At 43.2% G+C, this 72089-nt stretch overlaps 1 protein-coding gene and 1 long non-coding RNA gene across 9 annotated transcripts; one reads left to right on the top strand and one right to left on the bottom strand.

The window, feature by feature from the left end:
- The first annotated feature begins 20513 nt into the window (after positions 1-20513).
- LOC137335828 (paired box protein Pax-8-like) lies at positions 20514-68272 on the top strand. 8 transcript variants are annotated; one of them, XM_068001282.1, is made up of 11 exons: positions 20518-21096; positions 21710-21925; positions 39637-39802; positions 41091-41288; positions 42479-42564; positions 46528-46656; positions 57018-57190; positions 58838-58961; positions 62197-62298; positions 65886-65972; positions 66803-68272. In XM_068001282.1, exons 2-11 carry the CDS (start codon positions 21901-21903, stop codon positions 66922-66924), a joined length of 1212 nt encoding a protein of 403 aa, XP_067857383.1. In that variant the 5' UTR covers positions 20518-21096; positions 21710-21900; the 3' UTR covers positions 66925-68272. The 8 variants fall into 8 exon arrangements, with proteins under 8 accessions (XP_067857385.1, XP_067857383.1, XP_067857382.1 ...); XM_068001281.1 differs by having other exon boundaries at positions 20518-21364; XM_068001285.1 differs by having other exon boundaries at positions 20520-21364; positions 66784-68272.
- On the bottom strand, positions 20709-25078 carry LOC137335829 (uncharacterized). Its single transcript, XR_010966503.1, has 2 exons — positions 24880-25078; positions 20709-22065 (listed from the first exon to the last, which is right to left on the bottom strand). It is a non-coding gene; the product is annotated as an uncharacterized lncRNA (long non-coding RNA).
- Positions 68273-72089: the final 3817 nt, after the last annotated feature.

The following is a 72089-nucleotide window of genomic DNA, read 5'->3' as shown; positions in this document are numbered from 1 at the left end:
AGAATTTTAATATCAACAGGATGGGGAATATCCCAGTAAAACAGGGAGTATTATAATATAGACAGGATGGTGAACATCCCAGTAAAACAGGGAGTATTTTAATTTGGACAGGATGGGCAATATCCCAGTCAAACAGAGAGTATTATAATAGACAGAGGATGGGGAATATCCCAGTAAAACAGGGAGTATTATAATATAGACAGGATGGGGAATATCCCAGTAAAACAGAGAGAATTATCATATGTAGAGGATGGGGAATATCCCAGTAAAACAGGGAGTATTTATATATAGAGGATGGGGAATATCCCAATAAAACAGTGAGTATTATAATATAGACAGGATGGTGAACATCCCAGTAAAACAGGGAGTATTTTAATTTGGACAGGATGGGCAATATCCCAGTCAAACAGAGAGTATTATAATAGACAGAGGATGGGGAATATCCCAGTAAAACAGGGAGTATTATAATATGGACAGAATGGGGAATATCCCACTAAAACAGGGAGTATTATAATATAGACAGGATGGTGAACATCCCAGTAAAACAGGGAGTATTTTAATTTGGACAGGATGGGCAATATCCCAGTCAAACAGAGAGTATTATAATAGACAGAGGATGGGGAATATCCCAGTAAAACAGGGAGTATTATAATATAGACAGGATGGGGAATATCCCAGTAAAACAGAGAGAATTATCATATGTAGAGGATGGGGAATATCCCAGTAAAACAGGGAGTATTTATATATAGAGGATGGGGAATATCCCAATAAAACAGTGAGTATTATAACATATGGAGGATGGGGAATATGCCAGAAAAACAGGGAGTATTTTAGTGTATGGAGGATGGGGAATATCCCAGTAAAACAGCGAGTATTATAATCTAGACATGATAGGGAACATCCCAGTGAAGTAGGGAGTATTTTAAAATGTAGAGGATGGGGAATAACCCAGAAAAAAAATGGAGTATTTCAATTTAGACAGGATGGGGAATATCCCAGTAAAACAGGGAGTATGATAATTTCAACAGAATGGGGAATATCCCAGTAAAACAGGGAGTATTATAATATATCGAGGATGGGGAATATCCCAGTAAAACAGGGAGTCTTATAACATGGACCGGATGGGGAATATCCCATTAAAACAGTGAGTATTATAATATATACTGGATTGGGAATAACGCAGTAAAACATGGAGTATTATAATAAATAGAGGATGGGGAATATCCCAGTAAAACAGGAAGTATTTTAATATAGACAGGATAGGGAACAGCCCAGTAAAATGGGGAGAATTTCAACATTTTGAGGATGGGGAATATCCCAGAAAAAAAGGGAATATTTTAATCTAGACAAGATGGGGAATATCGCAGTAAAACAGGGCGTATTATAATATATAGAGGATGGGGAATATCCCAGTAAAACAGCGAGTCCTTTAATCGAGACAGGATGGGGAATATCCCAATAAAAGAGGGAATATTATAATATATAAAGGATGGGGTATATCCCACTAAAGTAGGGAGTATTATAATATATAGAGGATGGGAAATATCCCAGTAAAACAGGGAGTATTATAATCTAGACAGGATGGGGAATATCCCAGAAAAACATGGAGTATTATAATATATAGAGGATGGGGAATATCCCAATAAAACAGGGAGCATTATAATTTGGACAGGATGGGGAATATTCCAGTAAAACAGGGAGTATTATAATTTGGAAAGGATGGGGAATATCCCAGTAAAACAGGGAGTATTATAATTTATACAGGATGGGAAATATCCCAGTAAAACAGGGAGTATTATAAACTAGACAGGATGGGGAATATCCCAGAAAAACATGGAGTATTATAATATATAGAGGATGGGGAATATCCCAATAAAACAGGGAGTATTGTAATAATGACAGGATGGGGAATATGCCAGTAAAACAGGGAGTATTTCAATATGAAGAGGATGGGGAATATCCCAGTAAAACAGGGAGTATTTCAATCTGGACAGGATGGAGAATATCCCAGTAAAATGGGGAGTATTATAATATGTCAAGGATGGGGAATATCCCAGTAAAACAGGGAGTATGATAATATAAACAGAATGGGGAATATCCCAGTAAAACAGGGAGTATTATAATATAGACAGGATGGGGAATATCCCAGTAAAACAGGGTGTATTTTAATTTGGACAGGATGGGGAATATCCCAGTAAAACAGGGAGTATTATAATTTATACAGGATGGGGAATATCCCAGTAAAACAGGGAGTATTATAATTTATACAGGATGGGGAATATGCCAGTAAAACAGGGAATATTATAATATGAAGAGGATGGGGAATATCCCAGTAAAACAGGGAGTATTATAATTTTTACTGGATTGGGAATAACGCAGCAAAACATGGAGTATTGTAATAAATAGAGGATGGGGAATATCCCAGTAAAACAGGAAGCATTTCAATATAGACAGGATAGGGAATAGCCCAGTAAAATGGGGAGTATTTAAATATTTTGAGGATGGGGAATATCCCAGAAAAAAGGGAGTATTTTAATCTAGACAAGATGGGGAATATCCCAGTAAAACAGGGAGCATTATAATATATAGAGGATGGGGAATATCTCAGTAAATCAGGGCGTATCATAATATATAGAGGATGGGGAATATCTCAGTAAAACAAGGAGAATTTTAATATCAACACAATGGGGAATATCCCAGTAAAACAGGGAGTATTATAAAATGGACAGAATGGGGAATATCCCACTAAAACAGGGAGTATTATAATATAGACATGATAGTGAACATCCCAGTAAAACAGGGAGTATTATAATATATAGAGGATGGGGAATATCCCAGAAAAAAATATGGAGTATTTCAATTTCGACAGGATGGGGAATATCGCAGTAAAACAGGGAGTATTATAATATATACAGGATGGGGATTATCCCAGTAAAACAGGGTGTATTATAATATATACAGGATGGGGACTATCCCATTAAAACATGGAGTATTTTAATATAAACAGGATGGGGAATATTCCAGGAACACAGGGAGTATTTTAAGATGAACAGGATAGGGAATATCCCAGCAAAACAGGGAGTATTATAATATATACAGGATGGGGAATATCCCATTAAAACAGGGACTATTTCAATATAGACAGGATAGGGAATATCCGAACAAAACAGGGATTATTACAATATATGGAGGATGGGGAATATCCCAATAAAACAGTGAGTATTATAACATATGGAGGATGGGGAATATGCCAGAAAAACAGGGAGTATTTTAGTGTATAGAGGATGGGGAATATCCCAGTAAAACAGCGAGTATTATAATCTAGACATGATAGGGAACATCCAAGTGAAGTAGGGAGTATTTTAAAATGTCGAGGATGGGGAATAAACCAGAAAAAAAATGGAGTATTTCAATTTAGACAGGATGGGGAATATCCCAGTAAAACAGGGAGTATGATAATTTCAACAGAATGGGGAATATCCCAGTAAAACAGGGAGTATTTTAATATGGACAGGATGGGGAATATCCCAGTAAAATGGGGAGTATTATAATATATCGAGGATGGGGAATATCCCAGTAAAACAGGGAGTATTATAATTTGGACAGAATGGGGAATATCCCAGTAAAACAGGGAGTATTTGAATACAGACAGGATGGGGAATCTCCCAGTAAAATGGTGAGTATTATAACATATAGAGGATTGGGAATATCCCAGTAAACCCGCGAGTATTTTAATCTAGACAGTATGGGGAATATCCCAATAAAAGAGGGAGTATTATAATATATAGAGGATGGGGAATATCCCAATAAAACAGGGAGTATTATAATATATACGGGATGGGGAATATCCCAGTAAAACAGGGAGTGTTATAATCTATAGAAGTGGGGAATATCCCAGTAAAACAGGGAGTATTTTAATCTGGGCAGGATGGGGAATATCCCAGTAAAACAGGGAGTATTATAATATATACGGGATGGGGAATATCCCAGTACGACAGGGAGTATTTTAATTTCGACAGGATGGGGAATATCCCAGTAAAACACGGAGTTTTATAATATAGACAGGATGGGGAATATCCCAGTAAAACAGGGAGTATTTGAATACAGACAGGATGGGGAATCTCCCAGTAAAATGGTGAGTATTATAACATATAGAGGATGGGGAATATCCCAGTAAAACAGGGAGTATTATAATAAATAGAGGATTGGGAATATCCCAGTAAACCCGCGAGTATTTTAATCTAGACAGTATGGGGAATATCCCAATAAAAGAGGGAGTATTATAATATATAGAGGATGGGGAATATCCCAGTAAAACAGGGAGTATTATAATATATACGGGATGGGGAATATCCCAGTAAAACAGGGAGTGTTATAATCTATAGAAGTGGGGAATATCCCAGTAAAACAGGGAGTATTTTAATCTGGGCAGGATGGGGAATATCCCAGTAAAACAGGGAATATTATAATATATACGGGATGGGGAATATCCCAGTACGACAGGGAGTATTCTAATTTCGACAGGATGGGGAATATCCCAGTAAAACACGGAGTTTTATAATATAGACAGGATGGGGAATATCCCAGTAAAACAGGGGGTATTTTAATATGTGGAGAATGGGGAATATCGCAGTAAAACAGGGAGTATTATAATATATAGAGAATGGGGAATATCTCAGTAGAACAGGGAGTATTATAATATATAGAGGATGGGGAATATCTCAGTAAAATAGGGAGTATTATAATATATACTGGATTGGGAAGATCCCACTCAAACAGGGAGTATTATAATATAGGCAGGATGGGGAATATCCCAGTAAAACAGGGATTATTATAATATATTGAGGATGGTGAATATCCCAGTAAACCATAAGTATTATAATATAGATCGGATGTGGAATATCCAAATAAAACAGGGAGTATTTTAATGTGTCGAGGATGGGGAATATCCCAGTAAAACAGGGAGTATTATAAAATAGACAGGATGGGGAATATCCCAGTAAAACAGGGAGTATTTTAATATTGACAGGATGGGGAATATCCCAGTAAAACAGGGAGTATTTTATTGTAGACAGGATGCGGAATACCCCGTGAGACAGGGAATATTATAATATATAGAGGTTGGGGAATATCCCAATAAAACAGGTAGTATTATAATAGATCGAGGATGGGGAATATCCCAGTAAAACAGGGAGTATTTCAATATGGACAGGATGGAGAATATCCCAGTTAAACAGGGAGTATAATAATATATAGGGGATGGGGAATATCCCAATTAAACAGGAAGTATTATAATATATACAGGATGGGGAATATCCCCATCATACGGGATGGGGAATATCCCAGTACGACAGGGAGTATTTTAATTTCGACAGGATGGAGAATATCCCAGTAAAACAGGGAGTTTTATAATATAGACAGGATGGGGAATATCCCAGTAAAACTGGGGGTATTTTAATTTGTGGAGAATGGGGAATATCCCAGTAAAATAGGGAGTATTATAATACATACAGGAAGGGGAATATCCCAGTAAAACAGGGAGTATTATAATATATAGAGGATGGGGAATATCGCAGTAAAACAGGGAGTATTATAATCTATACAGGATGGGGAATATCCCATTAAAACATGGAGTATTTTAATATAAACAGGATGGGGAATATTCCAGGAACACAGGGAGTATTTTAAGATGGACAGGATAGGGAATATCCCAGCAAAACAGGGAGTATTATAATATTTTGAGGATGGGGAATATCCCAGTAAAACAGGGAGTATTTTAATCTGGACAGGATGGGGAATATCCCAGTAAAACAGGGAATATTATAATAGATCGAGGATGGGGAATATCCCAGTAAAACAGGGAGTATTTCAATATGGACAGGATGGGGAATATCCCAGTAAAACAGGGAGTATTTTAATTTCGACAGGATGGGGAATATCCAAGTAAAACTGGGAGTTTTATAATATAGACAAGATGGGGAATATCCCAGTAAAACAGGGGGTATTTTAATATGTGGAGAATGGGGAATATCCCAGTAAAACAGGGAGTATTATAATATATAGAGGATGGGGAATATCCCAGTAAAATAGGGAGTATTATAATATATACGGGATTGGGAAGATCCCACTAAAACAGGGAGGATTATAATATATACAGGATGGGGAATATCGCAGTAAAACTGGGAGTTTTATAATATGGGCAAGATGGGGAATATCCCAGTAAAACAGGGAGTATTATAATATATTGAGGATGGTGAATATCCCAGTAAAAGAGTGGTATTTTATTATAGACAGGTTCGGGAATATCCCAGTAAACCATAAGTATTATAATATAGATCGGATGTGGAATATCCAAATAAAACAGGGAGTATTTTAATGTGTCGAGGATGGGGAATATCCCAGTAAAACAGGGAGTATTATAAAATAGACAGGATGGGGAATATCCCAGTAAAACAGGGAGTATTATAAAATAGACAGGATGGGGAATATCCCAGTAAAACAGGGAGTATTTTAATATTGACAGGATGGGGAATATCCCAGTAAAACAGGGAGTATTTTATTGTTGACAGGATGGGGAATATCCCAGTAATTCAGGGAGTATTATAGTATATGGAGGATGGGGAATATCCCAGTAAAACAGGGAGTATTATAATATATAGAGGATGGGGAATATCCCAGTAAAACGGAGTATTTTAATATTGACAGGATGGGGAATATCCCAGTAAAACAGGGAGTATTTTATTCCAGACTGGATGGGGAATATCCCAGTAAAAGAGGGAGTGTTATCATATGGACAGGATGGGGAATATCCCATTAAAATGGGGAGTATTATAATATATACAGGATGGGGAATATCCCAGTAAAACAGAGAATATTATGATATGTACGGGATGCAGAATATCGCAGTAAAAGATGGAGTATTGTATACACTGGTAAGTGAGCATCTCAGGGAACACATTCACAGAGGCAGCAGGTGACTGAAAAAGATAACAATGGATCTGCATAACCAAGTGAAAGAGGTTGTTTCTCAGCTCTGATGGTCCCTCGGGAGCAGTGGTGTTGCCCCATCTACGTGTCGCTGGTAGATAAACCCTGTTGTCACTCCTGTCTGAAGGAGTATGAAGTGAGAGTGAAGGGCTGCAACTAATGCCACTCTCCTCTGATCTGAGCAGTTGCCTTCCAGCCCCTCCTGCCTCCACTGACTCTATTAATTCAGCTCATTTGTCTTAAGCGCCTCTATAAATAATGGAGACCTTGCGAGGGGGGACCTTCTGTGGAGAACTCTACCTTCCCCGATTCCCGCAGGAGAAATCGCGAGCAAAAAAACTAATTTTGCTGTAAATAGTTTGTCACTGGGCCCAGAGAAAGCCATAAATTATCGGCGTAGAGTCAGGACGCAGCATGTCACCAGAGGGAGAAGGGAGAGCAGCACAGTTCAAGTGTGACTAACTTTTCCACACAGATTAATAACAGCTTCCAAAAGGGATTTGTTGTGAAGTGGTAACACTGCAAAGAGGGTCAGTCAGAAGCACATGGTGATGAATTGGACCACAATTTCACATTTCTTATTTTAAATCTGTGTACTCTTGTACCACAGGCCAGAATCAATAACCATCTCAGGAACATGTCGAGCAGGAGCGAGAAGCCCAGAGGAAGCTACAAAACAACCAGATTGTAGTGTCAATGTTTACTCGGTGCTTTTCATTATCCAATTGATTTATACAATTGTGCAGCTCAAGCGGATAAAGCTTTATTAGACTCTGGCATTTAAACCTTTAACCCCATGGGGTAAAAGGTCATGTAACAAGGTTCATCTCTATTTTCCCTCTCTGGTAAAACCTGTTTCTTTTCCTCCATTTCTCTTGCTGCATGTGCCAATCCTTGTAATGTAAACTCATCTTGTTCCCTTGATTCTGTTAAAGCTGCCTCACCATCTCCCCCCCACCCCCCCCGCCTCCCCCCGTGATTTACCATCAAAATGAACGTTTGATGGTTTCCCTCCCCTTCAAAACCAAAAAAGCTCCCCAGTTTGTACAGGTTCTTTTCAGAAGCATTTTCAAAGCATCCTTGGCTACTTAGCTGAAGGAAGATTTTTCTTTTAACTTTTTGCCTCCCCCAGGACACAGCATTACCAGAGGGTGGGAGGTTCCCCCCAGCACTGGATGGGTGAGCTGATGATCTTTTCTAACCCTTCTTTTCATACGTTTGTAAAGAAAACACTCCTCCTCCCTGTACTGAAATCAAAACTCATCGCTCCATCTCGTACTCTAACTCATCGTTTCCCAGGACCGTAAAACTGTGGAACTCCTCAACTCTCTCAATCTTCCCTTCCTCCTACATAGAAACATAGAAAATAGGAGCAAGAGTAGGCCATTTGGCCCTTCGGGCCTGCTCCGCCATTCAAAATGATCACGGCTGATCGTCTAACTCAGTACCCTGTTCCCGCTTTTTCCCCATATCCCTTGATCCCTTTAGCATTAAGAAATATATCTATCTCTTTCTTGAACATATTTAATGACTTGGCCTCCACTGCCTTCTGTGTTAGAGAATTCCACAGGTTCACCACCCTCTGAGTGAAAAATCTACAATCTGCAGGGCTGTGGGGAAGCAGGGCCGTTCTTCATGTCCATTGTCCAGTGCCCTGGGCAGACTGCACCTCAACTCCAGGTCACCATGATGCAAGGGATTCAAACACTGGAGAGAAGAGCCACAAGACTGATTCCAGATTTCACAGCATTGAGTGCTGAGGAAGGACTAGCTTAAAAGGAGGTGACTGAGAGGTGACTTTTCAGAGGTATATATAAGATCGTAAATGGGATAGAGTAGGTAAATCTGGAACAGTGCAAACTAAACCATGACAATACGGCAAGGTTCGAAGAAGTGAAAGGCACCTTTAGGTATGATATCAGGTAGTTCTTCACACAAAGAGTGATCAACACATGGAATGGTTGGGCAGTGGAAGCAAAAACCCTGGGATCATTTAAAAAACATTTGGATGCTGTGGACAGCTCTTTGGAGATCCGAGGGCACAATGGGCCGAATGGCCACCTTCTGTTCTGTAAAATTGCATGATTCTGCACTGGGAAATTGTTTTTCAGGATGGGCCAAATCTTTCCTGATCTTCGGATACATTTTCTTCATGGCCTGGTGGTCCAGAAAGTCAGACAGAGATTCATATTGCCAAACCCTTTTTTATTTGTGCAATATTCTGGTCACAGGAAATGTATGAGAGTTTAATTTCAATGTTTAAAAGAAGAAAGAAAGAGAGAGAGAAAGAAAGGACTTGCATTTATATAGCACCTTTCACATCCTCAGGATGTGTCAAAGCGCTTACTTTTGAAGTATAGTCACTGTTGTTATGTAGGCAAGCATGGCAACTAGATTGCACATATCATGATCTCACAAATAGCAATGAGATAAATTGCCAATTAATCTGTTTTGGTTGTGTTGGTTGAGGGATCAATATTGGCCAGGACATCGGGAAAACTCCCTGCTCTTCTTCAAATATTGGAATGGGATCTTTAACGTCCACCTGAATTGGTATACGAGGCCTCGGTTTCATGTTTCATGCAAAAGATGGAGCCTCTGACAATGCAGCACTCCCTCAGCCTGGACTATGTTGTCCTGGATGATAATGCCAGTGCAAAGAATCTAATTTTCTCATAGGGAATGCAGTGTACACCCAATTTCCCCTATGAGATGGCGGGGGGAAGGGGAAGCAGATAGCAAGTGATTGCTCAAAGAGAACCCAACTGGATTTTTCTCTTAATCGTTTCCAAAAGTGGACTTTAACAGTGGATTTTTGAGAGCTGCATTTTGTGTTTATTTTTTTTTAATTTGCATTTTTTGGCTACATATTTGGTACCAGTATTTTTGAATGCTCCAATTAAAATTAAGAATGTAGGAATTCATTTGGGTCTCCCTCTCTTTATGATCTTTGGGGGAGGAGGAAGAGGACAAAAGGAGGAATGTGAGGCAGGTTTAATTGCACGGAGGAATACCTGGGAATTTCTGAGGAAACGTTTGCCCTGGAAGTGGAGCCCCACCAGCCCTCCCCCCACTCCCTCCTCAATATGTCAGCTCACGCATAAAGAGGGGTGATTTGAGCAAGGATACAGAGTTGTTAAATGGTATCCCACTCTGTGTTAGCACCTTCAAGAGAGGAAGAAAATGGAGAAAATTGAAGAAAGAAATATTTCTCTGCCCTTGAAACGGATAAACAGAACCATCCGTGGAGCAGGGTGACTGTGAAGTATTTGACAGCATCCTGTGACAGCTCAGGTATCTTGGTGTCACCAGGCTGATTTCCATTGAGAAAATGATGACAAACACTGTTGCATGAGAGGTGTTGCCCACAGACCCTGACGTCCCCCTTCTGCCCTAACATTGCTGCGGACTCTCTTTTTCCCCTTTCCTGCACCGTTCAAAGACAGGCATTGCTCAGGCTCTCTCGCTGTTAAAGCTGTTCCCCTTTGTCAGGAAGACAAAGCACTTCCCACTTGCTTTGTGTCACACTGTCAGGCACAATTATCAGCTGACAGGGCAGGACAGCGGGGGGAGACGGGGGGGCTGAATAGCACAGGATGGAAATAGGCTTTTGAGGAACACGCCGGCACGGGGTTAAAGGGCGAGCAGGGCAGAAGGGAGAGTGGAAATGGGAGGCGGGGGAGACAAAAGAGGGGGATGAACCAGGAGCTGACAAGCAGAGAAGGAGAAATAAAAGACAGAGACAGAGCAAAAGATCGAGAAAAGCTTCTGTAGAGGAAGCAAGGAGCCCAAGAAGCAGATGGTTCGGAGCCAGAGTGAAGAGAAAAAAAAACCAAGAACACCAAGGCTGGACATGACAACACAAATAGATTTGTAGATTAAGAAATAGACCCACACGCTCTCCCAGTGGCTCAGTTGATACAGGCAATGGGTAGCTGATACATGGAGACCAGGAAGTCCAGGTTTGATCCCAGTCTGTGCTGACTTCGCTGATTTCAGCTGGTGCAGCAGTTTTGATGCTGCAATTGGCTTCAGCAGCCCTGGGAAGAGAGATGAAAATTGCAGTGACCCCTGCTGGAAAGTGTGCTTGTGTGGACACAGGGCGGGGGCAGGATCGGCCTGGACTGTGATGCCCCCCACAATTGAATAACATGCCAATATTCACTGTCTCGGCTCACACATATCGATTGGCCCTTTTGGATGAGATAGCAATGGGCCAGGTGTGCCTGTGGGTCTATCCTCCAGCAAGACTAGCTCCTTCAGAGAGGAGGGGAGCAAATCGGGAAAAAGTAATTCTAACAAAAATTACAAGAACATTGTGTAAATATATTGAAGTGAAATTCTCCTGAATTAAACTTGTCAAGCTATTGAGGAAGCTCTGAAAGCATTTTCCCCTCAAAACTGAAACTCTTCACCTCCTTCAGACTTCCCTCTTCCTTGTCGGGTTTAAAACCCCATCTTTGAACAGCTTACTTCTCTTTCCAGCCTGGTGATGTCCTGCATTGAGAACCTTTACCTGGGTTTCTCAGTTTGAAAAGCTCACTTTACAGTTCCCCGTGCGGGGGGGTCAGACGCTGACTTGGGAAACAGATGATCAGTTATACTCAGATTCACCAATCCCATTCACAGATCGCAAACCGTGCCACAACGGCGTAACCACAGATAGAGTGGGAGGGACAGTAGGGGCAATTGTGGGAAGTGTAGCAGGGAAGAGAGGGGGCCATAACCCATGACAAAAAAAAAAAATCCTCCTCCTCCATTGGTTTTACCTTTGCAATGCAAGAAGGGGAATTCTCAATTTGGGAATGAGGACAGTGTACGAAGATGTGAAGAAACTGCAGAAAGACAGATTAAAAAAAAAAGTCCGGGAAATATTATTCATTAAGGTAAATAACCTGCTTACAGTGTTAAAAAAAAAACTTGGAATGATGCCACCAAAAGACTTGGTGCTTTAAGTAAAGTACAAAGGGTCGCTCATCCCTGACTATCATCACTCGTCACCTTGACAAACAGGCTGCGCAGAGATCAAGCCTTGCATCCTCCCACTCCCTGAGGAGCCTGCAGTCCATTCCCAGCTGAAGGGAGGATGCATGACTGTGACCAGGATGGAATAACACAGACTGGGGTGGGGGGGGTGGGGAGGGCAGGGGGGTTGGTGGGTGGGTGGTGGGAACAGGTGAATCAAGACAATTCCAACAGGAAAGAAAGCAGCGAATCCCATGCATTTATCACAAAGCTGGGATAACTTGCGTTCAGTCCTCTGCTGAGACTCAGGAGCTGCTCACTGCTGTCATGCTGCACTGTTTGTGACAAAATGGACAGTTCCAGGTCCCCTGGTAGCTCAGTGAGTTTATCCAGTGAATCGTGAAGATCAGGAAGATCCCAGGCTCAACCTTCCATCTGTCTTGATCCAGGGGCCTCTACAATTGGACTCAGCGCCCCCGGGTGAGACTGAACAAAAACCAACCAGAGTTTCTACTTCTCCAAGAAAATAGCAATCCAAAAATTGTATGTCGGAACATTAATTTCAAAGACTGTTTACATAGCATGAACTACATGGTCGACTAACAAGGAAGCTGCTCCTTGCTGGAAAATGCAGGTGTGGATATCAGGGAAGTACAGGGTAAGGGTCATGTGTGCTGCCCACCAGAGGAGAATAGCCTGCTGACACTCATTGTCTCGCTCCAACATGAAGAATGGTGCTTGGCTAAGACACTGAGAGGTGCCTGGTGTTCATAGAACCAGCACACCAGCAGGAATCAGTGCCATCCGGAAAACAAAAGAGAGGAAATGAAATTGGTGTGATCCTCTGTTCAAAGCAGCTCACCAGTGTAGGAATTGAATGGCTCACTTTCCACCTCCAGTTGTGATGTGAAACTCCAGCCCTGGCTGTCACTAGTTTTTTCCCAGACTGCAGAGCTGGGGGCGGGGTGGGGGGGTGGGGGGGGCGGGAGAGGGGGAGTGGTGGGTGGTGTGGAGACCGTCCTCGTTTAACTCTGGTGTGGGGACCGTCCTCATTTAACTCTGGTGTGGGGACCGTCCTCGTTTAACTCTGGTGTGGGGACCGTCCTCATTTAACTCTGCTGTGGGGACCGTCCTCGTTTAACTCTGGTGTGGGGACCGTCCTCATTTAACTCTGCTGTGGGGACCGTCCTCGTTTAACTCTGGTGTGGAGACTGTCCTCGTTTAACTCTGGTGTAGGGACTGTCCTCATTTAACTCTGGTGTGGGGACCGTCCTCATTTAACTCTGGTGTAGGGACTGTCCTCATTTAACTCTGGTGTGGGGACCGTCCTCATTTAACTCTGGTGTAGGGACTGTCCTCATTTAACTCTGCTGTGGGGACCGTCCTCGTTTAACTCTGGTGTGGAGACCGTCCTCGTTTAACTCTGGTATAGGGACCGTCCTCGTTTAACTCTGGTGTGGGGACTGTCCTTGTTTAACTCTGGTGTGGAGACCGTCCTCGTTTAACTCTGGTATAGGGACCGTCCTCATTTAACTCTGGTGTGGGGACCGTCCTCATTTAACTCTGCTGTGGGGACCGTCCTCGTTTAACTCTGGTGTGGGGACCGTCCTCATTTAACTCTGCTGTGGGGACCGTCCTCGTTTAACTCTGGTGTGGAGACTGTCCTCGTTTAACTCTGGTGTAGGGACTGTCCTCATTTAACTCTGGTGTGGGGACCGTCCTCATTTAACTCTGGTGTAGGGACTGTCCTCATTTAACTCTGGTGTGGGGACCGTCCTCATTTAACTCTGGTGTAGGGACTGTCCTCATTTAACTCTGCTGTGGGGACCGTCCTCGTTTAACTCTGGTGTGGAGACCGTCCTCGTTTAACTCTGGTATAGGGACCGTCCTCGTTTAACTCTGGTGTGGAGACTGTCCTTGTTTAACTCTGGTGTGGAGACCGTCCTCGTTTAACTCTGGTATAGGGACCATCCTCATTTAACTCTGGTGTGGAGACCCATCCTCATTTAACTCTGGTGTGGGGACTGTCCACGTTTAACTCTGGTGTGGAGACTGTCCACGTTTAACTCTGGTGTGGGGACCGTCCTCGTTTAACTCTGGTAAAGGGACCGTCCTTGTTGAACTCTGGTTTCGGGACCGTCCTCGTTTAACTCTGGTGTGGGGACCATCCTTGTTTAACTCTGGTGTGGAGACCGTCCTCGTTTAACTCTGGTATAGGGACCGTCCTTGTTTAACTCTGGTGTGGAGACCCTCCTCGTTTAGCTCTGGTATAGGGACCGTCCTTGTTTAACTCTGGAGTGGAGACCCTCCTCGTTTAACTCTAGCTCTAGTGTCGGGGCCATTCTTGTTTAGCTCTTATCAGCTGTGGGTGGTTGTGCTGGGTGTAGAGACACAGGCAGCTGTAATACAGTACCACTCAATCATATCTGCTCTTTATTGGCTGAGCATTGAACTGCAAGTTGAAAGGCCTCCTGCCCCCAGTGATAAATAATTTCCAGCCAATGACACTCACTAAAATTACTGTCTCTTCAACATGAAGGTAAATATGGACTTGACTGAGTTCTAAAGTTTCTCATTACTGCCTTGACACAAACCTCTGTTTTTATGTGAAACGAGCAAAGATCATCTCTCAAATGATTCCACTTGGGATCTGTTGGTATTTTATAACCAGATCCCAAATGTTCATCATCTTCTGTCTGGACTGTAGAGGCAAAAAGTCCTGGAGTGAGAAAAGCCACTGCAAAAATTGATCAGAATCTTCAATGCTCCTGTCCTCTCTGGTACCTTGTCCAAGTGGGAGGGCATCACAGGTAAGCCTGATCTTGTCCTCAGTGCAGCACTGAGGGAGTGCTGCATTGTTGGAAGTGCCGTCTTTGAGATGAGATGTTAAACCGAGGCCCCATTTGCCCTTTCAGGTGGATGGAAAAGATCCCATGGCCACTATTTTGAAGAAGAGCAGGGGAGTTCTCCCTGGTGACCTGGCCAACATTTATCCCTCAACTAACATCACGAAAACAGATTATCTGGTCATTATCTCATTGCCGTTTGTGGGACCTTGCTGTGCACAAATTAGCTGCCGTGTTTGCTACATTACAACAGTGAGTGCACTTCAAAAATACTTCATTGGCTGTAAAGTGCTGTGGGACATCCTGAGGTTGTGAAAGGCGCTATATAAATGCAAGTTTGTTCATTCTTTCATTCATCTAAGTACATGCACCTTCTAGAAGGAAGTACCTCATAGTGATGAGGAGCAGGAACCCTGGCTGATGTTTCATCTGCTTTGCTTAGGGCCAGTTTGTAGGGCCTCTCCTGTCGCCCCAACTGAGATCAGCTAACACAGCAGAGAGCAAAGGTGAAACGTGGGTCCTTGCTGCTGATTGCAGCTTGTGCCTCCCTGAGTGGTGCATTCACCCATTGAGCCAGCGACTTGTTTTGTTCCCCACTCTGACATGGAGAGTTCATCAAATTCAGTATCATCTCCCACAAACTTGGATAGTCAGAGAAAGTTCTGGAAAGACAAATAGTGTCATTACGATATGCAATTCCTCTGTTATCATTATGTAATTATCTGATTCCACTCGACTCACTAACCACAGCAAATCTGTGTTGGAGGAAATTTGTAACATTTGTCATTAAGTGGAATTTAACATACTGTCATTTATCTTCCCACGGCGTTTGAGTGACAGGCAGGAGCTGGCGATCTGATCGGGCGATGTATCATTCACACACACCAACCTGATTAAATAAAGGCGCAAATGAAGAGATACCGTTCAGTGCCAGCTGTTTCTTGAGAATATCAAGTGTGGTGCAATTAGTGATTAATAAACACACTGTGTGGAACCAGCACATCTTCCAGCACTTTCTCTCCAGTTTGTCTGGCAGTATTTAAAGGGGCAGTGTCCTTGCAGAGCAGACCTTCTTCTCCCCATCTCTTCTATAGGTGCTGGGTTCCACTAGCATGAATTGCTCTCCAGTATCCAGCTAAAGAAGCCATCGGACGAGTAGTGAAGCTGCATGGTGAGTATCGGCAGGTCATTCCACATTGTGGGAGATGGCAGCCAAACCTCATCCACTTTCCAGCAGGGGTCACTGGGTAGTGATCAGGAGCAGAACCCTGACTGATACTCAGGGTCCCTAACCCTGAGGCACTGAGGCCAACTATAGCACCCCGACTAACTCAGCTTAGACCAGGGAGCAAATGTCCCTGCTCCACGTCTCAGCTGCTCACTGGGCAAAGTCGATGAGCCATGAAGGAAGTGTACTGATGGCTTTTATTGTTCAACAATGTACAGTGGAGTTAGAGGAATATACAGATGATAGAATATTTCCTAATTCGTAGTGTTCGGGGAATCAGTCCTCGACCTGTACTCTTGCTCCATTTGCAGAGGGTGAGTGACCCCTGGGTGTTAGCTGCGTGCACTGCAGTTTCGATGCAGAAAGATTCTGTTGCGTTGGTGCATCAGGTTTTCGAGCAGCATGGCAATGAATGTGGCTGGTGGGGTGCGTGGGAGTGACGGCCGAAACTGGTGTGTCTGGCACTGAGAGTGAGACTGTTGGGTTTTGGGACTGTCTGACTCATAAACTAGAAGGGTCCACGGGAAAATGAGTTGGAGCCCCATTTCTGTGAGATGTTTTTCAAAATAGAGGCTAGAGTCTGCAGAGCACTGGATAATAAATGTGTGGCCAGTGGATCACACCCACATCATCGATATAGAGGCTCATTCATTTCCACAGAACATAAAGTCCAAATTTCAACTCATTATTTTCAACTTTTTCTTGGTTTATCAAAGACAAAGAACGTCAATGCTGGAATCAGAACACTTTTAATTTCAGACAGTGTCAGCATTAATCCAGGTCAGGTCAGGAAAGACAACGGGTTATATACAGAGTAAAGCTCCTCCTATACTGTCCCATCAGAGGCAGAGGCCCAAACTTTTCCTGTGGGGCCCAGAGAAGCACTCCTGCACATCATGTTCCCTGAAAGGAAAGTTTTGTTACTAACCTGCTGGAGCCTCCACTGAGTGTCCAGCAGGTTTCACTGGTCAGAGTTTCACTCCCACTCTGCCTGGTTTCTGCTGGATAGAGGGAGTTAAAATCCCCTCTTAATTGTCTCTTAACCCCATTGAAACTATCTGCTCCAATGTTCTTCCCCAGTAAATTATTCCACAACTCGATCACCCCTTGGATGAAAAAGTTCTGCCTGAATTCCCTTCTTACTCCTAATTTCCTGATTTTCAACATGTCCCCTGGTACTTAAACTCTTCACCATGATAAACGATTTGTGTGGATCAGTTTTGTTAATTCTGTTCATAATCTTGAATACGTAATGAGATCAGCACAAGTCGACTCTTTTCCAAACGAAAGCATGTAAGCCATTAAAATCAGTTGGACAACTGGGAAGATTAATTATCACAACCATCAACAGGCTGTGATAGTATCAGTGTCACAGTAAAAACGTCCACTGAGGAAGAGGTTCTTGCTCCATAAACTTGAGCTTATCCAAAACTCTGCTGCCCCCGTATCCTATCCTAACTTGCACCACGTCCCGTTCACCCATCACCCCTGTGCTCGCTGACCTACAGTGGCTCACGGTCAGGCAATGTCTCAATTTTAAAATTTTAAAATACAAAACCCTGGTTAGACCGCACCTGGAGTACTGTGAGCAGTTCTGGGCACCGCACCTTCGGAAGGACATATTGGCCTTGGAGGGAGTGCAGCGTAGGTTTACTAGAATGATACCCGGACTTCAAGGGTTAAGTTACGAGGAGAGATTACACAAATAGGGGTTGTATTCTCTGGAGTTTAGAAGGTTAAGGGGTGATCTGGTCGAAGTTTATAAGATATTAAGGGGAACGGATAGGGTGGATAGAGAGAAACTATTTCTGCTGGTTGGGGATTCTAGGAGTAGGGGGCACAGTCTAAAAATTAGAGCCAGACCTTTCAGGAGTGAGATTAGAAAACATTTCTACACACAAAGGGTGGTAGAGGTTTGGAGCTCTCTTCCGCAAACGGCAATTGATATTAGCTCAATTGCTAAATTTAAATCTGAGATAGATAGCTTTTTGGCAACCAAAGGTATTAAGGGATATGGGCCAAAGGCAGGTATATGGAGTCAGATCACAGATCAGCCATGATGTTATCGAATGGCGGATCAGGCACAAGGGGCTGAATGGCCTCCTCCTGTTCCTATGTTCTCATCCTTGTTTTCAAATCCCTTCATGGCCTCGCCTCCCTCCCTATCTCTGTAACCTCCTCCAGCCCTACAACCCTCCGAGATCTCTGCGCTCCTCCAATTCTGGCCTCTTGCGCATCCCCAATTTTAATCGCTCCACCACTGGCGGCCGTGCCTTCAGCTGCCTGGGCCCGAAGCTCTGGAATTCCCTCCCTGAACCTCTCCGCCTCCCTATCTCTTTATGTGGCTTGGTGACATCGTTTGTCTGATAACCGCTCCTTAAAGGCGCTATATAAATGCAAGTTTGTTGTTGTTTGCTCTGTGAGCCTTCGTGTGCACACACACAAGACACGCCCATCGCTCAAACAGCTGGGAATAATAATGCCAGATATCAGCAATCCCACGACCACCATATCAGTGTGGACACCAGTTCGGAGGGACCTCTCCAGAGTCACCTGTAATGGGAGAGACGGGAGAAATGTATATTTTGTTGGGAAACGACGGTGAAGGAGCGGAGCCCACGGTGCAGGACATCACCAGGGGACTGGAAACGTTAAAAAAAATAAAACAAACGTAACGTAAATCCGAAAAGTGGTGGTTAGGATGTAGATTGGCAGAGGAAAGGGGACGAGAAGACCGAGGGATATGAGGAGTTGCACAGTTCGGAGGTCCTGGAAAATAAGGAGTTAGAGTAGGAAGCGGTGCAGTGAGACTTTATTTAAGTGCAGAGAGGAGGAAGAGTGTGTGGGATGCCGGATTTAGAACTGAGCAGGAACAAGGAAGGTCAGATCAGCACTCGCCATAGTCACATTAGATACAACAGGGAGATGCTGGAAAGGTTCCAAGAGGGAACGAGACGAGTGTGCATGGTATTCTTCCGGCGGCTATTTTAATGGAGGCTTCACTCGTTTGTTTTAAATAAGTTAAGGCCTCTGCTACAAACTTTTTTAATAGGCATTTCTAGCCTAACGGTGTCCATCGAAACCAGGGCCTCCGACCCAAACATGACCTCGTCCTTTCTCTTTCCCGTCGCCGTGGACCTGCTGTGTATTTCCAGCAGTCTCGGGGGTTTTTACAGTTTGCTACAGCCGGTTGCAGTCCGTATATCAACAATTGTACCATTCAATTCTCCCTCATTCCTTCTAACTTGGAGCTTGGAGAGGACAGTGCACGGGGTACGGGATTCCACTGAACTTTTGGCAAGGTGGAATTACTGTGTGTGGAGCCCGCTGCCTTTGGTGTTTGCTGGTTACTGAATCCCACCAAAAAAAAACCCTACCTCCACTCCACTCCATTTCACAGGATCAACTCGACAGAAATCCTTTGAAGTACAGTAACATCAGCCAACTAGACCAAAGGATCCGGGGCGACCGTCGGAACAGGTCGGAGAATGGAGCAGGTTAATTAAAATAAATCAGCACAATCCACTGAATAGGAGAAGGGGCGCTCTGTGTTGGGAAGGAGCTGCTTACCTTTAGTTACCTGTCACAGGTACACGCTCACACAGACAAAAACACAGGACACACGCAAAGTTTCTCTCCCTCTCTCACACACAATGTCACAAAATCTCAAGACCAACACACACATTCTCAAATACACTCGTGGGCCGATGATTATATATATTTGTGCGCTCGTCGCCTTGTGAATTTAACACTGCAGTAAAATTCTGCATTAGAACGAGTCAGAATTCCTGTCGGTGTCCCAGCTCTCAGATGTGATGGGATCCCGATACTGCTTCACCCCCCCCTCCCAAATACTCCCATTGCAAACCGGGCCCATTAATACTCTCAGTTACAGGTCACTCTGTAATCCGGGAAGTTAATTCGCTGTTAAAAATAAAATCGTTTTCTGTCCAATTGCTGAGCACCGGGATCGGTTCTTAAATGGGTTTGTAATGAATTTCTCATTGCAATAAGTGAACCACAAAATCAAACCCCACTGAACATGGAGGGCCAAACAGCCCTCCCCAGTTCCACATAAATATTTCTAGCCCTTGTATTTGGAGTGTGACCTGCAAATAGTTCATTTCGACATTCCCGCCAAACTGTGTCTCCAATCCGAGAGATGTCATTGATGAGTGTTTTATTTTATTCTTTGTACAGTTCATTTATTTTCGTCCCTGGGCCTCTTGCTAATTCTTTCCCTCCTTCCTTGCCCTTTTGATCTCCCTCCTCTCCTCCTGCACACTCCCAGGCTGGCTGTCTTCCCAACTTCTTTTTTTTAATATACAAGTTTCAGTCCCCAGTATTTTCGCCTCACTTTGTTCTGAGCCTCCAGCTCCCGCAGGACCTGGGTGTCGGCGACAGAAGGCCCCCCAGCTCCCAGTAACCGATAGTCGACCCAGCAACAACTGACAATTTATCCCAGCGGCGTTTCCGATTGTCACTGTCCCTCCCATTTAAATCCTGCCACTGGTCCCGCTTACAGACAGTGTTCGCTCCCTACCTTAGACTAACACTGCTCTCAATGGCAATATATATAAATATATTTCAAAAAACAACGCGTTTCCGAGTCGTCTCCTGATAAGTGACACTCGCAGGTTTGAGTCATCTCATCGATTGTGATTCTTAAACATAATTTTCGATTGTTTGTAAAGTTTGGACGTATTTATTCATTGAAAAAGTTACAGTTGGCATGCGTGGATTCAGGATTGATTCCAGGAAGTCTTTTCTCTTTTAAAAAAAAATCTATGTCGATGTATTTTGTCCAATCCCAATCCTAGCCCCAAATCAGATATGAAACGATCTTCAAATAATCCAGCCTCGACGATGCTCTCAAGAGTTGATGTTAAAAGCTGCTTTCCCAAACTGGAAACTGCACCGTCCTCCGAGTCAGGAGGACCCGATTCCCGCTCTCCAACAGCGGCTTCTCTCCCATTTTTTGCGCCGAATTCGTTTCAAATATCACACGGGACGCCTCAGAGAAGATGTGAAAGTTGGCGCTTGCTGAGCCTGTGTCTTTAAGCCTCCCAGGTTAGTGAAGCATATCACTGATATACCCACCCCCTTTTTCCCAAATCCAAAAGCAGAAGAGCAGCCAATCCCAGCTCTCTCTGACTGAGCAGCCCGCTTCTGCACCTCGTCCTGTGGATAAAAGCAGGCGGAAGTTTGCATTCTGTGCAGGATCTGAATTGAACCGCTTTTGAGAAAAGAACCGATTTACACCCACTGTAATAGTGAGAAGCAAGGAGGCCGGGCGTTAACTGGATTACAGATATGAGTGGATTCGAACTGGCAGCAGGTAAATCATTACACCGGCCCCTTCGAACCTGGCAAATGACCAGAACCGTCTGATTAAATTCGAAAACGATTGCATGAGAAAAAATAATGCAAGTGTAACATTACATGAACAGTGAACAGAAAGGGTTTGTAATTAATATCGGAATCTACTGTTAAAAGATTTCATTTATTTGACAGGGGCTTTGGTGAATTTATATTATTGCAATGGAGAGAGAGAGAGGGGAGGAGGAGGACAGTCTGGGAAACGGATCATCAGGAAAAGACTGAAAGAATCATGAGCTTTGGAATGATCTGTAAATCAGACGATTCACTCTCACATACCCTCTACTTTCTGTTCCATCTACAGATCTATAGAGTGTCACCGCACTTTGTTGTTAAAAACGCCCCTCTTGGGTCCCTGGATCCATAGGATACCCAAGTGAGCCTGTTAAAGAGGACAGAAACTCCCGGACACTGTTTAGTAGGCACGTCTCTCCGTCTGTTATCTGCTCGGTGGACAGCGCCCAAACCATCTTCACCTTGAAAGAGCAGCAAGGAATGTCCCATAGCACAGGACGATCAGGTACATCACCGGGTTCCTTTAGTCACAATTTGCACGCGTGAGATTCAGCAGAAGCGGTTCCCAAGGCCCACACTTCTGCCTATTACTGTATCTCCTTAGTTCCACGTTATGGTGATTCTCCCTTCACTTCTTCTCTGTGACTGTGATTTGAAATGTGTTATAAATGAATATCCAACAGCGCAACGCAGAAAGAACATTCTTTATGGCGTGCGAGAAGAATTAGTGATTTAAATTAGGGCTTCACTAAAAATGCAGTTCTACTAAAAAGTAATCAGCAGTTGGTGTCAGGTTCCTTTATTCGTGACTTGGTGGCATTTACCTTGATTTAGCTCTGCCAGGAGCGAGGTGGAATAACACTAGGTCTGTTTAGTTTGTATTTTCAGTCACTGCTAGTGAGAAAGTAACAGCGTTTTAAGTAAGGTATACGCTGAGATTGTATCTGATGACCAGTGTGTAATAATCTTGCAGTCAGATGCAGGGTGAAATTGTATCTGATGCCCAGTGCGTAATAATTTTATTACAATCAGGTACAGGGTGAGATTATATCTGGTGCCGTGTGTAATAATTTTATTACAGTCAGCTACAGGGTAAGATTGTATCCGATGGCCAGTGTGTAATAATTTTATTACATTCAGGTACAGGTTGAGATTGTATCTGATGATCAGTGTGTAATAATTTTATTACAGTCAGGTACAGGTTGAGATTGTATCTGATGATCAGTGTGTAATAATTTTATTACAGTCAGGTACAGGTTGAGATTGTATCTGATGACCAGTGTGTAATAATTTTATTACAGTCAGGTACAGATTGAGATTGTATCTGATGACCAGTGTGTAATAATTCTATTACAGTCAGATGCAGGGTGAGATTATATCTGGTGCCCAGTGTGTAATAATTTTATTACAATCAGGAACAGGGTGAGATTATATTTGATGCCCAGTGTGTAATAATTTTATTTGTCAGGTACAGGGTGAGATTTTATCTGATGGCCAGTGCATAATAATTCTATTACAGTCAGGTACAGGATGAGATTGTATCTGATTGCCAGCATGTAATAATTTTATAACAGTTAGGTACAGGGTGAGATTATATCTGTGTAATATTTTTATTTCAGTCAGATACAGGGTGAGATTATATCTGATGCCCAGTGCGTAATAGTTTTATTACAGTCAGATACAGGGTGAGATTATAATTGATGCCCAGTGTGTAATAGTTTTATTACAGTCAGATACAGGGTGAGATTATATTTGATGCCCGGTGTGTAATAGTTTTATTACAGTCAGGTACAGGATGAGATTGTATCTGATGCCTAGTGTGTAATAATTTTATTACTGGCAGGTACAGCATGAGATTGTATCTGAGGGTCAGTATGTAATAATTGTATTAGTCAGGTACAGGTTGAGAGTATATCTGATGGCCAGTGCGTAATAATGTTATTACAGTCAGGTATATCTTTGAGATTGTATCTGATGGTCAATGTATAATAATGTTATTATAGTTAGTTATTGGGTGAGATTATATCTGATGCCCTGTGTGTAATAATTTTATTACAGTCAGGGACAGGATAAGATTGTATCTGATGACTAGTGTGTAATAATTTTATTACAGTCAGGTACATGGTGAAATTGTATCTGATGGCCAGTGTGTAATAATTTTATTACAGTCAGGTACAGGTGAGATTGTATCTGATGGCCAGTGTGTAATAATTTTATTACTGTCAGGTACATGGTGAAATTGTATCTGATGGCCAGTGTGTAATAATTTTATTACAGTCAGGTACAGGTGAGATTGTATCTGATGGCCAGTGTGTAATAATTTTATTACAGTCAGGTACATGGTGAAATTGTATCTGATGGCCAGTGTGTAATAATTTTATTACAGTCAGGTACAGGTGAGATTGTATCTGATGGCCAGTGTTATAACCTTACAGTCGGTTTCAGTAAAATTGCACCTGTGTGCTCAGCCAGTAACGTTTTGGAGTCAGGTGATGGGGTTGATTCGGACAAAGAAGTTTTGCCTGTCGAGTTCCGATTTGGTGAATTCTACATTTTCGAATAAATCGTGGCTGAAATTGAAATCCAGGGGTCGAGTGCGGAACTAAAATGTAGGTTAAAAATGCTGCACAGGACAGCAAGTGATTTTCAGTAGAATCACAAGTGCGGAATGTCAGTTTGTGTGTGTTTGTGGAGGGGGGAGGGGAGGCGTTGAGTGTAATCATTTATAATAAATCAGCCGCTTTGTAAAAATATTTGTTGTGTGAAGATTCAGTTTTCCACCTTTTCCCCACTGTCGGTGTAAATATTCCAGCTGTTGTGTCGGTAACATCTCGAACAAAATCACTGTCTTGTTAAGAGCCAGGTTGGGGGCCAGCTTGTTTCGGGACTTTTTTTTTCTTGTTGAGACGTTACAGTTGTAACTTTTACCGAAGTTTTGGAAATAGGCGGACCTTTGGGAGGCTGGGTGAATAAATATCGGAGTCAGCTCGACCGGCCTGTCTCCCGTCTCCATTTACTCCCCGTTAAATCGGTGATTGATTTTGCTAGTTTGTGGCGTGTAAATGTTGTTAACACCCGTTTAAAAATCTCACCCGATGTTATAGAATACGGCAGAATCCCACCGCATTTACAGTGAAACCCCCTGTGAAACCCTCGGCTGTGATGGTGCGAGTTTAGCCTCGAGATTGGACTGAAATCTCGTGTTCATTTGAGCACAAACCCCAACAAGCAGAGTTTGTGGGTTTGGAAGATTTTTTTCCCTCCATTTTATTACTGATAAACAATTTAACTTTTAAAAAAAATTCAAGGAACGAAACAATTAGCATAAAATAATCTTCTCCCCCCCAACTCCAGAGCGAGTACCTGAGAATAAATGTTAGCGCTAACATTTACAGGGCAACGAACAGCTCAAACCTGCACTGACCTCCATAAATAACACCGGCTGAACGGAGAGGTTACCTGTGATTCTGGCCGCCGTGAGGAAGGCTTTGCCTCTATAAGAGCTGGGTCGAATGACCTGCTTTAAATGGGTTTAAAGCTGCATTAAAATGACATATTGATCCTTCAGGTGCCGTCCACAGGATGTTCTCAACATGAACGGTTTGTTTAAGTAATCTATACTGGAGGATTAAAAAATAGAGCGGACCCGCAGGGGATAGGAGACCCCCCTACCCCCCCCCCACGAGCCCATCTTCTGGAGGATGACACAGATTCTCTTCTGGTTAGATTCAATCACCAAACTATTAACCACCACCGGCAATGCTGGAGTGTGAACGCTCTGCCGGGGACACAGGCGTTCAGGGCGTTCTTAAAGGAACAGGTGAAGTGGGGTGAGATCTGGTACAGAATGAATGGAAAGAGCCGGCGTGTGGAAAAGGGAAAGGCTGTGTGGTATGGGCTCAGCTCAGCTGTGTTCACATTGATAGAAACATCGGATTAATGTACCGGGATTGAGAACATAAAGCGGATTCGTGCTGATTTATGAAACGCTGCCAGCTCTCACAGTCCTAAACTGATACACCAGATTGAACCAGCCAGTGTTAAACTGGGCACATGAAAATTAATTAACGATTTAATATTTCAATGCAAAGTCCTTAAATCTCGTTAAAAGTTGTGTGGATTTTTACCAAATTGTTGACAGAAACACGAACCGACTCGGCCAGGCCTTGGGATCATCTCTTATTTAAAAAGAACTTGAGTCCAATGAAAACCCAATTTGCTGTGAACAGGCCGCGGCCCGAGTGTGCTCATTAATATCTGTATTCGATACAAAATAAAACCCAATTCTGGGGATGAAAGTGGGGCTGCAGTGGACAGCAGAGCACGGACTAGCTTTAACCTCACTCCCGGGGGTTCAGCAAACTGCTGCATCAGAGCGGATTTATTTTCTAGGATAATTTCTAAATTCTACAAGTAATTCTTAGGGACGGATATTCTCCAGGCCGATCTTGAGGTGTGTGTGTCCCCGGCGCCTTGTCACTTGCTGTTATTTAGACGGGGCCTCCCTTATTTCAGTTGCTGGTTTGTTGCAGGTTTGTGGAATTTAACGTGGGGAAATCAGTGGGGAATGTTGCCAGAAATATTCCAGTTTGTCGGGTTAAATATCTGGTCCAAATGCGGGATGTTTTGGTTTCTGTTCAAAAAACGGTAACTGATGTGAAATGTGGAAAGGAGCAGGCGGAGCAGGTAGTCCGGGTAATGTGAGCTGCAGGTCCCGCTCAGCACAGAGCTTCAAACCGAATGAACTGGGTCCATTTTTAGAATGTTTCCAGCCGGCTTCCCTGTTTTCCAGCCCCTGCTTATTCGGGGTTAATTCGTCGTACGAATAACTGGCTTTCTCCCTTTAACAGCCAGCTGTAATTAATGCTAATTTTTATGTACATTTTCGTAATTACAAATTCGTTTGATTAAAAAAAAATGTGCGGGCCCCTGCTGGCGGTTTGAATGAGTGGGATGGGTGAGCCAGTCTTTGGCTGCTGTGTGTTTGTAGCCTGGCAAACTGATGGATGGAGGGATGCGGACGGGCAGCTCGCTGATGGATCCCGGTCGAGAGTAAGGACCAGTGCAAACTCTGGGACTTTGTGTGTGTGTATATATGTGTGTTTGTGTGTGTATGTGTGTGTGTGTGTTTTTGTGGAGAGTTCATTGCAAATAGCAGTTATTTCTAGAAAGTGACAAAGTGATTGATCATCACCCTGGGCCGCTGGTGTATCAGAACAAGCGGGGCGGGGGGGTCCCTTCCATTCCAACCGGACATTATATAAAAAAAACCTTCTGTTTCCAGAATCCAGACCTGCTGACAATTGTTCATTTACCGATTCACTCTCATTTAAATCCCAAACTCAAGCGGGTTTAGACCCGGAATTCGTTGGCAGTGTCCCGCTTCCCGCTAATTTTGAAACCTGCAACTCGGGGCATTGCTTCCTTGCAGGCAACTCAGGAAAGTTTGGGTCGGTGAGATGTCGAGTGTTCGGGTCCCAGCCGCGGAAGGGGGTTGTGTAAAGCATTTGGGTGTTGTCTGCCCAGCACTTTACTGATACAGCACTGAATAACTTTTTAAAAGGTGACATTTCATCAACTAAAGAGCGGGCAGGAGGACCCGAAACAAGAACAAAGATTTTTTTTTAAAAGTGTTAGAAATCGGAAATAAATCAGAAGATGCTGGAACTGCTCAGCAGGTCATTCGGCGACCTGAAGGCGACCAGACGGGTTAATGTTTCTGGCGGGCTCTCTGACTGTGAACGGGAAACAAATGGGAATATTTTCCAGCACTTTCAGTCTCGATGATTAAGGCGCCCGCTGATCTCGCCGTTATTAGACCCACTTCTCCGGACTTTACTCTCCTCAGACTCGAACGGAGAATATCGCAATTCTTTTACCCGGTTGGAAAGTTTATGAGGCTCCCGGAGTCAGAGTGTGAGCAACAAGTCTCGCTCCAGGAGCACAGTTTTCCCCGGAAATCCGACTGGAAGCTCCCAGTTTCTGGATCTCACATTCTCGCAGACACACCTTCCCCCGGCCAGAGGGGTCGGATGCTGAGATTTCACACCCTTCCAGTCAATAGAAATGTTTTTTTTTTAAATTTCTAACGATTGGTGTCGCCAACAGCTTTATTTGATGAAAACCTCCCCGTGGGACCAATCTTGACCTCAATCTCTGATCCTCTCTCCAAGAACTCTGCACAGTTACGAATTGTGTCTGCTGGCCATTTATTCTAAAAAGACCAATTGACTTGGTCGTCCGCAGCAAGAATTTACTACCATTAAACGGGAATAGGTGCTCTAACACAGTCTCGCCGTTAGCTACCTGTACAAACACAACTTCATCTATCCACATGGTTTAAATGTAATTACAATTTAATCTTTAATGTACGGGATTGCTGAAAATCGTTTACTCCCTGAAAAGCAATACAGTTTTTTGAAATAACCCACTTCCTCCCAATCTTCAAATCTTTGTGACAGTTTAAGGAGAAACTGCCCTTACAACGTAAACTCCAAACCGTTAAAATAAATATCCGCGTGGTGTATAAAATATAGAACAGGAATTGATCAAGGACAGGTGTACAAACAGGATTGAATACAGGAAACGAAACCACGAGAGGCTGTGATCACCCTCTCCCTGCTATTGTCAGCCCACACCTCGCATTTTAGAGAAATATTTAACTAAGAACTGAGCCACATGAGAGCTCTGGGTATCGCATAAATAAATACACACGGATAAATGAAAAATTAAAGATAATATTTTCTGAAGAATCTTATTTAATTACAATGTAAACAACGCGCGGAATAGGAAGAGTAAAATTCTGCGGGATCTGGAGAGCGGCTTTCGGATCAGCCTTCCTGTGGATTTGAAGTCAATCCCAGAGTTTGACCAGTATCTCTGGCCAGCTCTGCTCCGCTCCCTCTTTCACTGCCACCTGTGCACCCTCACTCAGTATGTGCCCTGCTCTCGGTGACCGCCTCGCTCTCTCCGTGCAAGGAAGCGGTTTAAATATTACTTTTCGAATTATTAACAGAAACGGAATATGCTTGAAATAGGGAGGAGTTAGCATTTTTGAAAGAGGGTAGTTCGATTGATATTTGGGCCGGGATCTTTTAGTCTCCCATTCGACACTGATCTGTCCCAGACTGATTTTAGGTGAGAGGTGGCGGCACTTTAACGCTTTTCGTTTTCGCAAATTCTGTTTCGAGTAAAAATTCGATCATTTCGGAGGCTGTGTCTGAGTGTGACACTCCAGGGCCGCCAGCTTCACTAAGAATGCAATAACAGATAATGGAGACAATTTCCCCCTTTCCGTTTTTGCCAAGGAATGAAGCTTTGGACAAGGTTATTACACGGGAGGGTGAACTTTGATACAAAGATCCTTTCTGTTTGCAGGGTGCACCTCCAACCTTATACAAACGGAATTAGGGAAGGTGTTCGTGTTTAGTGATGAGAACAATTTGATCTAAATATATATTTGTACATATTTACACACACACACACGCACACAGAGCAAGGCACGTCTAATATCGCGAATGTGTTACCAAAATAATCCGAATCTGCAAGGACTGTCAGTGAAAGGTTGTAAGAATTAATCCCATTCACAGTCGGTGCTGGGTTTATCCAAGAATCGCACAAGCAGCACAAAGTTTTTTTTAAAAAATTAAATGTTTGAAACGGGAAAGAAGGTATTAGTTGATGTCAAGCAGATGGAGCAGGTGTGTGGGGTGGCAGGGAGTTTGTCCAAGTGATAGTGGCCGGCTTTGAGCTATTCCCCAGGAGAGGTTCTCTGTCGCTATTGAGGCCGGTTCCTGTTGCGCGGCCCCTGGGGCTCTGGTTTCTTCCCGAGCCCTCTGATTTCTCGACCTTGCGATGGGACAAATGACAAGTATCAGAGGCCAACACAGCCTTTATTTTCGTTTAATTTCCGCAGCGCGATTGAAATGGAAATCAGAGGCGAGTTGTGCAAGAATGGGTTAACGAGGCAGCGACCAATGAAGCAGAGAGGAAGCAAATCTATCAAAGTGAGTGTAATTAGGGGAAAAAAGCGAGGAGGGGGGGGGGGGTGGGGGAAGAGAGAAAGAGAAACAGAGAGAGAGAGAGACACGGACAGAAACAGAGTGACAGAGATAGAGGCGGAGGGAAAGAACAAGAGAGCCAGGAACAGATATAGTGAGAGGAAATACACAGAGAAAGAGAGGGGCAGAAAGAAACAGAGACGGGCGGAGAGAAGAAAGCAGAAACAGAGAGACAGAGGGACAGAAAGAGAAAGAACGAGAGAGACAGAGAGGAACATAAGTGTGCAAATCTATATATATATATAGAGCGAGAGGGAAAATACAGAGGGACAAACAAACGGTGAGAGAGGGGGACAGAAACAGACACAAAGAAAGAGAGAGAAAGAAACGGAGAGAGTGGACAAATAAAGGTAACGGGGGGAATGAAAGGCAATTTGGAAATGAGGTGTGAAATAACAGAAAAGGGGTAGAGACAGGAATAAACTGTTTGAGGAAAGAGATAAACAAGGGGAAACAAATGAAATAAAACGAAGGACGGGAAGAGATCTATACCGGGAAAATAGAGGATAAACTTTTCATTCAATTCAGGTTCAGTTATTACACCAGATTTCCACCAAGTCCATTTTTTTATTCCAGTCGATCAGCGAACATACTGAGGAAAGCTGTTCAATGTTAGTTTTTGGTGATCACAATGATTCTGCCTCTCCACTGGGAAGGGGCTGCAACCCCACCACTACTTAAAGGGAAGATGCAATCAGGATTCTCAGGGCTGATTTATGCCTCACCTTAAACCAACTAACATTCATTTTCTATTTATTTTGGACTTGATGAAGCTGAGGTGTAAAACTAGAAGGCCAGCATTTGAGGTCAGATGAAGGGTTTGAGTGAATGTGTATTTCTGGTTTGCAAGCAAGCAAATCTTATTTAAAAATACCCTGACAAATGATGTCTCCTCAGCTGTTGCCTCGCTGAGGTCCTGGAGTTAAGGCCTGTACACAGCCAGGGATGGCTTGTAATGGCAGTGGGCTGGCACCATTTCATAGAGCTTGTTCCGGGCTGTAACCATGAGGCAATCAGCGCACCTTGCTGGATGAATACCTTTTAATAATGTGACTGCTGAATTTAATTTAAATTCTTTAACTCTCTCCCCAATTTCTCCCTCCCCATCCCTCCTGAAGTTGTTGACTTGCTGGAGTCTGGTTCTACAGACACGGACACACCTCCAGTCACTTGCCAAGTGACCATTCTACATGTGAGAATTCATTTCTGGGAGTATCATGGCCAAGTCCGATCATGTCCTGGACTAGTGATCAAAATTAGACCCCACCCCCACCCCCTCATTCCACCTGACTGATTTTCAAGCCTGCAGGCAAGGAAGCCAATTGCAGTGTTCCTACTCAGACCAGCGAATTCAGACCCCTCTCCAAGCCTGGTATCTTCCTGCTCGGTGTGTCTGGTGTGCTTACTCTGGTTTATGGGATGTTCTTGACACTGAGGTTATCAATCTATTTCTGGACCTACAATGTTCGAGATCATAACATGAAAAATTAAACAACAGCTAGAAAAGCTGGAGGGGGTGGGAGAGACATGGCTCAGTGCACTGTGTCATGGAATAGTTGTAGCCAGGGTCAGGCCCTTAACTGTTAAGGTCGGTCCCAAATGGAATGCAAGTAGTGCCTTGTGGGAAACAGTGGCTCACAAGGGGTATGTTAGGGTAGTGGTTAGGTGCCTGGACTAGTAATCCAGAGAATGTGTAGTTCAAATCCCATCATAATAACTTGAGAATATAAATAATTAGAAACATAAAGCTGGCATCAGTAAAAGTTACCATGAAGCTGTTAGATTTTTGTAAAATCCCAACTCATTCACTAATGTCCTTCAGGGAAGGAAACCTGCCATCCTTACCTGAAGTGACTCCAGTCCCACACCAATGTGGTTGGCTCTTCACTGCCCACTGAAGTGACCTAGCAAGTCACTCAGTTGTACCAGACCCCAACAAAAATTACTGCAGTGGTTCAAGAAGAAGACCACTACCACCTTCTCAGGGATGGGCAATGAATGCCGGCCATGCCAGCAACACCCACATCCCAAGAATGAATGAATAATAAAAGTCACTGTATGTTCTCTTGTGGTAATTGATTCAAGAACAGCATTATCAGAACACTGAGAATGGCATTTCATCCATCTGCCCTCTGTAGCACAGAGGGTGTAAGAAGGGGAGGAATGTTAAAATTAGTGCAGTTTAATTACTGGTTGTGCTCGGACTGCAGATGGGTAGATTTAGCCTCAGCGTCTTTGGGAGGGAGAAACCAGCCTAGTTTCCTGCTGCTGATTGATATCCAGTGACCTCTGCTCGAAAGTGTCTGTGTCTGGACATTGAATTAGGCTGCGATGCCCTCCTGCGTGCTCTAATAGCTTGCTGACACTCAGTGCCTAGACTCACATATGAAGAATGGACACTTGCAAGAGTTAGCAACTTCAAGAGAGGAGGGGAGAAGACTAGTGGGAAAAGGTCTTCAAAACTTTGTTCTGAAAGTTGCTCCAATGGATGTTAAAACCATACTGGGATTGTATTCATTGTAGAATGTGTGAGTCTGTAGATGAAGGAGGTGATGAGGCATTATTGAGCTAAAGCACTAGTCAAGCTGTACTTAAGATAAATCTCGGGCTGGAACGTGGTTAACATTTCTTGATGGCAGCTTCACAAGGGGGAAGGGGATGAAATTCCTGTGTTAATGAAAAGTGAGAGATTGGCTGTTCTTCTGCATAATTAATAGCCTGCGAACAAATGACTGCTTTGAAACATGGGATTTCTGAGAATGTGGTCTCATTGGTCCAGGGATGTCCATCCTGCGGCTCCCAAGCTCTGGCAGTCCAGCCCTCAAAGCCCAGACAGCTCAGTCCTATTTCTGCTTGTACTTCTTATTTGCTGGCTTATCCTGTTTTACTTTTGTGGGCCTGGAGGTTTTAAAAAGGGCTGTTTTTAATCCTGTTGTCTCACTGGAAAATAAATTCTCAAAGCCGGTTGAATGGAGTTGAGGGACTGCTTAGCCATGATCTAATTGTAAACAATTTTACAACACCAAGTTATAGTCCAGCAATTTTATTTTAAATTCACAAGCTTTCGGAGATTTTCTCCTTCCTCAGGCAAATGTTTCAAGTTCACAAGATCATTATGGCTGAAGAAGGCCATTTGGTCCATTTTGACTCATCCATCCAGAGAGATTTTAAGGTCACCCCACTGTAGCATCCAATTCTTAAATGATTCCAGGGATTTTGCCTCCACTACTCTATCTGGTACCTTATTGCACATGTTGACCTCTCTTTCAGTGAAGAAACATTTGCCTGAGGAAGGAGAAAATCTCCGAAAGCTTGTGAATTTAAAATAAAATTGCTGGACTATAACTTGGTGTTGTAAAATTGTTTACAATTGTCAACCCCAGTCCATCACCGGCATCTCCACATCATGATCTAATTGAATGGCGGAATAGGCTTGAAGGGCTGAATGGTCTACTCCTGTTCCTATGTTGCTAATCGAAATACCAAGATCTGTTAATAACAACAACTTGAGTTCACAAGATCATTATGGCTGAAGAAGGCCATTTGGTCCATTTTGACTCATCCATCCAGAGAGATTTTAAGGTCACCCCACTGTAGCATCCAATTCTTAAATGATTCCAGGGATTTTGCCTCCACTACTCTATCTGGTACCTTATTGCACATGTTGACCTCTCTTTCAGTGAAGAAACACTTCCAGATATCTGTCCTAAAATATCTTTCTCTGATTTGAACCTGTGTTCCCTTATTCTACTCCTGCAGTTTAATTTAAATTAATATTCTGGGTTAACTTTTTCTATACCCTTTACAACCTTATAAACCTCTGCGAGATCACCTCTCAGACGCCTACTTTCCAGGCTGAAAAACCCAGTCTTTCCTCATACCGTAGATCTCTTACACTGGGGGTGAGTCTTGTGACTGTCCTCTGCACTCTCTCAAGCACTTGAATGTCCCACTTGTTTCTTGACAATCAGAGCTGGACCCAGTATTCAAAATGCGGCCTAACTAGACAACTATAAAATTTGATCATTTAACCTCCTCTGACTCGTATTCTACTGTTCTGGCCCTGAGGCACTCCATCTCACTCCACCGCCCCTGCCCCCACCCCCCCCCCCCACCACCCCGACTCTGACATAACTCTCCTAACAAGTATCCTTCAACTAGTTTCTTATCCATTCCCGAGGTTCACCCTGAGTCCCCACAGCTTTGAGTTTAATTAATAGCTTTTCATGTGGAACTTTGTTAAAAGCCTCTTGAAAGTCAAGGTACAACACATCTTGGGGCTTACCACAGTCCACTTGGGTTGTTACTTTCTTGAAAAAGTAGAGGAGCTTGGTCAGGCAGGATCTTCCCCTTCTGAATCCATGCTGACTGCTGATAACTCGGTTATTATTGTACAGATAATCCTCAGGTTTACTCCTGATAATCGATTCCATTATTTTACATGGAGTGAAAGTAAGACTAATATATGCAAATTAATGGGAACACGGATTTAAACTTTACACGTGGCTGCTGAGACTCTATGGGATGCAGCCAAGTAACCACAAAGACAAAACGCTTGGACACCCCTGCATTAAAAGATTGTTAATTATGGAGAGAAATAGACGCTGTCCCCTTCTTTGATTAAAAGAAGAATTTGGATTTTCTTTAAGTCTCTTTCAAGAGAAAGATTTGAAATGAATGATTATATGATTCTGTACATCTCTGTGATTCTAGTTTCTGCTCCTGAGTGCTTTGATTCCACAATAGCTGAATGCTGTAAGACAAAATTGTATCGGTGTTTTCAAAAGTTATGGAGTTGCCAACGAGTTAAATGCAGCAAAGTTGCTGGTTCCTTCTCCTTTACTCGTTTGCCAGATGGGAACACTGTCCAAATAACCAATCCTACACACTCTTCATCCTCCCTGCAACCTTACTGTTGAAATCAAAATTCATCGCAGTCCCCGACTCTTAACTCATTCTTTGCTCATCTCCCTCACTCTTCCCTCCCTCCTGCCATCCAAAGTCTTTTAAAACCCAAGCTTGGTCTTACTCAATCATTGCTTTACCTCATCTTCTTTCCTACTTCTTCCAACCCTGCTGGTGTCCAGCACTATGGGTGTTGGCCCTTTACCTCAGTTTCTCAATTATAAAGAACTTGTTTGATACTCGACAAAGTGAGTCAGAACTGTGGGAGCAAAACGTTACTTTATGATTGGCCAAGAACCATTATCAAGCTAATTCACAACACTGCATTGTAACCAATAATTTGACCTATAACCAGAGGCAGGAATGGTACAACGTCTGACCATGCAGTCAAGGCTCTGCCTCCTTCTCAGAACTTTAAGAGTAATTGAAAAATCCTGAAATGAAAAAAATTATATCTTAACAGAACTTTTTGAAATCTGCGGCACAACGCTGAGCAATGACTCAGAATACAGTTTATTCCAGGCACCCCAGCTCCAGAATCATGTGATCTGCTTGCCGCCAGTGATCTAGTCTGCAGTCCCATTTGACCAGTGACCCAGTCTCCATGGGAGCCAATAACCAGGTCTCCTCACTGGATTTTTTTTTTAGTGCAGTGAAGCAGATGCTGTTATGAGAACAGTATTTTTGAAGTGGTAGAATGAAGTGGGACACTGCATTTACTGTATCAACAATATTTCAGATCAGTGATTGCAGTCACTCAAAAGCCTACCAGCCCCAGGGAAACAAAACAGTTTGCCATGAATGTTTTCACTGTAAGTAACACCGCTGATGAAATGATCACTTTACTTTGGCAGACAATTACATTTGAGAAACGTTTGTAAGTAAATCGCGAGTTTGTCACTCTTTTCAGATGCTGTAGGAAACGCTCGGTGTCACCACCCCGCACTCCCTTCCCCCTCCCCCCCAACTCGTCCATCATTCCCCATTCCTCAGCTATGCACAGTGCTTGTAATTGTGGCAAAGTATGAATATAGTTTGTAACCTTTGGTTAAGCTGCTTTGGGGAGGGAAGGTCGACTGCCCATGGAGTTCCCTGCAACACTGCTCAAGCATCTCTTTTCTGTTGAGTGGGTGGGGCTTGACTGGGAAAGGGATTTTGTTTTTTTTTGCACAGATGTGCACTCTGGACAAAGTCACTTCGGGAGAGATCAGAACGAAAATATGGGCAAAGCAGTTTGCACAGTAATGCAGTGTGAGATGTGTGGATGTTGAATCCCTTTGAAGTACTATTTACACCAAATTCCAAATTACAGTCAGAGATTCCAGGTGACCCTAAAATCCTTTAATTTTATATTCAAAAGGTTACAGAACATTTTGGGAACCCATTGTGCAATTGGGAAGATTCACTGGTACACTGGGATTGTGGGAGAATTTATTAGTACATTGGGTTTACTGGTACCGTGGTGCACACTCTGGGCTCAATGCACATGTTGGTCAAGGCTATTTGCTTATGCCCCCTGTGGTTAACTGCAGTGGAGCAGAAGAAGGAGAGCTGCTCATGAAGGCTGACAATCAAGTGTCCTTTCCCCTGCTCACCGTCCTGTTTTGAATGAGTCCCGTGGTATAACACACACAAATGAGATGCAAGATGAACAAGTCTGAATGAGTGAAGAGCCAGTAAATAATACGTAGCAATACTGATACTGAGCATCAGGGGGTCCCAGCTCTTGAACCCTGGCCTTTTTACCCATTTCTCGCCGTGAATGCTGAAACCAATTGTAGCATTCCTGCTCAGTCAGCTCAGCATGGACCGGGGATGGAACCTGTGACTTTATATATTCGCACTTATGTACCTCTTGCTAAGTATTATTTACTGACTCTTCACTCATTCAGACTTTTTTATCTTGCATCTCATTTGTGTGTTTAATACCATGGGACTCATTCAAAACAGGACGGTGAGAAGGGGAAAGGACACTTTAGGACTTACTGACAAGGTGTTCCTTTCCAATGGTCTAATCTTTTTTACAGTCCACCTCAAAATTAGTGGAGCAGTGTACTGTCGATATCACCCACTATTTCCCTTTAATCACTGGAGCTCAGAATTGAAGCACACAGAAACAACAAGAAATCTAACATTCATTAAAACAATCTCATTTTTTAAAAAGCTAACTTTTGGTTTTTGAATGTTATGCTCATCATGGTGAGGGGCGTTAGTAATAGGGAATGGAACACTTTCCATTTCAAGCACCCAGTGTCAGCATCAGGTACATCACGGGTTAGATACAGAGTAAAGCTCCCTCTACACTGTCCCATCAAACACTCCCAGGGTAGGTACATCACGGGTTAGATACAGAGTAAAGCTCCCTCTACACTGTCCCATCAAACACTCCCAGGGTAGGTACATCACGGGTTAGATACAGAGTAAAGCTCCCTCTACACTGTCCCATCAAACACTCCCAGGGTAGGTACATCACGGGTTAGATACAGAGTAAAGCTCTCTCTGCACTGTTTCATCAAACACTCTCAGGGCAGGTACATCACGGTTAAATACAGAGTAAAGCTCCCTCTACACTGTCCCATCAAACAATCCCAGGGCAGGTACATCACGGTTAAATACAGAGTAAAGCTCCCTCTACACTGTCCCATCAAACACTCCCAGGGTAGGTACATCACGGTTAGATAACAGAGTAAAGCTCCCTCTACACTGTCCCATCAAACACTCCCAGGGCAGGTACATCATGGGTTAGATACAGAGCAAAGCTCCCTCTACACTGTCCCGTCAAACACTCCCAGGGCATGTACATCACGGTTAAATACAGAGTAAAGCTCCCTCTACACTGACCCATCAAACAATCCCAGGGCAGGTACAGCACGGGTTAGATACAGAGCAAAGCTCCCTCGACTATGATCCAAAAATGTGCCTCAGCTCAGATCTCAGAAGAGTGCACCTGACCATACCAGAGAGACATTTCTCCATTTCCCACACCAGTCATCCTGTAATCTATTTGTGTGAGATTAACAATTAGTGTGGGAGTGACACAATTTTACACAACAGTGCTCTGAAAAACACTTGGTCTATGTGAATGTGAGTAACAGGCATCAGTTACCTGTCTGGAATTGAATGAAAATACCTGCATGAAATAACTTGGTTTCAGTCCACATTGGAGATTTGTAGCCTCAAGAAAGCGTTTTGTAACACTTTAAACTCTTATGTTCACTTTAGGATTTACTGAAAATGATTAATTTATTTTAATTCATCCTGACGATTCTTAAAATTCACAGCAGCTATTTAGAAACTCTTAGATACTAGAGGTAATTTTCTGACTTTGTGCTCCCAGTGGGGAGCCTTGTGCACAGGGAGCACACATTGGAAAATTAGCCTGACCGAACGTCCACTTCTGCAGAGTTTTAAGTGCATGCAATTTTTAGAGATTAGATAAGTAATCTATCTACATTGTTTACCAAAATGTCGTGTGAAAGGTATTATTATTATGTACTACGCTGAAACTGCAATCGGAGTGTGGAGTTTAAACAGGGAATAATGGATGCTTGGCACTGAGTTACCTGGCTATAATCTATTGACATCACAAAGCATTGCCCAAACTCTGAGATCAGATTACAACCTTCAGCTCCCTGCCTGCTGTTATTTCTTGTAATTTTTACTGTTTCAGTTGCTGATGGGGATATGATTGATATTTATTTGCCAGTTTTCTTTCCTCCTCCACTGGGCACCAACAGGCACCGCCTATTGGTAGCATATAATCCCACAGGCCAATTGACTTCCCCATCATGTAGATTTGCAGTTTGAATCTACCAACATTTAGTATGTGCAGGGCTGTTACCAGCTCACTTCGTACAGTCAGTTTCTGCACATAGGAGAAGGGCAGTTAGTCCATCTGACTCCAAGCACACTTATTAATCCATCCAATTTTATTGTAGCTATAGCAAATGTACTTGGATTATTAAGTCATCCATAGCTGACAATTGTTGTCTGAGAAATATTGCAGGTCCTGCTTTCTTTGTTGGTGTCCTGAAGGGAGATAGTCGATGAGTGTTAATTGCCCTCACTCCTGCAGTCCTGGATTTACTGATGTGTTCAAGAGCCTGTTTTAAACTGATTACACTCTGTGATTTCTGAGCAGTTAGCAGTAACTCAACCATCCTTGTGGCAGGTTGGAGCGAACACTAATTCTCCACTCATATTGGCTGTTGTCCTTTTCCCTGGTTTTCTCAGTCCTTCACATTGCCATGTTCTTGTCCCACCTCTCAGGTAGAAGTGGCCAGCATAACATCAGTCTTCCACACAGAATTCCTGCAGCAGGCATTGGACTGAGCAACTGGCTTATTTTATAGGGATTTATGGAATATGATTCATCCTGATCATTTCCCAGAGGAAATTGTCCCGTTGATTTGAATTCTTTGTTACTGATATTTTTCAGGCTGCAAATGGCAGTGATAGTAACAAGAATGTGTTGATATTGGTCTGTAGTGTTGGTTGTACTATATATTTACAACTTTTCATTGTGAGGAGATGGTCTGAGTATAGAGGTCCCAGCTGACTCAAGTTGCAACTTTCTTCTCTCTGCTTCTTTTGTGAAGATGGCAGACGTTTGAGCTTCAGTAGTGGAGACACGAAGGAGGGTTTCAAGTTCTGAGCTCTCCAACCTGGTATCGCTGGTGGTTGCTGAGGTCGAAATCACTAGGGTAGGCAGCTCAGGTACTGGAGTTGTTAAACATTTGACCTGCAACAAGATGATCAAATCACAGTTACAGCCAACTCCTCAAAATCTTCTCAGTTGGTTGAGATGGTCACTTGTTGGTTGCGCCAATAGATGGAGCTTCATTTTGCAGAATGGAAAAATTACACTTTTTGAATTGTATCATACATCATACATGATTGTATCAGTCATCGCATGTCCAAGAGGAAGACTGTGTCACAGTTTATTTCCCTTTCCAGGCCTGAGAAGTACATTTAGCAGTAGGTAAACTACAAAAGGGAGAAAATAAATTGGAGATTATTGGGTATACTAAAGAAAGGTTGATGTATTCAGGGCTGGGTCTGAGAGGTGAAGAGTATAATGCAATAATAATTTGCATTTGTATAGCACCTTTAATGTGGAAAAACATCACAAGCTGCTTCACAGAGGTGTAACTTAAAAAAAAATACACTGCAGCATCCACAAATCCTGAGAAAAGCAGTTGAAGAAATCCAAACAAATCAGGTATAAATGGACTGTGTTCTTCCCTTTCAGGACACGGTGGAATAAATCAACTAGGAGGCATGTTTGTGAATGGAAGACCGCTTCCCGATGTGGTAAGGCAGCGGATCGTAGACCTCGCACATCAAGGAGTGCGGCCGTGTGACATTTCTCGACAGCTACGGGTCAGCCATGGGTGTGTCAGCAAAATCCTCGGCAGGTAGGAGTCAGATCCATACAAGAAATGAACTTTCAGTGAAATTAATATTCTTAAGCAATGAATGCTGGGGAAGGACAAGAAATTCCAAAGCACTGCCACCAAAACCTGGATATAACACTATATTTAAATTGACAGTAAAAGCCAACATGGTAATGAAGCATACAGAACAGGATGGTCCCAGGTTTGAAGCCTCAACTACGCTGAGCTAACTGATCCAAGGTGGGGTTAGCACCAGGAATGCTACCAACACTCTTGGGGTAGGGAGGGAAAAAAAATCAGCCCGGGTTCCCACTCCAGATAGCTATCCAGTAGCCCCTCCCAGAACCTCGTGTGTGGGTGTTGGGTGAGGACATGATGGTCTTGGCTGTGATGCTTCCATTGTCAAATTTCCTGTCTATAGCCACTGTTTCAAGTTCACCCATGAATAATGGTCACTTAGGTGAGGTGACTGGAGAGAGCCTGATGCCCGTGGAAGTCTACCCCATTTTTCTGTAACCCCTTGCCCCAAAGGTCAAGTTTATTTATCCTCTATATAGACCTCCGAATATCTAAGCATTCCAAAGACGTGGAACTGAATGTGTAGGGTGGATTGACCTTTAATCGTAGGAGTGAGTATGAAATACCAGCTGTACACGAGTATTGCTCACTGTCTTCTTGTCGAGGACCAAATTCCAAAGATGTCTTGCTTGAGAATCATTCTCAGGAACAGTGCGACACAGAGGGATGGGACGCAGCTTTGTGCCTGCAATTTCCCCACACGGTCACCTCCTACTTTCAATTATGTCACTTGGCAAGTGGAGGCCACAAGATGTGAAAAACTGTTGGATCAAATGTTCTATTAAATCTGCTCCTTCAGTTACTGTATAGAAGCTGGAATAACCTGCTTCCTAATCACATTCCTTTGTCCTGTTTTGCTGACAGTAAGAAAAAGAAGGGACTGCATTGAATCACAGTTCAGTCAGCATTACACAACATGACACGCTATGAGTGGAAGGCCATAGGCACATGGAGTAGTAAGCTTGAGGGCCACAGGTGAAGTGGGAGGGGGGCTGCAAATGGCCCCTATGCTATGAATACCATTGCTACACAATAACAGGAAACACTATGGACCTGAAAGTTGCAGGTGTGTCAGCTTTTTTGGGAGCTGTGGGATGTAGCTGAGGGTTGGCAATCCTTTCCTGAATAAAGAATAGTCAACCAACACTGGAGGGAGTGTTTGCAGCCACAAGGTCCAGCCACAGGCTGAGCTGTTTCATCCTTTGACACTGTACTCTAAAATGTGTCACAGGTACTATGAAACAGGCAGCATTATGCCAGGGGTCATCGGGGGCTCGAAGCCAAAAGTTGCTACGCCAACAGTGGTGGAGAAGATCGCGGAGTACAAGCGGCAGAACCCTACGATGTTCGCATGGGAGATCCGGGACCGGCTGCTTGCGGAGGGAGTATGTAACAATGACACGGTGCCCAGTGTCAGCTCCATTAACAGGTAAGAGCTGCAGGCTGCTGGACACAGGCTCAGCACATCATCTTTTTTTTCGATGAAATTTGTGCTTAGAAAGGTGAGGGATATTAGTGCTGGGGAATGGAACACTTTCCACTTGAGAGGCTCAGTGTCAGTAGCAATCACTCCCAGGTCAGATACAGCAGGGGTTAGGTGCAGAGTTAAGCTCCCTCTACGTTACTTCATCCAACACTCCCAGGTCAGTTATAACATGGGCTAGATACAGAATAAAGCTCCCAGCGCATGGCAAAATTACCAAGGCTCTTGCTTCCAGTCACTATCCATTTACCCCTGCTGAACAATGTGTGTCTGGACTGGATTGGGCTTCATTGTGTCGAATAGGCTGCTGTTGGCAAGAATGGCTCCTTGGGCAAGGTAATGTCAGTGCCCATTGAACCCATGCCCTAGCAAGAGTCCTTCAGGAACGGAGAGGAGAGAATTGGAAAACGATGATATCAGAAATATATCTATTATGGTTGTATTACGTTTTAAAAGTTTGATGTTCATGAGAAGTCTGCTAAAAAGTCTAAATTTCCAAGAAGGCTGTTTTGTGACGTTGCACTGATAGGGCAGCAAGTGTAGCTTTAGTCAGCCCAACACCAGGAACAACTTCACTGCAGAATGGCTGTCAAGTTGTGGGAAGAGCATTTCAACTGCCAGGCTTTTTGCTTCGTCTTGTTATAACCCCCTTGCATCATCAGCAATTTCAGTTGGGAAGATTAACGTGTTGCAGTCCCTGTGCAGTGTAAGCAATTATTCAGATGATAAGAGTCAAAGACTTTAGTTGAAAATGAGATGAGATGACAGCCTCCAAACCCAGTGCCTGAAATGGTCAAACACTCGGTTCTGATGAGGTTAGAAGTTTGGTCCCAATGGCATCTGCTCTGGTGTTTGGCTTGTCTCAGGTGAGTGCCAGTGCTGGTTACAGTCCATGTGGAGGTGAAGTATTCCAGATGCTGCACAGCAGCAGTCCTTTCTGCTGCTAATACAGCAGGATTGATGATGAGTGGGGAGACGTGTCTTGCTGGTCAACGGCAAAAGAATGCGTGACGGAAGCAGAGGAAACGAAGAGGAAATAAATAAAGAAGAAGCAACAGAAATAAGGAACATCAGCTCAATAAGGAGAGCAAGAGTACTCCTGAGCTAAAAATAATTCTTTTCTGCTTTGTTGTCAGAATTATAAGAACCAAAGTGCAACAACCATTTCATCTACCTCTCGAAGACCATTCTGGGACGAGGCTCAGTCCTGGACACACACTGGGTAAGTAAAGACAACATCTTTAATTCACAGAGATGGTCAGCACATGTTCAAGGGTATTGTATTCTCTAAAAATTACAACAAATTGTTGTTTTTCCTGTGACATTGTGCTTGTTAATTCGTGCCATTAAATTTTTGTGAAAGCGAGTAGAACAAAAAATTCACATCTGAACATCTCTGACCCTTGATATTACATCACGTGAATAGTTTCACGGCGTTTTAAATTTTGCAGCAAAAGGGCAGATTGGAAACTCACGAAAATGAGGCCCACATGAACATTTGCCCATTCACAGTGTTTCACCTTATCCTATGTTCACTAACAGTGTGAATGGGATTTCTTGGTTGGGGGAAAGAAACCCCTTTGCACTTAGTCGGGATTACAAAGTAAGACTGACTTGGCTGGGCTGTGTGCACATTGGACCCAGATTCCCCAATCACTAGAGGACTTAAAGGAGCTTTGCTAGTGATGGGTGACAATATTTCTTGACTGTATTCCATAATACCCAAGGTTCCATCCTTGGCCCCTCATTTACATCCTGCCCCTGCGGAGATATTTTTCATAGGCAAGGTCAGTTGTCATATGTATGCTGCTGATCCTCAATTCTACCTCTCTACCACCATCTTGATTCCACAACCACCTCCATGTTGTCAGATTGTCAAACTGACATCAAGTCAGGGATGAGCTAGAGCTTTTCCAACTGAAGACTGGGAAAACACCTAAAACTCCACACCGTTCCTCCTGACTGCATCCTCCTCTCTGGCCATTCACTCAGGTTGAACCAAATGATGGTGGAACCTTGGTGTCCTGTCCTGACACTGAGCTTCAAACCCTGTATCCTATTCATTACCAAGACTACGTACGTCCACCTTCACAACATTGCCCACCTTTGGTCCTACCTCACCCCACTGGTAGTGAAACCCTTATCTACACTTTTATTACGTCAAGACTCAATTTCACAAATGCCCTTCTGAGCTACACCCTACACAAATTCGAACTTGTTCAAAACTCCACTGCTGCTGTCCTGTACGAAGCCCACTTGCCCATCACCCTTGTCCTCACTGACCTCCACTGGCTCTCTGTTTCCCAACATACAGAATTCAAAATCCTAATCATAATTTACAAATCTCTTCATGACCTCACTTGTCCCTACCTCTGCAGCCTTAACCAGCCCCAAGTCCTGCACCCCATGGTTCTCCTGACATTCCTTCCTCCTGGTGTCCCTCACTGAGAAGCAGAGCTTTCAGCTGTCGAGGTTCTACTACCTGGAACTTCCTTCTGACCACCGCCCCCCCCCCCCACACCCCGTTTGCTACTTCCCTCCCTCCCACTAATAGCTGCCTCAAAACCTATCTTTTTGACCATCCTTTTGGTCAGCTGTCCTAATTTTCCTACTTGGTTCATTCTCTCCTGTGTGAAGCACCTTGGTTATGTTAAAGGTGAATTTTTGGCATTTGTCACTGATTATCAGGCTGTGCTGTTTAGAGATCAAACACTGAATCCCATGGCCCGGTCTCTTATTTACCCATGTTTCTGTTTTCTGATTTATCATAGAAATCAATTTTGCAGGCGTGCACTGGCCCCAAAATTAGAGCAGATTAAACTTGCTGATACAGATTGTTGGATCAGTATTGGAGAATATTTCATCTGGCGGTTAACAGGTGCAGAGTAAATTTATATAAAGACAAGATTTATATAAGAGGCTGCAAGCCTGGAAACTCTCAGCATTGGCAGTAGGTGCTTTCGGGTCTTGCATCATGGTACTGATTGACTGCCAGAAAGACCCGGATCTGGACTGACCTGTAAACAGACAGACACTGCAAACAGACCCCTACACTCAGGCCGTACAGTTCCTTAACAAAAACAATCTGTATGCAATAACAAAAGAGAAGAATTTATTAAAATCAATTTTGATGGCAGTGGATATATTTAATAATATATTTTAATAGGGCTGTGATTTTCCACTTTAACAGAGTTCCACTGCACCTTGGTCAGGACAGAAGTTCTGTGACCCCTCTCCCAATGGCCCAAAAGTAAAAAAATTTTTTTCCAAATAAGTGCTTTAGCCCATGCAATTGTTTGCACAGGCTAAAGCACCCCATTAATTTTTAAATACACCACCGTCACAGGTGCTTCTAGTTCTAGGCATTGCTGGGGCACAAATGATGAAAAATACATTGAATGACATATTCCCATTGTTTGCATGGCACTAGAGTATACCTGCACATATTAGGAACATAGCAACAGGAGTAGGCCATTCAGCCCCTCGAACCTGTTCCGCCATTCAACCTGACCTATATCTTGCTTCCGTAACCCATAATACCAATTAAAAATCTATCCGTCTCAGTTTTGAAATTTTCAATTGTCCCTCAGCATCCACAGCTTTTTGGGGGAGAGAGTTCCAGATTTCACTCCCCTTTGTGGGAAGAAGTGCTTCCTGACATCACCCCTGAATGGCCGAGCTCTAGTTTTAAGGTTATGCCCCCTTGTTCTGGACTCCCCCACCAGAGGAAATAGTTTCCCTCTATCTATCCTATCAACTCCCTCAATCATCTTAAATACTTTAGTCAGATCACCTCTCAATCTGATATACTCAAGGGAATACAAGACTAGTCTTTGCAACCTGTCCTCATAATTGTACCTCTTTAGCCCCAGTATCATTCTGGTGAATCTGCACTGCATCCCCTCCAAGGCCAATATATCATACACCCGATGTTTCTTACAGCAGAAAGTCCCAGCTAAGTAAGAATTGGAAGGAGTCTAGTTGTGCTGTGGGTTGGTTCACAAATGTGTCACACCACAGAGCTGAAGAGGCCAATCCATGCTTGTATAATTGTATACTACATGGAATAGAAATTGCTGTGTTCTGGGATCATTTTGTATTGTCTAGTAGCTAAATAGATTATTCTCTTATAGTGATTGAGCTCTAGCAGTTAGAATTAACCGTTTATAAGTAGTACTGAGCCTTGCTGAAATCTAAGAAGTTGGAGCAGTGTAGCATTCGCTCATTCTGGTGTATATAAATGAACCTTATTGCACTGTCTACAATTCCCCCATGGCTCCAGTTCAAGATCTTGGCTGGCTGGCTGGCAGGCAAATAGAGGCCAGGTGTTTGCCACAGCGAACGAGCAAGCAAGAAGTATTCCTGTTACCCAGACCGACCCTCCCACACATTTTGGCAATTAGTGAGAGAACATAATAGGGAGAGGTAAGGGAGCTGGCATCTATCTCTCTATTGGGGGGGAGGAATAAAAAAATAACAAAAAAGTGGGTCCAAAATATTGAAAGCTAAAATAATGTAGGATTGGCAAGGTTGCCAATAAAGTCAGCAAGCATGAAAGGACGTTGCTGGCATCTTCCCGAGCATATCAATAATAAACCTTACTGATTGGTATTGGTCAAGGACAGTTGGTATCAGTGACTCCGACTGCTCTTGTTTCTGGTGGTTCTTCTGAAATGGGTTAATGGGAAAGTTGTGGAAGGCATTGTCAACTGAATGGGGTAAGCAGATTGTGCTGGCAGTGAATAATATCCTTCCATTTTGATGGCACCGAGGTTACTTTACACCAAATTACAACTAGCAACTGTGGACTGAGGGAGACGAAGGCACAAAGGAACAGGGTGAATGCATCACCATGTGTGATAGTGAGCCTTGCAGACCGATCCGCAGTCTGCGCTGAGTTAGCTAATTTCAGTCAAGGAGATGATGAGTGCACTACAATTGGTGTCAGTGCCCCTGGAATAGGAAGGCAAAAAATTAGCTCCCATTCTGATCCGTATCCAATGACCTCTTGAGATAACTTAGACTGTGAGAAAATCAGGTGCGGACAGGATTAGGCATAGCCATAAGGCCTGCCACAGTTGAACAGCCCGTCCATATTCAATATTCACAAATGAAGGATGGCCCCTTGGGTGATTGTGAAGAAAGTATAATTTTAATCTTTAACTCTGTTGCTCTTTTCCTCCAGTCCCCAACTCGACAGTTACACCGCCTGAATCTCCTCCACCCAGTGATTCCCTGGGCTCATCCTATTCCATTAATGGTCTTCTTGGGATCGTACAGTCCAGCAATGAAACCAAGAGGAAACTGGCTGAAAGTAAGGAAACCAGACTGGGGCTCAAGTGAAACACAAACGCAGTACTCATTTCACTGTTAGTCGTCAGTCTCATCACTAACTGCCGCTGTTCTGTACACCAGTCTATTTTAAAGCTGCTTGTAAAAATCATGCTGCTAATATGGTGCTTTTCCTCTTGGAGTGATGTGATGCTACAAAAGTTCGTAAATAATAACAGGATGAGGTGGGACTTTGAAATCTTGTCCCAGACGGTCGTGAATAGGGTTGCCACCATTTCTCAAATCAGACCTGGACCTCGAGCAGAACAGGAGCAGGGTGGGGAGGGGGATGCGTTCATGGCCTGATGAAAATTCTTAAAAACCTATAATATCTAATATCTCCACATCATGGGACACGGAAGGAACAGGAGAAATGGACTTAGAAAATTTAAAAACTAAAAAAACCCAAAACACTGCAGATGCTGGAAATTTAAAACATAAAAAGAAAATGCTAGAAATACAGGTCACACACCGTGACCTGCTGCGTGCTTCCAGCATTTTCTGTTTTGAAAACTGGACCTAACCCTAATGCAGTTTTCAAAAACTGGACCAGACAGTTTGGTTTTTGAGTGGGCTGCCAAGAAACTTCTAAAATGGAAACTGGACACTCAAGGTCCAGTTTTCAAAACAGAAAATGCTGGAAGCACGCAGCAGGTCACGGTGTGTGACCTGTATTTCTAGCATTTTCTTTTTATATTTTAAATTTCCAGCATCTGCAGTGTTTTGGGTTTTTTTAGTTTTTAAATTTTCTAAGTCCATTTCTCCAGTTCCTTCCGTGTCCCATGATGTGGAGACATTAGATATTAAAGGTTTTTAAGAATTTTCATCAGGCCATGATTAATACCTAGGGCTCCATACTGTGGAACACTTTAATTCCCTCATTATTCCTTTCCTCCTAACAATGTACAGGCTTTTAAAACCTGATCACCATTTCCTAATTTATCTCTTGTCTCTTACTCTTAGAACATAAGAACCATAAGAAATAGGAGCAGGAGTAGGCCGTACGGCCCCTCGAGCCTGCTCCACCATTCAGTAAGATCATGGCTGATCTTCGACCTCAACTCCACTTTCCCGCCCGATCCCCAGATCCTTTGATTCCCCTAGAGTCCAAAAATCTATCGATCTCAGCCTTGAATATACTCAACGAGTGAGCGTCCACAGCCCTCTGGGGTAGAGAATTCCAAAGATTCACAACCCTCTGAGTGAAGAAATTCCTCCTCATCTCACTCCTAAATGGCCGACCCCTTATCCTGAGACTATGCCCCCTAGTTCTAGAAACTCCAGCCAGGGGAAACAGCCTGTCAGCATCTACCCTGTCAAGAATCTTATATGTTTCAATGAGATCACCTTTCATTCTTCTAAACTCCAGAGAGTATAAGCCCATTCTACTCAATCTTTTCATCCTTGGTGGTGTCTTGTACTCTGGGCCTTGGGCCTCCACCTTGGTTTCTTAATAAACCTCCCATTAGATTTGAGCTACATGGAAATCATTTCCCATCCATAACCCAATCTCATCTGCAGCACCATTTGTGATCAGTAATGCTCCTCGAACCATCTCCAACATCAGAAATGGACTTGAAGTAGCCAGGAACAGCCCGGTCTAATTTGGACTACGTACGAGTCCTGTAGATGCTGCACCAACTCTCTACTTCTCTCAGTGTGAATTCAGCTGTAATTCCTATTCGTAGTGAGGGTAGTTCAGTGTTTAATTTTCCACCCGGTGAGTCAGTTTCGATTGATTTTTTAAAATTCAGATGTTCACATTTATTTCCCTTCTCAATTAACTCCCCATCTCTCCTGAAAATGTTGACTCCTTGCTATGGTACAGTTCTGTGGGTGCTCGAGTGCAGGAATCCTGGATGTTTTTTCCCCTCTGTAGTTTATAGTTGCTGAGGCCAACTGTAGTGCCTATGCAGTCAGCCTGGCTAAGATCAGCCAATACAGCACAGATAAGGGATCAAAGCTGAGGCCTGCCTAGATTGTATGGCTTAGCACTACACCAAGAGGCACATTTACCAACTGACCTAACAGGGAAACATCTAAGTGCAGCCCCTTTAATGCAGCCTGTGATTAAGATGTCATCAGTAGCATGGTGCAGAGTGCAATCATATTAAATCAGCAAAGGGCAGAGTCAGAGCCTGTCTTCATTTTTTAGTTACGGTGACGATCGATGATTCAAGGGGAATTAGCAGACTGATGGTTAAGCTGCAAGTTTGCTAGGTTCTTGAAACATGTTTGATTTAACTGACCTAATCCTTTGAGTCAACAAAATCAGTGGTTCTGACTCAGAATTACAAATAACACTTATAATTCAAATAAGGAAAGAGCTTCCTTTCTCTTGCGAACCCAGCCTAAGTTTTTAGTGTTACCCCCAATGTCCTGCAACTTTATTCTGAGAACACTAATAAATGTCCACGTCAATAACTCTACATTGTGACATTCAGTATTAGAGTTCCAGAAAGTAGTTTTTAGCTGATAGTTTATGAATGAAAAGTAAGAAACCAGTTTGAAAGACCAAAGCCCACCATTACGACTGAAGAGTAAAAGAGAAGGAAAGCTTGTAACTGTTCAGGCTTTTCCCCCAACACTTTTGTATTGTATTCACAGCTCAAGGACGGTTTGCATACGTAAACATTGCATGAAAACTACGTCCTTACATGTGTCATGTATGGGTTAGTATGCCCAGCTTGAACAATTAACCCCTAATTGCAGTATACGTCTCACTGCTTTCCACTGCCCACCGCTTTCTCCTGTCTCTTCTGAATGGTGGAAAATACCATGCCATCAGACCACAGCTAAAACAGGCTAAAACTTAGATTTATTTATGGGTTATATAAGAACATACGAAAGTATCGGAGCTGATGATTCTGCAGTCCATCAGGCCAGTCCCAAAAAACAATACTTTTCATTCACTCGCTCTCTGAAACATCTATCCAATCCACCCTTAAGTTTTTCCACGGGTTACAAGGAGAGAATACACACATTGGGGTTGTATTCTCCAGAGTTTCGAAGGTTAAGGGGTGATCTGATTAAAGTTTATAAGATATTAAGGGGAACAGATAGGGTGGATAGAAAGAAACTATTTCCGCTGGTTGGGGATTCTAGGAGTAGGGGGCACAGTCTAAAAATTAGAGCCAGGCCTTTCAGGAACGAGATTAGAAAACATTTCTACACACAAAGGGTGGTAGAAGTTTGGAACTCTCTTCCGCAAACGGCAATTGATACTAGCTCAATTGCTAAATTTAAATGTGAGATAGATAGCTTTTTGACAACCACAGGTATTAGGGGATATGGGCCAAAGGCAGGTATATGGAGCCTGATCACAGATCAGCCATGATCTTATCGAATGGCGGAGCAGGCACGAGGGGCTGACTGGTCTACTCCTGTTCCTATGTTCCACACTATCTACCTGCTGGAGTAGACCATTCCACAATTTCATTACCCTCTGTGTAAAGTATTTAAATCTAAACTGCCTGTGCATATTTTCCCTCTTCTAAATTTCAGTTTGTATTCCCTGAGTTTGTGGTTGTTTTGAACATCTTTTTTGGTTCAATTTATCTGTTGCCTTAAGAGTCTTTTCCAGAGTAAACAATCCCAGACTTTTAAATCTCTCATCATAGCTCAGAGGCCTTAAACTAGGTATTAGTTTGGTTGCCCTTTTCTGCACTGCTTGGAAATCCTTGCTGTAGTACAGTGACCAGAACTGTATTCATTACTCCAGGTGTGGCTGTACCAAATAATAAACAGAATCCAAATGACACAGCAAGGTACTGCAATAGAATCATAGAATCATAGAAGTTTACAACATGGAAACAGGCCCTTCGGCCCAACATGTCCATGTCGCCCAGTTTATACCACTAAGCTAGTCCCAATTGCCTGCACTTGGCCCATATCCCTCTATACCCATCTTACCCATGTAACTGTCCAAATACTTCTTAAAAGACAAAATTGTACCCGCCTCTACTACTGCCTCTGGCAGCTCGTTCCAGACACTCACCACCCTTTGAGTGAAAAAATTGCCCCTCTGGACCCTTTTGTATCTCTCCCCTCTCACCTTAAATCTATGCCCCTTCGTTATAGACTCCCCTACCTTTGGGAAAAGATTTTGACTATCTACCTTATCTACGCCCCTCATTATTTTATAGACTTCTATAAGATCACCCCTAAACCTCCTACTCTCCAGGGAAAAAAGTCTCAGTCTATCCAACCTCTCCCTATAAGTCAAACCATCAAGTCCCGGTAGCATCCTAGTAAATCTTTTCTGCACTCTTTCTAGTTTAATAATATCCTTTCTATAATAGGGTGACCAGAACTGTACACAGTATTCCAAGTGTGGCCTTACTAATGTCTTGTACAACTTCAACAAGACATCCCAACTCCTGTATTCAATGTTCTGACCAATGAAACCAAGCATGCTGAATGCCTTCTTCACCACCCTATCCACCTGTGACTCCACTTTCAAGGAGCTATGAATCTGTACTCCTAGATCTCTTTGTTCTATAACTCTCCCCAACGCCCTACCATTAACGGAGTAGGTCCTGGCCCGATTCAATCTCCCAAAATGCATCACCTCACATTTATCTAAATTAAACTCCATCTGCCATTCATCGGCCCACTGGCCCAATTTATCAAGATCCCGTTGCAATCCTAGATAACCTTCTTCACTGTCCACAATGCCACCAATCTTGGTGTCATCTGCAAACTTACTAACCATGCCTCCTAAATTCTCATCCAAATCATTAATATAAATCACAAATAACAGCGGACCCAGCACCGACCCCTGAGGCACACCGCTGGTCACAGGCCTCCAGTTTGAAAAACAACCCTCTACAACCACCCTCTGTCTTCTGTCGTCAATCCAATTTTGTATCCAATTGGCTACCTCACCTTGGATCCCGTGAGATTTAACCTTATGTAACAACCTACCATGCGGTACCTTGTCAAAGGCTTTGCTAAAGTCCATGTAGACCACGTCTACTGCACAGCCCTCATCTATCTTCTTGGTTACCCCTTCAAAAAACTCAATCAAATTCGTGAGACATGATTTTCCTCTCACAAAACCATGCTGACTGTTCCTAATCAGTCCCTGCCTCTCCAAATGCCTGTAGATCCTGTCTCTCAGAATACCCTCTAACAACTTACCCACTACAGATGTCAGGCTCACCGGTCTGTAGTTCCCAGGCTTTTCCCTGCCGCCCTTCTTAAACAAAGGCACAACATTTGCTACCCTCCAATCTTCAGGCACCTCACCTGTAGCTGTCGATGATTCAAATATCTCTGCTAGGGGACCCGCAATTTCCTCCCTACCCTCCCATAACGTCCTGGGATACATTTCATCAGGTCCCGGAGATTTATCTACCTTGATGCGCGTTAAGACTTCCAGCACCTCCCTCTCTGTAATATGTACACTCCTCAAGACATCACTATTTATTTCCCCAAGTTCCCTAACATCCATGCCTTTCTCAACCGTAAATACCGATGTGAAATATTCATTTAGGATCTCACCCATCGCTTGTGGTTCCGCACATAGATGACCTTGTTGATCCTTAAGAGGCCCTACTCTCTCCCTAGGTACTCTTTTGCCCTTTACGTATTTGTAGAAGCTCTTTGGATTCTCCTTTGCCTTATCTGCCAAAGCAATCTCATGTCCCCTTTTTGCCCTCCTGATTTCTCTCTTAACTCTACTCCGGCAATCTCTATACTCTTCAAGGGATCCACTTGATCCCAGCTGTCTATGCATGTCATATGCCTCCTTCTTCTTTTTGACGAGGGCCTCAATCTCCCGAGTCATCCAAGGTTCCCTACTTCTACCAGCCTTGCCCTTCACTTTATAAGGAATGTGCTTACCCTGAACCCTGGTTAACACACTTTTGAAAGCCTCCCACTTACCAGACGTCCCTTTGCCTGCCAACAGACTCTCCCAATCAACTTCTGAAAGTTCCTGTCTGATACCATCAAAATTGGCCTTTCCCCAATTTAGAATTTTAACTTTTGGGCCAGACCTATCATTCTCCATAGCTATCTTAAAACTAATGGAATTATGATCACTGGTCCCAAAGTGATCCCTCACTAACACTTCTGTCACCTGCCCTTCCTTATTTCCCAAGAGGAGGTCAAGTTTTGCCCCCTCTCTAGTCGGGCCATCCACATACTGAATGAGAAATTCCTCCTGAATACACTCAACAAATTTCTCTCCAACCAAGCCCCTAATGCTATGGCTGTCCCAGTCAATGTTGGGAAAGTTAAAGTCCCCTACTATTACCACCCTATTTTTCTTGCAGCTGTCTGTAATCTCCTTACATATTTGCTCCTCAATTTCCCGTTGACTATTTGGGGGTCTGTAGTACAATCCTTTCAAAGTGATCTCTCCCTTCTTATTTTTCAGTTCTACCCAATAGCACAACTTAAAAACAATAAAATTAGAATCAGTTCACCAGGGGTTAATATACCCATGCCAAGTCTGATAAGCATCAGGACTTTTGGATACAGCTTTCATAGACTTTCACCATGCACTGTTCTGTATGCAATTCTGGCCACTTGTGCATCCCCGATTTCCATCACCCCACCATTGGCGGTCGTGCCTTCAGCTGTCTTGGCCCTAAACTCTGGAATTCCCTTCCTAAATCTCTCTGCCTTTCTACCTCTCTCTCCTGTTTTTAAGATGCTCCTTAAAACCAACTTTTTTGATCAAGCTTTTGGTCACCTGTCCTAATGACTCCTTCTTTGGCTTGGTGTTAATTTTTGTTTGATAACGCTCCTGTGAAGTGCCTTGGAACATTTTACTACATTAAAGGTGCGATATAAATGCAAGTTGTTGTTGTTGTGGATGAGGTGAATTTCCAGTTCACTTTTGCCAGAACTAAACAATACAGGAGAAAACAACAATTTTTATACAGTTTTAAGGGCCTTGAAAGACGTTGCTGCCAATCACCCACGATCATAGATTCAATAAATAATCCAATACCATCGTCTCAGTTTCAAATACCTGCTAACATCTTGACAATGAATGATTCATTTTGCAACTAGAACACAACCCCTGTATCCTGACTAATTTCCAGACCAATCAGCCTGGTTTAGTTCTTATCCTCCATTTTGAAATCTAGTGAAGGAGGTAAGTTTCCATTTTAACTTTAGCTGTTTTAAAACACCATGGATAGATTTTTGTTTTCATTACTAGGACGGTAATCTAGCGGAGTGGAGGGCCCACCACATGGGGTCAGGTTCTACATGTACGCTGACTACACCCAGCTCTACCTCTCCACCGCCTCTCCTGACCCCTCCACTGCCTCTGTGTTGTCAGACTGCTTGTCCAGTTTCAGTCCTGGATGAGCCGTATTTCTTCCAATTGAACATTGGGAAGACTGAAACCATTGTCTTTGACTCCCGTCATAATATCTGTGCCCTCGCCACCGACTCCATCCCCCTCCCTGGCCACTGTCTCGGGTTCAACCTGACTGTTCACATCCTCGGTGACCTATTTGACCCCAAGCAGAGCTTCCGGGCCCATATCTTCTCCATCACCAAAACCACCTACTTCCACTTCCGTAACATCGCCCGACTCCACCCATCTGATGCTGAAACTCTCATCCATGTCTGTCGCCTCCAGTCTCAATGAGGTAGATCTTGACTTTGTGCGATCGCGTAGGACGAGCGATAATGAGCCAGCAGCCTCTTTCACATCTGTCCCCATTTTTATTTCCATTGACTTCACCCAATTTAAACACTATTGCACAAAGTCAAAATCCACCCCAACTATTCTAATGTTCTCTTGGCCAGCATCCCATCCTTCACACTCCATAAATTTCAGCTCATCCCAAACTCCCGCACCAAGTCCCACTCACCCATCATCCTTGTGCTCGATTACCAACATTGGCTCCCTGTGCTCCAATGCTTCAAATTTAAAATTCTCATTCTCGTTTCTGCCAATCTCTACATTGGCTTGTAAGGGGCGGAACTTCTGTCTGCCTTTTACAAGGCAACTGATGCGAGGGCAGAGTCAGGGCCTGGGACAGGGACTTTCAAAGCCAGGAATTCCTGCTACTGAGCCTCATTCGAGATTTGCGTTTCAGTGGCAAGGCCACACATGGGTCCCATTGGTGGGATCCAAATGTTGCAAGGGGTTTGAATCCCTGAAGAGGGCATTAAATGTTGGTGTTCAGAGAGATTTGATTGTCCTTGTACACGAAACATCAAAAGTTAACATTCAGGTACAGCAAGCAATTAGGAAAGCAAATGGTATGTTGGCCTTTATTGCAAGGGGGTTGGCGTACAAGAGTAAGGAAGTCTTGCTGCAATTGTACAAGGCATTGGTGAGACTACACCTGGAGTACTGTGTACAGTTTTGGTCTCCTTACCTAAGGAAGGATATACTTGCCTTAGAGGCGGTGCAATGAAGGTTCACTAGATTGATTCCTGGGATGAGAGGGTTGTCCTATGAGGAGAGACTGAGTGGAATGGGCCTATACTCTCTGGAGTTTGGAAGAATGAAAGGTGATCTCATTGAAACATATAAGATTCTGAGAGGGCTTGACAGGGTAAATGCTGAGAGGCTGTTTCCCCTGGCTGGAAAGTCTAGAACTGGGGGGCATAGTCTCAGGATAAGAGGTCGGCCATTTAGGACTGAGATGAGAAGGAATTTCTTCACTCAGAGGGTTGTGAATCTTTGGAATTCTCTATCCCAGAGGGCTGTGGGTGCTCAGTCATTGAATATATTCAAGACTGAGATCGATAGATTTTTGGACTCTAAGGGAATCAAAGGATCTGGGGATCGGGCGGGAAAGTGAAGTTGAGGTCGAAGATCAGCCATTGAATGGTGGAAGAGGCTCAAGGGGCTGTATGGCCTACTCCTGCTCCTATTATGTTCTTATTTTAAAAAATCATTCCTCGCTTGGCCCCCTTATTCAGGGGCCAATTGGAGCTTTGAGCAGGGAGTCTGGGCAATCCCCCTCCCGAAGGTCGGATTGTTGATCCAGCTTCTGGGCATATGGGATAGGTGGATGCCAAATAATCACACCAAGTGGCACTGCTGCCTGCTGGCAAATGAAGTGCCTTCCTACTGATCCTGCAAATTCCGCCGGGGCAGGTTTGGAGAGCACTGGCAGGCACGATCGCAAAGCAACAACCGGGATCACAGCCCATGGAATTTAAACAATTTTACAACACCAAGTTATAGTCCAACAATTTTATTTGAAATTCACAAGCTTTCGGAGGCTTCCTCCTTCCTCAGGTGAATGTGGAAATGAAATCCTCGAACCTTTCGCATTTATAAATCACAGAACAGTAAGCGTACTCCAAGGCGGCCTTCGAGACACACGACAACGCAAAATCGTCGAGCAGAAATTGATAGCCAAGTTCCGCACCCATGAGGACGGCCTCAACCAGGATCTTGGGTTCATGTCACGCTACACGTAACCCCACCAGCGAACAAATGTTATCTGTTTTTAATATAACGGGTCATTTGCTGTCTTTCTCTTCCTTCCGGATGTTTCTATGTTTCTGCCTCTCTCTCTCTGTTTTTTTTTGGTTGTTTGTATATTCGGTGGCCTTGTAGGTAACACCTCTCTGTCTGCACTTTGTGATTGCCTTGGCAACGGGCAGTTGGAAAGACTATCTGTAATCACCAGGTATTGTTCTGTGATTTATAAATGCGAAGGGTTCGAGGATTTCATTTCCACATTCACCTGAGGAAGGAGGAAGCCTCCGAAAGCTTGTGAATTTCAAATAAAATTGTTGGACTATAACTTGGTGTTGTAAAATTGTTTACAATTGTCAACCCCAGTCCATCACCGGCATCGCCACATCATGGAATTTAAGTAAGTGAAAAGAATCAGTTAGAGTAGGACAATGGGATTTTAGGAAATTTTCACACTTGAATTCTAAAAACATTAGCAAGATTGTGTCCTTCCAAACTTGGGCTGTTGCTGGAAACAGCATTTTGAGCTGTACAGCACTGGGGAGAAATACTGATGGTTACAGGTCTGTCACTTGGAGCAGTACGAGGCAATGAATTAAGAGCACTGCAGAAGAAGTACACTGGCACAACTTTAAAATGTATTGGTTTTAGTGTGAGCTTTTTTTGATGTGGTGTATTGATATGGATACAGTAGATAAGCTCAATGACAATACTGTAGGAGACTGGATGAGGAATTTTGATTTCAACGCAGACTGCAGAGATGACAAAGAGCACATAGAATAGCATATTTGGATTTTAGGATTAATAAGTGAGGCAAGTTGAAGGAGGTTCAGAGTTCACTGGATTTTTTTTTTAGTTGTTTTGTTGCTATATAAGCAGCAACGGTAAATGCAAATAGTGTTGACAAATGCAAGGATTTTTTTCTTTTGCAGGCGAGCAGGACAATTGTGTGATCAGTGTCGACTCCCAGAGCAGCGGCGGAGGCCCCCGGAAGCAGCTCCGCACTGAGGCCTTTGCCCAGCAGCTCGAGGCCCTGGACTGCGCCTTTGAACGGCAGCACTATGCTGAGGTCTTTGCAACTGCCAACCACAACAAAGGAGAGCAGGTGAGTGAAGAGCAGCCAGCAGCCCTGGCACAGTCTCCGAAGTAATGGTTACTTATTGAAATTCAAGAGATGCCATTGTGTTGAAGTTTATTACACCAGGATGTATGTCCTGTGTGAACTCAGCTGAATTGGCTGGCCACCATTCTAGTCACTTGACACCTACACGCTTTGGAAAACAGCATTTATCAGAACAAATTGGTAAACTCTGCTTTAGTTGATTAATGCTTGTCCATTCTTTTCCCTCATGGAGCACTGTTTTGAATTATTCAGCAAAAATATTTCAACGAAGGCCATGAGACCTCTGTGTACACCTGACACCTGTTGCTTTGAATTGACTAAGTCTACAGACAGTACTCTGATTTTTAAAACAAAATAAGTGAATTATAATGAGCAGATAAATGTAAAAAGATACCCTGTGAGTTATTGCTACATGGCATCTTAGAGTGTGTCAAAGAAGGAACTTTGCTGTCCTAATATAAACAGGGTCTTGGCAGCTGATGGGGGAAGGTGTCAATGGAGCCCAATGTGAGGCAGAGAGAGAGTAACTACCATCTCCCTGTCACACACAGGCAGAGGCCTTGGAGCAGATACTCCCTCAACCTGTCCCTCAGTCACACAAACTGTGTCCCTGGTAAGACCAAAACAGGAAGAAAATACAGGAGGGACATAAGATGATAATATTGCCGAAAAGAATTTCCTTAAACGCCACATTTAAAGAGAGACCTTTTTTTCCATCGGCTGGACTAATGGGGCTGCCAATGACTCTGTCCATCATTTGTATTGTGATCACTAGCCCCAGTACAAGGAGAAACTGTCTGCTTTAAGTGGAGCCAGGGATTTCAGTAAACGAAGATGGAGACCATCTCAGGTGAACCAGCTTCCTACTGCTTGAAGCAGTGGAGAAGCAGGCTGGGAATCTCCTTGCTTATCCTTTAGACAAGAGCATATTATAAACAAACAGCCAGTAATACTGGAAAATACATAAGAACATAGGAACATAAGAAATAAGAGCAGGAGTAGGCCATACGGTCCCTCGAGCCTGCTCTGCCATTCAGTAAGATCATGGCTGATCTGCTACCTTCACTCCACTTTCCCGCCCTATCCCTTACTTAGTATCAGTAACTAGGATCAATTTCAAAAGGTTCCCAGTGGAATCTAAGCACTAGGATATCACTTATTGCCAGTTGTACAAGGAGTTTGCAAAGGCTGGGGGCACAGATCTCTGCACTGTCACTGCTGATGACCATTATGTTGGATTGGGATTGAGGGATGTGTGAGAAGGGATGGAGGTGGGGTTGATCTTTGAAAAAGGGATGGGCTTGTTGGGTCTAATGGTCTTTTCATGTTCGTAAGATTTCTTCTGCCTCTCTGTGACTGATGCAGTTCTTCTGATGCCTGAGAGCAGCTTTGCCAGTTTCTAATTCTCCCAGGATGGAGTGGTTGGCTCATTGCCATCAACACAGTCCCACCCAGCAAGGGGGCCCCACCAATAGCTGGTAAAGCTCTGCCATTGAGAGCAGGCAAGTTCAAACACATCAAGGTAGTGATCTGAGTTTATAACACAGGTACAATGCAGCTATCAGCCCATGGTCACCCTCGGTTGCAAGCATCTTAAACCACAATCTTGTTGTATTATTCATGTTACAGACCCCTCTGTATCCACTTTCATCCTTAAACAATGGAATGGATGAAGGGAAGCCAAGCTTGTCCTCTTCCGGCACTCCAATTGGCAGGAATATCTCTGGATCACAGGCATACTCAGTGGTGACTGGTGAGTACTTTTTGTAAAGAGCTCTGTGATGTAATGGGCAAACAATTGGAATGGAAAAAATATGGAAATGAGAGTGTGCTGAACGGGAGCTGAGACATCATTGTGATTGGTAGAGAATTGAACACTTAATAATTAAATTGCAGTATATTCTGTACTCTACACAGTGCAATAAGTACAGGGTTTTCATTTTAGACTGTCTTTCCACTCCTTTTAAAGTCAGATTGCACTGGGATTTTCTTAAATATCTACACAAGAGATTGTTGATGACAAATTAAGGTTTCATTTAGATTCCCTATGGCTATATAAAGATGAGAAGCTGACAGTGAAACAAAGATGTTGGATCACTAATAGGTGAAGTTGGAAGGTTGTGGATTACACTTTCAATACTTGTCGCCCCTCTAGTGAATTCTTCATCTCACCAGGGCTAATATGAGAGGTGCTAGGTGGAGGGCATAGGAGGGAGGAAGGAAGACGCAAAGGAAGAGTCACTAATGATATATCTCAATAATCAGCATTAGTAATTCTCTCAGAGAAAGTTACCATTGGCCAGCACTCTCAGTCACAAAAATGGAGGAACATAATTTTAAAAGGAGTTAAAATACTTTGTGCATGTGTGCTTTTATTTAAACACTGTGCCTTGTCCCTGTGCTAGTATTTACATAGCACAGTCATTATAGAGTTGTTTCATTTTTGATAGGGAGTATGGGCAATATTCATCTCTATTACCATGAAACCATCATTCAGAAAAGACTGAGGACTCTCTCTTAACAAATTCCACTGGTGTCTCTGGAAGAATGGGACTGGAAAATTCTGGTGACACTAAAAACTTTAACTGTTATTATTATAAAAGTATATTATTCCTTTCACCTCGGAGATCTGGGTTCAAACCAACCAGACTGGTGGGATGCAAGTCTTTCTCTGTTAGTCTGAATCCAGTTCTTAGTGCAGCTCAAAACTGTCCCTGCTTCAGCACTAAATTAGCAATCTCTCTCAGAGAGGCTATAAGATAGCTGGTGCAGGAAATGGAAAAATGTCATACTGATGCAGTATGAGATTGGGACAGAGAAAGATTGATGGGGCAATTTTGAGTGAGCTTTACTCTGCACCTAACCCGTGCTGTACCTGATCTGGGAGAGCTTGATGCTGACACCTCTGGTGCCTGAAATGGAGAGTGTTCCATTCCCCAGCAATCACGCTGCTCACTTTGTTGTGCGAAAAATTTTCAAAACAATGTAAGTAAGTTACATTACATTATAATATAGTATGTACAATATTATATATAGGAGTTGGAAATCAAATTATATTTGAGGGAAAACAAATAAAGTTGCAGTTTAGTTTGTTATCTACTTTGTCCCAGTCTGAAAAATTATCCATACTTGGTGCAATTGAAAATGGCCCCGAGTTATTTTTATTGATTTTCCATTGAATCATTTTTCATTTGTTTTCTTTTTGTTGTCGTTTCTGCATTGACAGGCTATCGCTCATTGCCCGCGAGCATTAAGCAATAGCCCCAAGGTAGCATCCCCATCATTTGTGCCTCTGGCTCACTGACAGGCCCAAGGCTCCTTGAACTGCACCCCATTTAGAAAACTGCGTCTGTGAGCAGTCCAGTGTCCCATTTCAATACTTTATCGTGTCAACCACCTGTACATGGATCGTTTGCAAGCTAGGCTGTTTTTTTTTCCAGGTACAACAACACAATTTGTTTAAGTAACTCTCCTTCCTATCATAACTCACCTCGGGCTTCTTCTAAACGTTGCTGTTGAGTTGGTTGTCGGCAGATCAGCACTTCCCAACAGGCCAGAGGATATTGGTATTTGACTAAATGGGGAATTGGCGATGCAATCCAACAAACTGTTATTCTGTGGGGAACATGGGAGAGGCTGTGCCTCATAACCTGCTACCTCAGATATCTCTATCTCCAGATGCTGTTACTACGACTTTTATGTTAATCCAGCAAGCAAAACTGATGACACCAGAATTCTAGAAATCATCTAGAAATACGTAAAACTAATTCATCTTCTAACAATTCAGAAGTATCCTTAAATGGTTCTGATACTGCACCTAAAAACTTATAATATCTGAAAATCCTCAGTTTACTCTAGGTAGCTAATCTCAGCCAGGGCAGCAGCTACAATTGACTTCAGCACCCTTGGCTTAGGGAAGGGATAATCATGTAGGGTTCCCACTCTTTATCGTCATCCAGTGACCCCCTGCTGTAAAGTGTGTGAATGTTGGGTGAGGACAGGATTGGGTTTAGCTCTGAAGTCCCTAATGGCACAACACTTGGGTGAGGGGTGCCCAGAACCCATGTCATCACCTTCAGAAGAGGGGAGAAAAGGGGAAAATAATGCCTCAAAACATTTAACACACTTGAAATGAATGTGACATCTCCAATGTAAATTTCACTGTTGGACACTGTAGATCAGTTCACCAACTTTCTGGTCAGATATTCCAGAGGTTCTCTCTAACGCTTGGTTCAAGGGCCGACAAGAACCAAAGAGTGTGTTATATTTATTAATAATCTCACTCTCAGTGAGAGATCTGTAAGAGTCACAAAGCATCTATGAATTTTAGAGTGCTTCTCGTAGAGAGGGTGATTCACATGGATTTTCCATTTGCAAGATGGCCAGAAAAATGGGTGTTGTACCAGACTGTTCTTATGCCAATGAAGGGGTGTTATATCTGGCTTACATGGGTTTTGTACAATTTACAACCAGCCTCTGTCAGTTTTCGCCTCCCTATAGATGTTGACTTTGCTGGTGTCTGGTTCCATGGGCTCCAGCAGCCCTATAGTTCCCCGTTCAAGATCTCAGGTTTGATCCTCGGTCCATGCTGAATTAACTGATGTCAGCCACTGTAACGGTAGGGCACTGCAATTGGCTTCAGTGTCCTGGACTTGGAAAGGAAAACTCAGCTTAAGATTTCTGCTCCTGATCGCTATCCAGCGATCGCTGCTGGAAAGTTCATGTGTGCCGACATTGGATAAAATAGATGAGATGCCCCAATGGTTGAATAATTCGCTATCTAAGCTCACCATGAAGGATAGTCACTTAGACAAGGTCCCGGAGGCCAGCAAGTACTCATGGAACTATACCCAGTTAAGAAGCAGTGCCTTCAGGGGAGGAAATTGGTGGAAACAAAGCAAAATTTTAAAAATATTTAAACATGCAATTCAGTAGAGTTGAAGTGATTAAACAAATAAACCAGAACTTTAAATTACAATGTTTTCTAGGGCGTGAGATGGTGAGCTCGACACTGCCAGGATACCCACCTCACATTCCTGCAAATGGCCAGGGCAGTTACACGTCATCCGCCATCGCTGGAATGGTGTCTGGTAAGCAAACTGTAGCACTCTGCCTTGGCTTATGTCCAGTCATTAACAGAACATTCATCTGGCCTCAGTACTTTTGTTCTCAGTAGCCCAGGCCTGCATCCTGCACCCAGGTAAATGATTGCACAGAGAGTTTTCTGCAGCAGTGACAATAAAGAATGAAAGAACTTGCATCTATACAGCACCTTAACACTTCACAACCAATGAATTACGTTTGAGGTGCAGTCACTATTGTTGTATTGGCAAATCTTCATGTTCTTTTCTAATATTTAACTACAAAACTCCTTTTCTGCACATACCTTAAAGCTAAATGTTTTTTTGCTTCCTCCCTCTAATTTTCTCCCCTTTCCTCCTCCTAAAAGTGCTCTGAATCCTGGTTCACCACTGGTGTCTTCTTTCCTCTCTACCTGGCTACATGTTCCACCACATTCCCCAATCAGACTGCAGTCGCTCTCATCCCCAGGTCTTGCCCTCACTGTCCCCTTATTCCTCTGGCTTTTTCTCCCCATTGAACCCCCTCACCCGTTGCCAACTCTCCTTTTTAAGGTCCTTATTGCCTACCACCCTCGAAGCCCATTGGTGATTTCCTCACTGAAATCTCCCTAATTTCCTCACTCAATCTTTGTACTGAGCAACTACCTATTCTAGGTGACCCATCAATCTACACCTAAATTCTATGCCCCCATCTCACTTCTCAGTTCTTCTATCCTCACCCGACACATCAACTCTCCTATATAGCCATGACCACCACCATACCTCATCACTGCATGAAGCCTTGCCACCTCCAAAGCTTCTATTAACTGACAATGACATTTCCAACCCTTAATCTGGTTTCTTTGCTAGCCCCCTTCTTTTGTCCATGTCCAACTCCACTATCATCACCTGCCCTTCCCGGAAAAACACCTTCCAGCTTTTTAATTTGTTCTCAGGATGTGGGAGATGATGGCAAGGTCGCAATTATTGCCCATTCCTAGTTACCCTGAGAAGGTAATGGTAGGCCACCTTTTTGAACTGCTACAGTCCTTGTGATGTTGCTCCAACCATGGTGTTAGTCAGGGAACTCTAGGATTTTTGAACCAGTGATAATGAAAGAATGGCAGTATATGTCCATGTCAAAATGGTGTGTGATTGGAAGGGTACTTGGAGGTGATGGTGTTCCCAAGAACTTTACTGCTATTGTCCTTCTTGATGGTAGAGATTGCACGCTGGGAGCTGCTGTTGAAGTCACCTTGGTGAGTTGCTGCAGTACTTCCTGTTGATAGTACATACTGCAGCAACAGTGCACTGGTGGTGGATATTGAGTCCAATGTCAGTGTTGCCAATCAAGCGAACTGTTCTGTCCTGGATGGTGTTGAGCTTCTTGAATATTGTTCCAGCTGTACCCATCCAAGAAAGTATTGAGTATTCCAACACACTCCTGACTTGAGTTTTGTAGGTGATGGCGAAGCCTTGAGGGCTAGGAGACGATCCGCATGTCGCAGAATACCCAGATTCAACCCTACTCTTTGAGCTATGTTGTTGCTGTGGCTGGTTTAGTTAAACCTCTGGTCAGTGATGATCCCCAAGAAGTTGATGGTGGAAGACTTAGCTAAGAAGGTTGGGTGAGGTGGCTGGGCATTCTGTTGGACATGAGCTGGTACCTACATGGCACGAATGTTACCTGCCACTTATCAGCCTAAGCCTGGAACTTATCCAAACTCTGATTTAGGCTGGCATTTGCTGCTTTACTCTGTATTTAACCCGTCCTGTACCTGACCTGGCAATGTTTGATGGGACAGTGTAGAGGGAGCTTTACCCTGCATCTAACCAGTGCTGTACCTGACCTGTCAGTGTTTGATGGGACAGTGTAGAGGGAGCTTTACCTTGCATCTAACCAGTGCTGTACCTGACCTGGGAATGTATGATGGGGCAATGTAGAGGGAGCCTTACTCTGCATCTAACTGGACTGACTTACTGGTGTTTGCCGTGGCTTAGTTGGTAGCACTCTCACCTCTGAGTCAGAAGGTTGTGGATTCAAGTCATACTCCAGAGACTTGAGCACAAAATCTAGGCTGACACTTCAGTGCAGTACCGAGGGAGGGCTGCACTGTCGGAGGTGCCATTTTTTGGATGAGACATTAAACCGAGGCCCTGTCTGCTCTCACAGGTGGACATAAAAGATCCCATGGCATTATTTTGAAAAAGAGCAGGCTGTCATATTTTCCCTAAATTAACCAGTGTCTACACTTCAAAAGTACTTCATTGGCTGTAAAGCACTTTGGCATGTCCTGAGGTTGTGAAAGGTGCTATATAAATGCAACTGCACATTCTTTCTTTGACCTAGGAGTGCTTGATTATCACACAGTGCCTGAAATACAACGTGTCCATACTCCAGCATTGACATCTTTTACTTTGATTAGCATAGACTAAAAACCATTAAGGAGGTGTGCTGGTAATGTTGAATGATCTAATTCGAGATAGGCAAGAAAGTAGATTCCATGGGTATCCCAAGACTGCTCAGATTTCCTCAGTAGGAATAAGACTACTTTGTTTATTGGGATGAATAAAATGGATTTGATACCATTTATTGCCTCTATTTTAGGCACATGCTATTCCACCTTTCGAGCCCTGTGTAGTTTACCCCTTAATTATCCAAAAGACGTGCTTACCTTTAACAATGGGCAAAAGCTCCTCAAGAGATAAAGGCAGTACTTGGGGTGGAACTGAGCCAAAGTGACCAGGAGGTCCCACATTCAATCTTTAGTTAGTGTTGAGTTAGCTCTCAGCTGGGGAGCTGTTGGGCCCTGTAGATGACCTCAGTGCCCTAAGGGGGAAAAACAATCAGTCAGGGTTCCTGCTCCTGATCGTTGCGCACTGTCTTGTGCTCGTAAGTACGTCATGTAGGTCTTGGGTGCATTCAGGATAACACTCAGCTCTGAGCTTCCTGTGTGGTTGAATATCCTGCTGAAGATTACTGACTAAGCTCAAACATGAATAATGTCCACTTGGGTGAAGTAATGTGGGGTGGCTGATGCTATAGAACCCACCCCGATGAGAATTAGCACCTTCAGGGGACAAGGAGAAAATACTGGCAAAATAAAAAAAAGAGAATTACGATGTCTTTAATGAAATGGCTAGGAATGACTTTAAAGAGAGTTTCAGGCTTCAAAAAAAATTAGAAACAAATTCTGTTTAAAATTGATCATTAATGCAAAAGTCACTTACCTCCTACTCCCAGCAATAATTGTCATTAATCGGAGCTTCCACTCCACAACAGGCAGTTAATGATTTAACAGGCCTTTTGCTGACCTGTTGACTTTTGTTTTGATGCGATTAAGTATTTTTGTAATGAGACAAGATGAAACATGCATGTACTGGGCAGAAGATGTTCCCCTTGTTCCTGCTGACCTGGATTGTTGATGCGTTGCTTTGGTAACACAATATGCTTCTCTCAGCCATGAAGTGTGATGGCCGGTTTGAACATCAGAAAGAGACAAAAAAACACCCCCAGGCTGGGTTATTCTATTGGTCAGTAATTAATCAAAACTGAACCACTTTTTGCTCAGTGCTTGTGATAATTAAAAGAATGTTATTTATTATTCTGATTCCAGGAAGTGAATATTCAGGAAGCCCTTACACTCACTCCCACTACACGTCTTATAACGATGCCTGGCGCTTTACCAACTCTGGATTAATAAGTAAGCATCATTGGAATTTACCTGTTAAATTTTGATTTCTATAACTAGTAGTTTGACTATGTCTCCTTTTACTATCACTCCATGTCTTTGTCACTTGTTGTTTTTCTGATTTTGCTTTGACTTTTCAGTACGACATTTCCTTTATGGCTTTCAAATCATGCACTTTTCTGATAATCTTGCAAGCTGATGACTTGAACTAGAATGAGAGGAGTGTGTATAAGCAGTGCTTGCAGCAGTATTCTGAGAATCAAATGAAAGTAGTTTTATATGTTGAGCTAACCGGGATGGTAGTATAGGTGCCCTTGGAGTAGGGAGGGGAAAATCAGCCTGGGTTCCCACTCCTGATCACTATCCAATGGGATCTACTCGAAAGTACATGTATGTGGATGTTGGGCGAGAACAGGATCGGGCTCCACCAAGATGGCCCTCATTGTTGAATAGCCTACCGTGACTCACCGTCCAGGTACACATATAAAAAATGGCCATCTAAGTGAGGTACTGGAGAATTCCTGAGACCTGTGGAAGTGTAACCCAATGTAGGAGAGAAATGTGTTTGGGGAAAAAAGCAGCTTTATAGATATAATAGCTTTTCCTTGCTACAGAAATGATGATGGAAAGTGCCCAGTGAGTTCCAGCTCTTCAAATCAGTTGAGGGATGCTGAATTTTTCATTGTCTAGAGAGTTTAACCATCGAAAAGCTACTTAAAAGAGCTTCAGCTTTGCCACGAGATCTGAGTGATGTTAAGACCTTTGTTTTATTTCATTGTTATGTTCTTCCAACCGTCTTTTCTTCTTGTCCGTTAACTTTCAGGTTCCCCTTATTATTATAGTTCCGCACCAAGGACCAGCGCACCTCCCGCTGCTGCGGCTGCCTACGACCACCTCTAGTTTCCACAGCAACCAGGGAACTATGCAGAGCGATGCCCTGGGGATTCATGTTCTGTCAGTCTAATTGTTTTGAGCACAAAGGAATGTGGAAAACTCTATTTATGAATGAAATATGAAGGACGGGCAATAATTTCACCACCGGATGTTTCCATAACATGCCAGACAGGATCCCACAATCAGTTCAGCAGGGAATTGCCTTCTCTTTCCCGTTCTGGATTTACAGATAATTCACAAGAACAAAAAGCCATAGGCCATGGCTAGATAGAAATTGCTTTTGAACAATAAGGAATGCAAATGCACTATTAGTATCGTAAATTATACATGGATTTTGCATATTACACTCAGTATGGGCCACAGACAATGTGTATACAAGGCTCTAATAGGCTCATTACGTGACTTTAATTATGAGTGTGCTGAGTTGAAGAAACAATAATGTGAAGGGGGAATCCTTCCCCAGTTAAACGAGGAGCCACAATTAACAGTAACTGAATGTTACAGTGCATGGCTTCAGCAGACGAGAAAAAGAACTTCTGAAAATTACACAAAGCTTACCCACTTTCTAAAGCGAAAGACTGGCAATCTTCATTACAGACAGAGCAAGAAATCCAGAGTACCACATATTTAAACAGAGGCATCATTATCATCCCTGCCACTCACCAGGAGACCGTGACGAGGAAACAGGCACTTCAACCAATCAAATGTCTCTTCAAAAAAAGCCTTTGCCGGGTAGAGGCAGTTTCTCAGTGTATCCAACACTGTTTAAGACTTTACAGTGAAAATATGAATAGTTTAGAGACACTGACACTAACAAAAAGAAAGAATTTCTAAACTTCATCTCGAAGATTCAGCTTGTATTTGAACCTGCCCCTGTGGTTGGGCTCGACCGTGGATTTTCCTGCTCAGTACGAGTTACTCATTTTGCTTGTATTTGACTTTTCAAATAGCAGTAAAATATCAGGATGAACAAAATAAAAATCAAAAATTGCATTACAATTAGTTTGCCTATGTGTGCCATATTTAAGATAAATCTGTTTAATTCTTTGATATTTAAATAGCCTGATTTTCAGATGACATGAAACACAGTTACCATATGCTGGAATTACATCTTTATATATTGTGGATACTAATTTTGGATACACGAGGAAATGTGTAATATATAACTCTTGGCTACCACAGACTGAAAGTTCATTGTCTTGAAGGGCCTGTAGTAGCCCATATTCAATACCAGTATCTCTCTGTATCTTGTTTTACAACAGTTCACTCATTTTGGAAGGACCTGCCTAAGCCACACAGGCCTGGGATTTTTCATTCGCTATGTACGTATGTAAACTATGAAACTATCAAAGAAAAATATTTTAATTCAGTGTAGCATGATTTCAAATCTTGGAAATAAAATTTGTTGACTGTAAAAATTGCTTGAGGATTTATTTTGTTGTGTTCCTGCTGCCAGTGTCTGAGAGCATATGATCTTTCGCAAGAAAAGCCCTAACTCTGTGCACCTTACTGATGGCACAAACTGGGCTGGGATGGTGGGGGTAAAGCACCACTGAATTCTCAAGACTCACGGTCAAGTGCCGGCCACTGCCGGGACTCGAGCTGCACCGACAATCATTTTTCCAAGGTTAATATTCAGGTTCCATAGTTTTCGCCGTTCTCATTAACTGCAGGACCAGATCAACGCCTTGGCCTCTGTATATTTCAATTTCCTAGGCTTGGAACTCAAAAAAATGCAGTTCGTTGTTGAAATAACTGTTAAACTATACATTATGAAGAGTTGAGTTCTGATAGCTTTGAAAAATCTCGGCATAGCCCAAGATACAGAGATGCTTAAGCCTCAATTTATGAAGGGTATTAAGGAATATGGAGTCAAGGTGGGTGGATGGAGTTAGGGCACAGATCAGCCATTATCTCATTGAATGGCGGAACAGACTCGAGGGGCTCAATGGCCTATTCCTGTTCCTATGTCTCAGAGGACTAATTTGGTTTTATAAGGCACTAAACAATCCAAATGTTGGTTAGACCCTCTCTTTTTTTTCTTCTCCTCCAAATGACAAACCAAACTAAATGCACCTGCCACTCACCCGTGACCTTGTCATTCTTGTCCATTTAAACTCGTCTTGACTGAGAGTGTCAGATGATGACAGCAGCCAATGGAATCAGGCCAGAAACAACCTGACTCCCAAACACTCTGAGGTGTTATCCTTGTAGCAATTCCTGCAGGGACAAAGAATTCTGCACAGAGAGGCAGGGCTCTGAAAAGGCTACTTTTGTAATTTCTTGTTTCAATCAGTGATGCAAACCAATGTTAAATCAACAGAGCTACGACCCAAAGAGCCTGCTGGATCAGATGTTATTCCAAATTACATAACAAGAGCTTTAGCATTCTTAAACAGTCTTATCACCACCCCCCCACCCCCTCGTCCCCCCACTTCATTGTTCTCCCCACCTTCACTGAAGGCACTTGTGAGGTAATGGTTCCACAGGCACAACAATCTGGCGGTACCTCATAAAGATGGCCATTCTTCATGTGTGAGCCTGGACAGTGGGGGGTAAAAGGCAACTTTGGCGAGGGTGCAAAACATGCGATAGCTGACTGGTCACCCATTATACAACCCACCTGATTTTCTATTACTTCAGGCGAGTGTATAACTGGTGTCTGATCCGCTGCCGCCTGTTTTGCGCCCCACAGAAGTTGGCTTTTATCCCAGTGTGTCTGGGCAGGCTACTTAACTATGGAGAGCATCAAAGCTGAACCAGATTCTGCCTTCACCCATTGTCCACATGTGTATTCGCAGCAGGGTTCACTGGATAGATTTTTAAGCTCTTTTTTCCCCTCTCAAATCCAATGGGAACTGAGGCCAACTTATCTCCTCCAATATAAATACAATGTGCGTCTTAGTATTTCTGGAATGGTTATCTTAATATTTATGAGGAATACTTGTAATAACTTCAAAGTAACAGCAATCAGGGAAACAGTGTTTTCACATCTCAGACCTAGAAAGTAATCTGTACGCAATGACTAAAGTGATTCATTTGCACAGTGAAGATTCAGGTGATGAAAATAGGGGGTATTTCAATCCTTCAAGCATCGAAAACTAGGCATGAAATTCTCAGTGATCCCTATATCCAAGGTGTCGACTTGCACCAAAAGTAAATATGGTTAAAAGCAGCAAGTTACATCTGTCACATGGGCACTGGGGACAGCCAAGTTATTACTAGAACCTTCTGTCTGTTACCTTCTTTTCCATGTCATTTATTTTTCTCTTTGCAGTGTACTCAATGGTGGGATTTACAAACATTTTCTCTTGCTCTCCAGTGAGAGGAATGTAGGCAATGGCCATACAGTCTCTGCGCATGTGTGATGGCAATCTCATGCAAATCTCTCACTGAATGTGGGAACTGGTAGGTTTATTTCAACATGTGGAGCATAGGAAAATATGCAGCACTGCAGAAAAAAAGGGACAAAATTCCTTGTGTGCTCTGAGGAACAAAATCATAGACATGTTTACCAAAGAACACTTTTACAATTTTGCAATACATACTGGACAAGGACATCTTCTCTCAATGATAGTAATAAGGGCCAGTCTGAGCTGTTAGTGTGGGCATTACTGAGACTGGAGGAATGGAGAATGGTCAGTGCAGAAATGTCCTCAGTAACTTCACAGAAAGGATCCAAACCAGGAGACAAATGTTGCCTGATGTTAAAGAGGCAATGCCCTGGTCATTGGCAAGGAAGAACAGCCTATAAGAGAAGCGGAGGGAAGTTTTTCATTGTTTGGCAAACAAAGAAGAAAGATTTCCTGGCTACTTTTCTACAAAGACAGTACAGTCTATTTTCAGTTATGGGCAAAAATTTTACCACCAGAAATTGGTTTTGCTCTTCGCCCGGACACTCAGTGTTGGGCACTGTGAACTATTCAATTAACACACACCAGCAGAAACCATGCATTTAATGGCTGAAAACATGGTTCTTGATAGTGCTGAAGGAGAACTCCAACATCGAAAGATAAAGTCTGTGTCCCTGCAGAAAAAACATGGACACAAGCCTGTCCCACTGGAAATCACTGGGCAAATTACTGCCACTCATGCACTTTACATAAAACATCAAGCAGTAACTGATGTGTGGGGAGAGTTGGATAGTGGGCTCCTGGGTGTGTGGGCTGGAAAACTCATTGTCTGCTCATCAATTGCACCTTAAAGCTTCTTGAACCCATGAAGGACAGAAATTACATTACTGTATTGAATGAGTTTATGGCCCTTGCTAATTAACAAAATAAATACTTGCACTTATGTAGCCCCTTAGCACATCAACAAAACATCTCAGAGTGCATCACACAATGAATTACCTTCTTGGAAGACTGTTGCATCGGCAAAAGGGTAGCAAATGAAGGGCGTAGGAACATAGGAATTGCCGGCCAAAAAAAGACCAAAGCCCATTTAGTTCATCTGCTGCTATCCCGGTAGTCGCATAACACGATAATGGAGTTATTGACGAATCATAGCAATCAATCTCTATCAATTAGTCTACAACAGAACCAGACATGAGGCAAGGAAATCCCCAGTGATGGAGAGCTTTGGGAACCATAGGTCCAAAGTCAACTGTTCCTCCCATGCTACACTTACCACATCATGTCTCAAATTATATACTGTATCCCAAAATGTTATTTTCTGAAAGCAATCTGTCTAATTTGCATTTCAATGAATCAATACTAACTGCTTCTATTGTCCTACTAGAGAGGCTGTTCCATAGATTGACCACTTGCTCACTGAAATGTTGTTTCGCAGATTTGTGAGAAATTTACCCTCCTCTGCTTCTACTGTTCTGGACAAGATGACCAGCTTGTCATGGTCAACAGTATCTAGTCCCTTTAGAATCCGAAAACAGCAATCGTATCACCTCTCAACCCTCTCTTTTCCCTTTTGTAAACAATTTTACAACACCAAGTTATAGTCCAACGATTTTATTTTTAATCCCACAAGCTTTCAGGGGCTTTCCCCTTCCTCAGGCAGTGTGGAAAAGACGTTTTTGTTAATTAGCAAGGGCCATTTCCCATTCCTCTCTTTTCCCGTGAGAACATGTCCAATTTACATAATTAGCAACACCAATCCAATTGACAAGGCACTAATCCCTGTATATGAACAGCAAGAAGTTTAACTACCAACAGAAATGGCAACATGAGAAAAGCCTATTTGGTCCATTAAACCTTTCCCTTTCACAGACCATGTACA

Source organism: Heptranchias perlo, chromosome 20, assembly GCF_035084215.1.
Source record: "Heptranchias perlo isolate sHepPer1 chromosome 20, sHepPer1.hap1, whole genome shotgun sequence".
Classification (NCBI taxonomy): domain Eukaryota; kingdom Metazoa; phylum Chordata; class Chondrichthyes; order Hexanchiformes; family Hexanchidae; genus Heptranchias; species Heptranchias perlo.
This window is presented reverse-complemented; position numbering and strand designations above follow the sequence as displayed.

Coding starts and splice junctions, on each gene's coding strand:
- LOC137335828 (XM_068001284.1), top strand. CDS start 21,340: ATGAGTGGATTCGAACTGGCAGCAG. Junction 57,191..58,837: donor ACCACAACAAAGGAGAGCAG/GTGAGTGAAGAG, acceptor TTCATGTTACAG/ACCCCTCTGTATCCACTTTC. Junction 58,962..62,196: donor GGCATACTCAGTGGTGACTG/GTGAGTACTTTT, acceptor AATGTTTTCTAG/GGCGTGAGATGGTGAGCTCG.